Source organism: Hibiscus syriacus, unplaced genomic scaffold, assembly GCF_006381635.1.
Source record: "Hibiscus syriacus cultivar Baekdansim isolate YM2019G1 unplaced genomic scaffold, ASM638163v2 tig00110450_pilon, whole genome shotgun sequence".
In the NCBI taxonomy this organism is placed as follows: domain Eukaryota; kingdom Viridiplantae; phylum Streptophyta; class Magnoliopsida; order Malvales; family Malvaceae; genus Hibiscus; species Hibiscus syriacus.
This window is the reverse complement of record NW_024062743.1, coordinates 8036296-8108384: the sequence shown is the minus strand read 5'-3', so window position 1 is coordinate 8108384 and position 72089 is coordinate 8036296. Positions and strand designations below refer to the sequence as shown.

The following is a 72089-nucleotide window of genomic DNA, read 5'->3' as shown; positions in this document are numbered from 1 at the left end:
GTGGAACGAATTTTCCGTCAAAGCATGAAGTTCACTCGATGAAAAATTATTGTCTTTTTATTTTTGCTCTATTCTTGTTAACACAAAAATAAGCAAAGAGGGGTAGCTGTCGATAGTTGTTTTCGTCCAAGTGTCGTTTTTATTATTTATAATAATATATAATAATATATTATATAATATTAAATTATTACAAGCTCAACTCGAAGGCACAATTACAAAGCAAGATCCAGGCCCGATTACAACGTTCAGGCCCAGACCCATATCAACCGAAGCCCAACAACCCACCAGGGCCAAATTGGCCCGAATGTAGCTAGGGTTTTCCCTTGCTTTTCTAGCATCGCCAACAGCTCTCAGCTATACGATCAAGATGCAGATCAAGGATCCACAGTCATCCAGTAGAAGCCCTAAGGTTTTATTACACCTTAGGGCCTATTTCGGTCGTCGCCTCTATCTGTTCCAACCAAAGGTTGCCATGTCTCCACCGCCTCTCCAGAACCCAGTTGAAGGCTCTAGAGGATGCACAACAGCCGCACACCACATCTGGTCTATAGTGAGTCACCACCATAAGACCGGTGACTCACCAAAATGCAATAATCACGGTCGATTTACAGGGGCTATATAAACCCCCATCACCTACCAAGAATAGAACAACAACGATAAAAAAAGCGAGGCAAAGAGAGTAAGCAACCACAAAATGAGAAACAGGGAGAAATACAACAACAAAGCAAGCAATACGAAAGGAAGAAGAGCTTACCTAAAGTCATCAGAGCATCCATGCGCCACCGTAGAAGATAAAACACCGAAGGTAAATGGTTAGATCTACACCATTTGGTTGGGTTTTAGGAAAAGAGGTGGCCAGATTTAGGTGGAGAGAAAATCGGGGAATATTTTGGTATTTGTCGGCCACCGTGGGTGGTGGCCGGCGGTGGCAATTGGTGTTGGAACACGGCTGTCAGCCGGTGACCGGTTACCCTCCGGTGGAGAGTTTTAGAGAGAAGTGAGAGCTTCTCTCTCTTAAGAGAGAGAAGTGAAAGCTTCTCTCTCTTAAGAGAGAGAAGCCAAAGAGGGAAATGAGAAGCTTGGCCCTCTTTGGGCTGGTTAGGATTAATAAATACCCACCTCAAACGGCGTCATTTTGGGGAGGGGTGTTTGTGTAATTTCACGAACGGGTTGTGTAATTTTACATCTTGGTTACTAAATCAGGTTCTTATGCGTCTTAATTTTATTTTTTAATTTTATTTATTTATATTTTAGTCCCTACTTATATATTTATATATATTTAGGTAAAATTACAAATTTAGTCCTTATTATTTTATTATTTTATATTATTATTATAGGATTAATTACACTATCAGTATTTATATTTTATAATATTTTGAATTAGTATTATAAATTTATATATTTTTATAATTTAACCTATGTAATTTTAATATTTTGAATAAATTATTTAAGTATTAATTTAATTATATTTATTTGTATAAAATTAAATGCAAATTTGTTAATTTATTGCAAAGACAAAATCAATTAATAAACACCGGTACCAATTTTGGGCGTTATGGTGGTGTTAATCATTCCCCATACGTAACTGACTCCCGAACTTATTTTTCTGGTAAGCAATTTGTTGTATTATTTTAATATTATTCTCAGGAATTTTATTAGAATAATATAATATTTTGGTGACCAATCTCATCACATTAAAAGATTGATGGTCACTCCTTAAAATAGTGTCCTATTTTATGCCAGAAGATAAACACTTACTTTCTCGAGAGTATTTACACTTAGGTGTACTATCTGTTTTCTTCGTCGCCGGGTAGAGAAACGTCTCGATAGTTGCATAAAACATTGTTAAGGTAAAAGTGGGAATAGTCATTTTTTCTAGCTTGTCGGCTACAACATTCGCAAAGCGAGGAATCCAACATAGACGATTGCTCCCAGCATGTCTATATAAGGCAATGATGGAGCGAACACGGGAGACCGGATTGTTCGTCGCCGTATTATCTTTGAGTAGCTTGACTGCTTGCTGGCAATCAGTTTGAACTTCAAGACGCTTAACACCAATGTTTCGAGCTAAGAGGAGACCTTCATAGATACCTCAAAGTTCAACTTGTAAAATTAGGGCGTGACTGATATTTTTGCTAAAACCATTAAAGCAAGAGCTTTCATCATTCATGATAACACCTCCAGAAGATTTGAGACAGGTCGAAGAGTGAACATAGACCATGCAATTTCATTTCCTATCACATTAGAACTATTCCTCAAATTGGAAAGGATCCAAGTCTCGAGATCATGTTGGAATAAGCTCGAAATGATAGGGTAAAGAAAGATTTGTATCAAGAAGGTCCGAATTAGAGGGCAATCACGTAAGACGTGTGTAACACCCTAAACTCGATTAGGCCTACAGTGCCAAATTAGGCTATCAGGGCAACACCTGATTTTCAAAACATGTTCATTTTCCTTTTAAACACACTGAATGTTATCATAAATAAAACATAAATAACGAATATAAAACATTTTACAAAACCGAAGCTCCTTGACATATAATTTTAAAACCAAAATAATACACTCTGAGTTTAATATACTGAATACATGAGTAAGGTTATATGAATATATATGATAACTAAAGTTAGAGTAAAATACTCTATTAAAGATGCTGGAAGTCCTGCTACGATAGTGCTCCATGAACTATCCAAACTACAAAGCTGTCAACGGAAAACATCCGAAGACTGAGTTTACAAAGTCTAGCAGTATAATTGTTAATCTAGAGCAACATAAGTGTAATATCCCAAAATCAGGGTTAGTAACTAAAATGGAATTTTTGAAACTTTGAGGTATGATTTTAAAAATTTGTAAAGTGTAGGGACTCATTTGTAGATATTTTTGAAGAATTATTGGTAATTATTAAATGAAGTAAGGAACAAAATGGTCTTTTGGTAAATGAAATAATTAAATGTTGTTGTGGCATTATATTAACCTACGCGGAAGAGGAAATGAAGGCAAAGTTGGTTCTAGAGTTTTCTTCTTCTCATTTCTTCCTCATACGTGAGAGCTCAAGGCAAATGTAAGATTTCTTAGTTGTTGATTATTAGTTGAAATTTCAGTTAGGTTTTGATCATTAAGTGATACTTAAGCTTAAGGAGAGCTTAAGTTATCTTTAAACAATAAGATAAAGAGAATAGAAAGGATTAAAGATGAGGGGTGATTAAATGAAATCTTTGTAGAGGGACCATAATTGGATTTCAAGACTAATTTTGACTTGTCATTAATGGAATTAAGAAGCATGAAGTGATAGAATTGAATTTAGAACATATTGAAAAATTTGTATGATTATTGATTTCCATATGGAGAAAGGAATTTTGAGATTTAAAGGGGTGATAAATGAGTATAAATGGGTTTAAGCATATGTATATGAATTATGAATATGTAAAGGGTTGAAATATGAGATATTTGTGAGAAATAGAGAGAATTTTCGTGCATAAAAATGTGATTATGGGCTAGGGATATCGATACCCATTCAACAGGTATCGATACCCTCTCAAACAAAAAATCACAGAATGCAATGAGGGTACCGATACCCTAAGAAGGGTATCGATACCCCCTAAAGGAAAATAAATAAATTATAGTTCAATAAATTAGTTTAAGTTATTAGCATCGAATTATAAGGTTTAGGCTTCTAATAATCGTCTTGGAAATTATATTTATGTAGATGCTAAGCCTAAACAAGTTCCAGAATATTTGGCAAGTAAGATCGATCGAGAAGAGATAAATGATCGATATTGACTAGTGAGGCCAGATGTTTGCATATTCATTGGTATATGATATGTATGGAAATAAGACTTGCGATGAGTCTATTTCCAATATTTGATTGCATGATTCTATGAAGACTAATATGGATGATATGATTATTATTTATACAAGAATATATGAATAGAGTTATAGGTGTTATATATGATTTTGTGTGCTATGGGTATAAGTAATTGTATGATGATAACGTATCAATTATATGAATTAGATTTAATCGAATAAATGGAAAGTGAGATAAACAAAGTATGGTTGATCTATATGATAATATAAGAATAGCTCATAAGTTATATGATAAAGATAGAACATGTGATTTAAACTACAAATTAAAGAAAAAATATGATATCTGTAAACATAAGATAATTCAAGGGTAAACGATATGATATGAATGTGTTATATGTATTGAAGGACAATGATCTATGAAACAATATAAGAATATTAATTGGGTTTCTTGATAATAAGTCATAAGGTTACATGCATAGGTAACATAAGTTATAAGATGAGAATATATAAGAATATCAAATAAGTTATGAGATAAGTTATATGGCATTGATATACAGACTATATGAAAGTATACACATGATTACATGTATATGTGATGCATGTTAAATGATATAAAATAGATGTTTACACATACATGTGGTATGTGATAGAAGAGAAAGATATGTGATATGTGATTTATGGGAAACATATGTGAACAAGAAATGACAATGATATACATGTCATATGAACACATGAGAAGTCTTATAAGCTAAGTGACGTATGCATATAAAATCATATGAAAAGTGATGTGAACAAGTGAATATGTGATAAGTGTAAAGATAATGCCCATGTTATGTGTATGAGAGCTATAAGTATAGTTGGCATGCCAAGAGTCGAGGGTTTACCTATGTCCTTAGGGACATATGGACAGTTTTCTAAGGAACATATGGTCAGTTTACCTAGGTTCTTTGGGACCTATGGACAGTTGCTGAGGTTCTTTATGACCTCTAGACAGGTTCTTCGGGACATTTATACGAGCTGTGGTGACATCATATGTGTGCACAACCTCATAGTACTCATATACCTTGAGTTCTCAGTAATGTACATGAGCTTATAAAAGATATGAAAAGAGTTTGTATGAGGGTATGTTATCATGTTGCCATTGCTTGTATTGAATCATATATGTATATGAACTAATAAAGAGATAATCCTGAATATAATGTAAGTATATATATGATTTGTGATATGAATTGTTATATGTGTGTTATGAGTGATTGCATCTGTGATAAGAATGAATTATAAGATATATGATAATATCATAAGAGATTATACGAACAAGAGATAAGAAATATAATAATAACAAGGTAGAAATATGATAGAAACATAAATGATGACATGTATGTATGTATGTACTTGCTGGATGACAAGTATATGAGTTGCATGGTTATGATAGTATAAATTATTCATGTATGTACTTGCTGGATGAAAAGTATATGAGTTGCATGGTTATGATAGCATAAATTATTCATGCATGGTTAGTGTGTGTAAATTATATTAGATGAGTTTTTATGCCTCACTAAGTCATAGACTTAGCGTGTGATTGTTTCACACGTAGGTTCCGAAGAGCGAGAAGAGAAGCTAAGAGGAGTAAGACAGGTCAGCATCTCCCTTACAAAGTTCAGATCAGAAAAGAAATGTTCGATATATAATTTATTCTTTTAGATATAGTTGGCATGTAATATAAATGATTTGAATAATATATGCTCTGATAAGTTTGTAAACTCTTATGAGGAAATAATATGAAGTTTTCTTTAATGGGGAAATTTTCATTATTTTGAACAAGTAAAGGTTTTAAAAGTTGATGTGACACCTCGGACTCGGATCCGGGTCGGATACGGGTTGGGGGTGTTACAATAAGAATTTCATAAACGTAAGAATTCTGAAGATATGGTACTAAACAGTAGGTACATGCATGACCTAGATCAATTGCTACCTACTTAAGGCTTTATTTACTGCACTATCACTGAAGTAGGGTCTCACGCTTCCCTTAATCCTCTGCTAAGGGTCTCGCCATGAGATTACCTTTAAAGGGTCTCTAACCCTAATGACAGAACATGATACACATTATCTAAATGCGAAACTAATACTCCAATGTATCATCTGAATGCAAACCTGACATGTTGTGCATTATCTGAATCCAAACCTGACATGCTGCACATTTATGAATGCAAACCTGACATATTATGCATTATCTGAATGCAAAGCTGACTAGTATCTGGTCTCACATAGCTATCAGACACTAATTACTGAAGGACGGTGTTACATAACATCGATGTAATTCCCACTAACATACAAAATAATCTCCTGGTCCTCACATAGCCATCAAGTAGATCACTGAGGGGGAACCTAATGTCATATAACATCATTATAATTCCAGCACAAACTGAAACATTGACTCATTCTCATATAGCCTTCAAGCCAAGCTTTTACATATCTGACATATTGAACTGATGGGACTATACATGCATGACTGACACAACATGAGGTAGGTCTAGTGGTGTGGTGATAGGAATTTCACATGCATCTCAGGACAACACCCTAGCCTACCCTGCATACTCAAAAGCCTCGGGGTAAAAACCATAATTTATGTTCATCAAAAGCATACTTAACTGAATTGAACTGATATAACTACCCATGCATATCTAAGGCCCACATGCCACATAACACTAACATCGCTAACCCACTCATCGTGAGTGTTTGAGCCTCGCATCCTATTTAGCCCCTGAAGTGTCTCACGCACTGGTAATGCACCACTAGGGAAACTAAGGTATCCTGGGTATACCTTAACATACATAGACTCACTAAAGTGAAGTCAACATCATACTAGTTATTATCTCGCTCGTTATCTCATTTAGAACGTTATGCAAATACTTTCTTATTAATTATGGAGCTAGTTAGCTCGAATTTTGGCTCGGGTTTATTTCTGATACACGAAACCCTATTCGACCTTATTATATTTCCCTTCAGAACCTCTTAAACTAAAAATGGTGGCTTACTCTTCCTGAGTTCATTGACATTCTCGAAGCGCATGTTTTTCACTACCACTAAATCTGAAATATTGATCGTACTGCTTATCGGATATCTCTTGTAATGATCCTCGGTCCCAACTATCTGTATACTTCCTTGATTGAAGATACTTCGGTGTATTACACTTAATATGGTTCCTCTTGATGTAACCCACTCCTATGAGTGTTTTTAGGTATGCTTGGTCATTTGTACCTCACGGACTAAGTCTTACTATTACAGATAGTACTTAGCTCTTACAGGCCTTAAACGAGTTAAATCTAACCATCCGAAGTGAGTAGTATCGATACTTTACTTGCAGTATCGATACCCTAGGGTCAAGTATCGATACCTCTATGAGTATCGGTACCAAAAACATATTTTGTTGCGAAAATGGGGCCTCAGTGTTGATATTGTCACCCTGAGTATCAATACTTCTAGTTAAAATCCCTAATTTTGCCCTAATTCATCAAGTATCAATATTGTTCATCTCAGTATCGATACTTGAACCCTAAAATAGTTTATTTAGGCTAAAAAATACTCTAAAATTATCCCAAATGACTTGGTTTGGTTTCTAAACTTATTCTGAAGCTTTAGAGAGCTAATTAGGGCCATAAGGTGTCATAAAAAACACTTCCTTAACACCCAAAACGTGATTTGATCATGATTTCAAAGATGAACCCTAGCATGCTCAACTACACAAATCTTTGAAATTCTTGAAATTTATAAAAGCTTAATACTCCAAAGGATTAGAAATACACTACCTTGAAGATTGAATCTCGAAATGAAGTCCCTTTAGCTAGCAAGCACTCCCCTTTTTGAACTTGGTTGATTTTCCACCTTTTTCCTCTAGCCAACAAAGATGCTTGGATTTTTCAACAAAAGAATGTTGTAGGAAGTGTTAAAGACGAATTTTGAAGCTTAAAGGAGTGAGAAAGAACCCCAAACACTTACCTTGAGTTTTGCTCTTGCTATGGAGAAGGGAAAATGAAGGAAAAAAGACAAAATAAAAAAGAGAATATGGGAAATGAGAACCCACGTCCAAAATGGTATAAATCCCCAAATTTAACTTCAATTTTCATAAATGGTCTAATAGCTCTTTTGGTCCTTTATATTTTGTCCTTTATTTAAAAAATCTTTTTTTTTTGGCTAATTGGGTCCCAAATCCAACCCAATTAACCCCAACAATTTAATTTATAAATTTCATGAGGTCCACTTATCTCTTAGGTAAACCCGAAACTACTAGCCTATAATTTGGGGTGTTACAACGTGAATGATGATTTATTGCACAACACCCCAATAATTACAAGAAGCATCGTTGGAAAAGCAGTGTTGGACATGTTCATAATTTTTCATGAGCTTCCAATGAAAAGAAATCCAAAAGAAAAAGCACAAACATTGAGGGATGAGAAGAGACTAAATAAATTTCCAAGCAGCGTTGATATCATCCCAATTTTCAGCACAAATATTAGTATAGACAGATTTGAGGTCAAAGCTATGGTTGTGAGACCATCGACAAGCAATAGCATCTTCGATGTCAGTTGCATTAGGAGCCTTGATGCTGAGAATATGACTGAGAGCATAGTGTAACCAAAGAAGATAAGACCTCTTCGTTCCACAAGCCATTCAACAAGGTTGTAGAAGATACATACAAGCTATCATCAATATGTCATGGGTTGATTGCGTGGAGGCGCAACAAACCAATGGAGGGGACCCATACATCATCCCAAAATCTGATATTCGATCCATTTCAAAGAGACCAAAAGAGATGTGGTAAAAATGAAGGCCATGCATTGAATAAACCTCACCACATGGGGGAACAAACCTTGCGAGAGATCGAGTGGGGGCATGATTCCATGACATTGTATTTATGGTGGAAGACTTGGATCTAGTAGGTGTCAGTCTTCGTAATAATGACATCCAATTTTCATAAAAACGCCATATTATGCTCGTGGGTACGGATTTTGCCAAGGCCTCCGCGATCACGGGGTTGGCATAACGCCTCCAAGTGGACTAGCGAGATCTATTATCGGCATTAGATGAACCCCAAATAAATCGACGGATGTATTTCTCAATGCCGTTACAAACTCATTTCAGAAGAACCATTGTTTACATAAAATACATCGGAATCGCAACAAAAACGGTCTTAGCAAGCGTTATGCGGCCATCAATAGATAGCGATCGAGCTGCCCAACCAGATAGCTTATTATTTATCATGTCCGTAATGAACGAGTAATCCGATTAATATGGGTGCCTATGAAAAACATGCACTCCAACGTGAAATAAATAAATAATTAAGAAAATATTTTCCATCGATATAGTGACATGTGTAACTATGTAATTGGAGATTAAATTTTATTTTAATTAGATTAAATTATGATCAAATTGATAGAATATATAAATATTAAGGACCAAACATGCAATTACATCAATATTTTTAACTGTCGCGTCTCCTCCTCTGTTAAAAGTTAACAGACAATGGCTTGATTGAGCAATCTAAATAACTGGGTGGTCTGATTAATTAAATTAAAACATCAGTGGTCAAAGTGAATTTTTTGCAATAGTTAAGTCTCACCAATATTGTTTACCCAAAATTAAATTCAACGTTAAAGTTATCAATAAAAAAGAAAGGGTAACCGTGTAGTATCCCAACTATTATTTATATTTCATTTTAGCCTCTAACTATTATTTTTTTCAAAATCATATAATATTATGTTTTAGTTTTATTTTGGTCACACATTGTTAAAAATTTAACAAAATTTATGACATGACATTTTGAAAATTTTTGTAATGATGATATAACATTACCTTATGACGACATATTAATATCATTGTTACTTTTTTAATAATTGGTGACGAAAAGGAAACTAAAACGTAATAGTAGATATGATTTTGAAACAATAAATAACGGAGTGACCAAAATGGAACATAAGTGAAAGTGGGGATACTAAATCTGTATTTTACCCAAAAGGAAAGAAAAAGAATACACAGAAACACTATAGCAAGAATTGTCGCTTTGTCCATTTGAGAACGATCATTTATCTACTTTTTTAAGTTTTTGTTCATTCATCCTTTCTTTCTGAGATGAAAAGCCGAACACGCAACGTATATGTCCTTATCCAAAAGCATAACGAGCTCCTACTTTGTCATCATTATCTTCCAACCCTCCCATAACTCGAACGGAAAATGATCATGTCAATGGATTCCACCAAAGCTCAACGTCGACTTAATACCATACAAGGGCACCTTGTTTCCGCCGTCAGCTCCGCCGTTTCTCATTACGACCTCCGTTCTTGCCCAACCGCAGCCGAGTTCGTCTGCGGTACGTTTATACATGTATATGTGATTGAGAAGAACAAAGGTGTATAGGCTTGGACTGGTTACTCTGTTTTGTTTTCAAGGTTTTTTGGGTTAATATCCTTCCATGAAAAAATGATACCTTTTTATGGTACTATAAATATATATATATTTTTTTATCTGGGTTTTCGGTTTTGATTGAAAATGTTTCTTATTATGCTGTAGAAAATGGGAATTATGCATAAGAAGCATAAATCCATCAAGCATTTTCTGTTGGCTTTAATTGTCTGTCAATTATATTGTATATAGTTGATATTTTATATGTGTTTAACTAACATATGTTGATATTGAAAACTTATGTTTGAGCAGAACAGAAATACAGTGTTGTGTTGCCAGAGAAACTGCAAACAGGAAAATGGAATGTATACAGGTAACACTGATCTGCTACTATCCTTGGTATATTTTGTCTCTGCATTGTCCCTTCCTTACTTTTATGCCTTATGATAGATCTGCTCGCTCACCGTTGAAGCTCGTAAATCAGTTTCCCGATCATCCCGACATCGGTACATTGCATGAAAATTTTGTGTAAGCATCTGGTTTTTGTCCAATGTATCAATGCTTTATCATCTTTTTTCATTTGGAAGTACTTTGGATGGTTACTTCAATTATTGGTATTTTTTATTTTATTCAGACATGCCGTTGAGTCCTATGGAGATTACAGATATCTCGGAACAAGAACTCGAGTTGATGGAACTGTTGGAGAGTAAGTTTCTTATTGAAAAAATCAAGGTCACAGTTCATTGCCAAAGTTCATTCATTTGCTATCAATTTTTATGTTCTATTCATCAAGTTACAAGTGGATGACATACAAAGAAGCTGCTACAGCTCGGACAGCTATTGGATGCGGCCTAATACATCATGGGATACTAAAGGTGGAGAAGCACTTCAGTAGTAATTATATATTTGTTATTACTTGATGCTGCATGGTCGGCAATAAGTTTCTTGCCTGGTGAACATACTCAGTAGTAATTATATATTTGTTATTACTTGATGCTGCGTGGTCTGCAATAAGTTTCTTGCCTGGTGAACGTACTTGCGTGGCTTTTTCGATCCGTCTCCTCACTTTTCTTAAAGTACCTTTATCCGGCTCTAACACTCTCGAGTCTTGCTTTTATAATGACAGGGCTCTTGCGTTGGATTATATTTCATCAATAGACCAGAGTGGCTCATTGTTGATCATGCCTGTGCTGCATATTCCCTTATATCAGTTCCTTTATATGACACTCTAGGTTTGCCACTACCCCGAATGCTCTCCTTTTCGATTGAATGCTCGTCCTACTCGGCTTATAGCTAAGGTGCTATTTTGAAAATTATGTTTTACTGCAGGTCCGGATTCTGTCAAGTACATCATTAATCATGCAGATCTAAAAGCTGTATTTTGCATGCCTCAAACTTTGAATTCTGTGAGTTTAGGCTTTCAATGGTGCATATATATATATATATATATAGGGAATTATGTTCCGGTTTCCATTTTGACAAACTGATTCTTTGTGAATAACTTTTATACTGTCTTAATATTAATTCATTTTCCCCCTTGGAATTTGCAGTTGTTGAGCATCTTGTCCGAGATTCCATCCCTTCGTTTGATTGTGGTATAAAACATGCCAAAATTAACTTTCTTAGTTTTTCCATCTCTTCACTTGATTGTTCGGAGGCACTTCTCACCTCCTAATCAGGGGGTTGACCTCGTTTTAATGATCGAAGTCTCATATGGTCTTCAATGTGCCGGAGGACGTTCGGACCTCATGGGTCCAACAAAAGTAGATACTGATCTGCCATTTTCTCTGGAGTAAAATAATCCGCTTCTTTAATCTGCAGGTAGTTGGAGGAATGGAAAATGAAGTGCCTTCATTGCCATCATCAACTAGCATTCAGGTTGTCACATATTCACAATTATTAAGTCAGGTAATGAAATAAGATCCTAAAAGCCCTATAAATATGCAGAAAAAGAACTTCAGCCATTGCTTAATACTGTGTGGTATAATTGTTTTCCATTGGAATGGTTCGACTAGGGCCATAGTAACCTTCGGCCATTTTGCCAACCGAAACCAGACGACATAGCTACCATTTGCTACACTAGTGGTACAACTGGAACACCAAAGGTATTATTAGCTTTCCCCTGTGAATTTCAACAGATCTTATCTAGGTAACCATGAAGCTTTACTTAAAGGGCTTACCGTTCGATCTAAGAGGCGACGATATTAACTAAAAGAGGAGTTTGTTTCATTCACCTGCTAATACGATTCATAACCTTTTGGCAAGGGAGTTGTGTTGACACATGGGAACTTGATTGCAAGTGCAGCTGGATTCACCATTTCAGTAAAATTCAACACCTCAGACGTGTACGTTGTATTGGTTTCAAATGATGTTTTACACATTCATTCAGTTGGCCTGAAATATTTGTATATGGTTTCTTCTTCAGTTACATATCGTATCTCCCTTTGGCACACATTTTTGAGCGGTTTACTCTGATCAATTTGGCTCATTTTGGGGTCGCAGTTGGATTCTACCAGGGGGTATGTATGTCAGACACTAAACTCTCGGGCTTCCTACTCTGCTATAATGCTAAAATGCTATGTTGGTGTTTCTGTTTAAAATATTTTTATTTTCTATAAATTTTAATAGTGTTATTTATTTTTTAGGTATAATGTCAAAAAAGTCCCTAACATTTGACTAGATAGTCACTTTTATCCCTACCCTTTTTTCTGGAGCATTTTGGCCCCAACATTTTATTTTCGGACCTATGTGGATGGAAACCATTAGTTAACAAACGGTTAACGCTCCAAAATATGAGCCTTGTTACTCTAAAATGAAATGTTGAGGGCCAAAATGATCCAAAAAATAAAAAGGGCCACATTGATCATTTAGTCAAAAATTAGGTCTTATTATCCTAAAATGAGACGTTAGGGGCTGAAATGTTCCAAAAAAAATAGAGATCAAAATGATCATTTTAATAAATATTAGGGGCTAATTTCGACATTGTAACTTATTCTTAATATATTTTTATGTTTGATGTTATAGTTTAATTATTTTTATATTATTACATAATGTGCAACTTTACTGAGAAATTGAATGACATGGTGTTGGAATGCAGGATACCATGAAATTAATGGATGACATGGCTGCTCTACGGCCCACTGTATTCTGCAGTGTCCCTAGACTGTATAACAGAATTTATGCAGGGTACTACGTCAGATCAATACATTAGAAGTTAAGCTGCGAGAATATATATGAAAAAGGACTTTGTATGTTAGATGGATAATTTTAATATAAAATAAATATCAATACATTTTTAAAAAATAAAACCAAGTGATATAAATAGAAGAGGAATGGTTAAATATGATAATGTGTAATAGTTATTTTATCATGGTATCGGACTCTTCCTTTGTGCAGTATTCTGAACGCTGTCAAGGAATCGGGTTCTATCAGGGAGAGACTTTTTAATGCAGCCTACAACTCTAAGAAGCAAGCAATAATGAATGGTAAACACTTAGTTACATCGTTCAATTATTACTAAATGAAAATACTCCCTTAATACCATTTCAATGCATTGATACGTAAATAATTATGCATATAAACTCCTATCCAGGAAAGAGTCCTTCTCCTATATGGGACAGATTGGTGTTCAACAAAATAAGGGCCCGACTTGGAGGACGTGTTCGTTTCATGGTTTCCGGTGCTTCACCCTTATCTTCCGATGTCATGGACTTCTTGAAGATGTAAGCTTTCTGTTTGTTTCGACGGATCGTAAAACAACGACCGTAACATCGTTTAACGGCCATCACTTAAATCATCGTGAATCTGCAGATGCTTCGGTGGTCATGTGATCGAAGGGTATGGAATGACGGAGACATCATGTGTCATAAGCGTCATGGAAGAGGGCGACATTCTTTCTGGCCATGTTGGTTCTCCTAACCCCGCTTGTGGTGAGTTGTTACACTTGTAATTTACAAGACTAACTAACAACGAAGCTTGGACTATTCTTGTAGTTCTAACTTTTTTATTTCAGAAATAAAGCTTGTGGACGTCCCCGAAATGAACTACACATCAGATGATCAGCCTTATCCTCGAGGAGAAATCTGTGTTAGGGGTCCAATTGTTTTCCAAGGATATTACAAAGATGAAATGCAAACGTAGGCTTCACACATATGGCTCCGTATTCCATTGCTTTCTTTTCTTGTTCTTGTGAAAATCGAAACCATTGTAAGCCGTATATCGAATGTGTCCTAAAATGTGTTAAGTTTTGACAGGAGAGAAGTAATTGATCAAGATGGATGGCTTCATACAGGAGATATAGGGCTATGGTTCACCGGAGGTCGTTTAAAGATTATTGATCGGTAAGATCTAAAATCATGTGGTCGTTACCAATGATAAGAAATTCGATATCTTTTAAATAAGATTTTGGTCTCTAATCTTGTGAATAGAAAATCAGGTACTAAAAGATCGAAAATGTGTGTGTGGGTACAGGAAGAAGAACATTTTTAAGCTGGCTCAGGGAGAGTACATAGCACCAGAAAAGATTGAAAATGTATACTCTAAATGCAAATTTGTAGCCCAGTGTTTTATATACGGTAAGATAATGATGTTTGTAATTTTGTTTATTCTCTCCTGCTGCTGACACTTATTTTGCTTTGTAGGCGACAGCTTGAATTCTTCATTGGTAGCAGTTGTCTCGGTGGACCCTGATGCTCTGAAAGCATGGGCTTCATCTCAAGGCATTCAGGTCATCTCTCTCTATATTTCACTTAATTTTACTAAAATTTAGAGCCAAGGGTATGACATGACCCAACAATAAAAGGTGACTATACATTTTACAAAAGTCATAATGTTAAAAAATGCCCCTAATATTTGGTAAAATAGTCATTTTAATCCTTTTTTTTGAATATTTATGGCTCAACATTTCATTTCAAGGTAAAAATGCTCCTAACGTTTGACTCAATAGTCCCTTTAGTCCTTATTTCTTTTGGAGCATTTTGACCCCTGACGCTTCATTGTAGGGAAAAAGGCTCTTATTTTAGAGTGTTGATTGTTTGTTGACTAATGATTTTCATCCACGGAAGGGTTTTTTTTTTGCCTCAAAATAAAATGTTAGGGGCCAAAATACTTTAGAAAAAAGGAATTAAAATGACTATTTAATGAAACGTGAAAGATTTTTTGTTATTATGCTTTTATAGAAGTGGTTGTTACTAAAATGATCATAGGTTAGATGCTTATAGATGCAAGGATTTGAGACCATCACATAAAAATAGCAGCATGAACTAATTAATCTAAGCTTGTGCTCGAGTTGATAATTGATAGTGCCATGTTCTTCTTCACTAAAACCTCACATTCCCTTTTCCCATTATCACTGCCTGCTAATTGTTATAAGCCGATGAAAAAGTGCAGTACAAAGATTTAGAAGAGTTGTGCAATGACCCAAGAGCAAGGGCGGCTGTCCAGGCTGAGATGGATGCTGTCGGAAGAGAAGCTCAGGCAAAATACTCGTCCATTAACACTTTGTTTACTACAATTTGTCTCCATTTCCTTCTTCATTAACCCTTGAGTCTTGGATTTCTCCGTTGTCGAACAGTTGAGAGGCTTTGAATTTGCGAAATCGGTGACGTTGGTACTCGAACCATTTACAATGGAGAATGGTCTACTGACTCCTACATTCAAGGCAAGCAAAAGCAATTTCATACACATGGATTAATGTTAACATGAGGCATCCTCATCTCTTGTAAACTTTTGTTGGCAGATAAAGAGACCTCAAGCAAAGGAGTATTTTGCAAAAGCAATTTCAAACATGTATGCAGAGCTGAATGCATCTGATCCATCTCCTCTTAAGTAAGTTCTGAAAATTCAGTCCCCATTAATGGAATCCTCAACACTTATCAGTATTGTTTGTATTTGACCTCAACACTTGTCGTCCCCGATATGCTATTCTGATGGGTATAGCCATCTTTTTTATTCTACCAATCTAGTTGCTGATCATATATTCTTATCTTGCAAGTTTTATCGAAGATCTTGTTATGAATATATTAACCTCTTAAGATTTGCGTGATCCATTTAAGTTAAATTTATTTATATGATTTAATTATTTTTATCTCTTTATCAAAAAAATTAAAATACCAACAACCAATTGGTCTAGTGGGATGAGACATTGGATTCTTTAAACAAGATTAGAGGTTTAAATCCTGACGATTGTGAATGGAGCAAACTAAGTTGGGAGAGTCGTTTTTGTTTCTGCAGTACTCGATTCGAATTAGTTGATTAATAGATCTGATATCGTAGTTATACCAAAAAAAAGTTTTATCTTTCATTGTAAATTGTATGAAGAAATCTGTTATTACGCAAAGTAATATTTAAATAATTTATCCTTCACAGGCTATATTTCATTTTCACAAAAAATAAGATGTCATTGAGAGGATGCCATTAACTCTTAATTTTATGTATACTTTCATATCTACAATCCATCTTTATCACCTATGAGTTACTTAACATATCATCCATGAACTTATTACTTTGAGACACATCAAATCTTAATATATTAAAGTCTACAATTCACAGTTCTACATTTATTTAGGATTAAGGAAAATATATTTTAAATGTCAGAGATGAATTTATTGTTTTTAACAGATTTAAAATCTTAATCCAATGTGGATCTAGTCTAATATGATGTTAGTCCAGACCGATATATAGTTATTTGGATTTTACAAAAACTGATATATAGTTATTTGCTGAGGATAATTATATGAATGGTAACAACCCGACTATTTACAAAATAATATTAATTGAAATTGGAGGTAAATTGTGAAAATGGGTGAAATTAAGTGACTAAAGTATAATTTATGAAAACTTGTATGCCATTTTCAAAGTAAAGGAAATTCAGGGAGCCCTGAATTTCCTCTAAAAGTGTCGGCAGGTTTGGTTATAACTAACGTGTTTTCTGATTTCAATCAGAAAACACAAAAGTTTTTCTTAAATTTTCACTCCTCCCGCACCTCGACTTTCAAGTCCGATTCCGACGCCGTTCGACATCCGATCGTCAAATTGAAACCACCATCGTGTTCGTTATTGAGTCAGGAACAATCCCCTTAAATTAATTGAAGCGAAACGCTGCTAAACGTTGGAAATTTCAAGTCAAAGCATCGACGTTTTTTTTAGCTCTATCGCCGAGAAAATCTCAAATTCACCGCCGATCGTTGCTCAGTTTACGACACCTCCTGCACCATCGTGTTCCTTGTGTCGTTTCGAGTTCACCGGTGTCAACCTTGTCCGCCGTAGACGGCGGCGCGTGAGGAGGTAGTGCAGTCAAAGATTCAACCGATTTGAAATCGAGCTCTCCGCCGTTCAAAAATTTGAACCGATCGTTGTAAGTATCTCGAAATCGCTCAAAATAATTTTTAGAAATTTTTTCAGGATTTTTAGGGCCCCGGAGGACGCCTCACGCGCCACACGCGCCGCCGCAGGGCGAGTGGCTGCTGGAAACCGGTTTAACCGGTTCTGACCGGTTTGACCGGTTCGAACTGGTTTGACCGGTCTGACCCGACCGACCGACCGACCCGACCCGGCCGTTGACCCGACCCGACCCGACCGTTGACCGTTGACTTTCTTTGACCAAAACTTAAAATGGCTTTGACCGAGCATTAAACGACCGTTAATCTTTTCCGAGTATACCTATCCTGATAGTTTTCGACGTGCCAAATCCGTTTACGCTGTCCGTTTTGTCAAATTCGAACCCGAAGGACTCCAAATCGACGGTCAAAGTAGTTGACTTTGACTTTGACCAAGAATCTGAATTTTCGAAAAGTCATACTTTATGTTTTTCGACGTCCTGATTCCGATTCCGCAATTCGTTTGGCCAAATTCAGACTCGAAATACCCCAAATGGATAGTCAAACCCGAAAAATGCTTATATACTTAAGAAGTCTAGTTTTGAACAATTAAATAGGATTTGGGACTGATAGATTATTATTGTTTGAAGATACAAGAGACTCTCCGGATCGTTCGACAACTCGACCCAGCTCTTCTAGATCAGTTAAACCACGTGTGCCATTATTCACGCGTTCGAAAACTGTAGCAGAGCGTGGTGAAACCAGCAATCAGTAGATTTGCTATTTGAACCTATTGTCGAGGTGTGTTCCCTACTTATTACTGAACTGTTTTATTGGTTTTAATATGTGGTACACCGAATTCATTGGTTATTGTTTTATGGATGCACCAATTTAATGTGACAATTTATGGAATATGGCTGCTATCTAATTTTTGTTTTGAAATAGTATATGATTACCATGTTTTTGGATTTATGGAATTTATGTCACGGTGCAATTGAATTTTGGAATTGAATTACGATGGAATAGCTCTGATCAAGCTAAATGGGCCTAATGTGACTCTTGAGGGCCCCAAGATGTTTCATTAGGTCGGTTTTCCTTTGCTGTGTGCTTTGGGTAAGCTATATGGACTTATTGACTTGGGCTTAAGGATACAAGCTTCAGAGCCTATCCTTAAGTCGGCTTTCTTTTTGCTATGTGCATAAAGTAAGCTATATGGAAAATAATTTTGGGAACTACTGATGGTGTACCAGAAAAGGGTTTAAACTATGATTTTCAAAAGTTAAACTCTTTTACGAATTTGTGAGATTACTGGACTATGATTTGTACCTATTGACATTTTATGGAAATGTTGGGACACACTGAGCCTAGCTCACCTTTTGAAAATGTTTTCCCCTTTCAGATACTGTTGGTTAGATACCTTGGTTCGAGCACTTGGAGGATCAACATATCTCTTGAAGTAAATCAGATTGTAATGTTTTTATCTTGCAAGTTGACTTTATTTTGGTGACATGGACCTTATTTTAAATATCGGATTTTATAATGATGACTCTTTTGCTATTACTGCTCGGTTTATTATGATTTTGAATTTGAAGACATGTTTTAAATTAAATTATTATTTATTAGTACTATATTTACGAGTTGGATTTTGATAGTATAATTTGTTTATAATTTCTTGTTATTTATAATGTGATTTTATATTGATAGAATAACGATTTCGGAAAATGTCTTTAATAATCATAATGTGATCCACTAGACTTAGTCGAAACGCATAGGCCGGGTCTAGAGGGTTACATTTATTGGTATCAGAGCTTTTGGTTTTTAACCATCGGACTGTGTATGAGTCCACATTGAAAATACAGTTTTGAAATATTTTACAAAACGAGTTACTAAGGCCTTGTATTAAGATTTTAACTATGTTCGAGACTCCAAGTGCTTATCTAACCTTAAGTTTATCTTATGTAGTAATCTCGAGATAGACCAAAATGAGTGCTAGACGTGGTCGTCGAACTAGTCGTGGACGAGGTCGAGTGGCTAGATTTGCAGATCCGATTGATGAGATACGAGTAGATCCCCCACCTCCGATAGGTGATCCTGCTCCTACGACCCCAACGAATATGCCACCTACCGATGGTATTGGCATGACTACACCGATCATATGAGCTACCGATATTGAGTTAGAGTCTACTGGAGTTACATTGGATGAGAATTTTAGTAGACAGTTTCTGCAGTTAATACAGGGAGCAGTTAGAGCTACTGGTGTTGTATCTGAGGTTCTTATTTCACAGACGTTGATTGCCAATGGAGTTAGAAATTTTGGGGGACTGATTGGTGGAGCTCCTACTGAAGCTGAGGATTGGCTCCAGGATACAGAGAGACGCATGGATCAGTTGGGTTTGGACTCAACTAAGAGATATCTGGGTGTTGTAGCAATGTTAGATGGTAATGCCTACACTTGGTGGGAGTCAGTGATCAGTAGTGTTCCTACCGATCGTTTGACCTGGAATTTCTTTAAGGATCGCTTTCGGAGTCGTTTTCTGGGAGAGCGCTACTTAGCTCAGAGACGACAACAGTTTCAAGACTTGGTTCAGGGAGACATGACTGTTTCTGAGTATGAGATCGACTTCTTGAAGTTGCTGAAGTATGGATTCAGTATGGTACCTACTGAGAGAGATCGATGTCGTAAATTTTCCCTTGGACTCACATACGAGCTGCGTAGGCAAGTTGTAACCCATCAGGATGAAATATTTGATGTGCTGGTAGGCAGAGCCAAAGATGCTGAAGAGGTGGAGGTTTTAGCTTCTGGTAGAGAGCGTGTTGATCAGGAACGATCTAAAAAATTTTCAGGCCCGATGGAGTCATCAGCACAGTCCGGGAAGAGGACTCGTACTTCAGCCCCTCAGAGAAGCAATACACGTTTCAGGCCTACAGCATCCTCACCGTTAGTTGGCAGTCGAGGCGGTTACTCGTCGTATTATAATGGGCCCCTTTGTGAGTATTGTGGTAAACAACACTCAGGAGAGTGTCGTAAGAAGATGGGTCTTTGCTATCAGTGTGGATCTAGTGGTCATTATCAGAGGGATTGTCCTCAGCTAGTTTCATTTGAGCAGACCACTACCCAAACTCCTGTGCGTTTGCAGACTACAGTACAAACCCCAATTAGAGATCGTAGTCAAGGAAAGTCTCGAGGATCAGCGTCTAGGACAGACAGTAGAGCCCGACCTCAACAAAATAGAGGGCCAACAGCTTCTGAGGCTAGACAGCCAGCTTTGGTTTATGCAACTAGACGTCGTGATGACAGAGATGAGCCTGAGGTTATTGCAGGTACATTTACTATTTATTCTACCCCATACTTTGCATTATTGGACAATGGCTCCACTCACTCCTATGTATCGAGCTCAGTATCTCGAAACCTTCAGATTCCAATCGAGAACACTGAAAATACTGTTACAGTTACAAGTCCAGTAGGACAAGCGGTATTAGTGAATAAAGTATTTCGGCGTTGTCCTCTCGAGGTTCAGGGAGAAATTTTTCTCGCTGATCTTATGGAACTTCCTTTAGGGGAGTTCGATCTAATTCTTGGAATGGATTGGTTGAATAAACACAAGGTAAGGCTGGATTGCGAATACAAGCGGGCTACTCTGAAGACTTCAGATGGTCGGACTGTTGTGTTAATTGGTGAACGGCGTGGTTATCTCTCCAATATAGTTTCAGCGATGGAAATTGATCATATGATCCGGAAGGGATATGAGACCTTTATTGCTTGTATTTTGAACACCAAAGGTGCATTGTCCACGATCGAGGAGATTCGTACAGTTAGCGAGTTTCCTGATGTTTTTCCGGAGGAGTTTCCTGGGTTACCTCCTAATAGAGAGGTAGAGTTCGAGATTGAGACTTATCCGGGATATTCACCTATTTCTATGGCACCTTATCGTATGGCTCCAAAGGAACTTAAGGAGTTGAAAGTCCAATTGCAATAATTATTCGATCGAGGATTTATCCGACATAGTACTTCACCATGGGGAGCTCCAGTTCTATTCGTGAAAAAGAAGGATGGGTCGCTAAGATTATGTATTGACTATCGGAAATTGAAAAAGATGACGGTCAAGAATAAATACCCATTACCCAGGATTGATGACTTATTTGATCAATTGCGAGGAGCTACTGTATTCTCTAAGATTGATCTTCGTTCGGGGTATTATCAATTGAAAGTTAAAGGATCTGATGTTGCAAAAACGGCCATTCGCACTAGATATGGTCATTATGAATTTTTAGTGATGCCTTTTGGTTTGACGAACGCTCCTGCGTTCCGACCATATTTGGATCAATTTGTGGTGGTCTTTATTGACGATATTCTGATATATTCTCGTACTGAGGCAGAGCATGACGAGCATTTGAAGATCGTTCTGCGGACTTTGAGAGAGCATCGTCTATATGCCAAACTAAGCAAGTGTGAGTTTTGGCTTCAAGAAGTGTCATTTCTGGGGCATATTATTTCTGCGCGAGGTGTTCAGGTTGATCCCAGCAAGATAGAGGCTATTATGAATTAGAAACGACCTAAGAACGTATCTAAAATCCACAGTTTCTTGGGCTTGGCTGGTTATTATCGACGTTTTGTTGAGGGCTTCTCGATCATTGCTTCTCCTTTGACAAAGTTGTTAAGGAAGAATGTGCTGTTTGACTGGGGCGAGGCACAACAGAAGAGCTTTGAGAAATTAAAGGCGATTTTGACTCAAGCACCGGTGTTGATTCAACCAGAGTTCGGGAAGGATTTTACAGTGTATAGTGATGCTTCACATTCAGGACTTGGTTGTGTTTTAATGCAGGAAAGTAAGGTGGTGGTTTATGCATCCCGTCAGCTGCGGCCGTATGAGAGTAACTATCCTACTCACGATTTAGAGTTGGCAGTAGTAATTTTTGCCTTGAAGATTTGGAGACACTATCTTTATGGAGAGAAGTGTTACATTTTCACAGATCATAAGAGCTTAAAGTATCTTCTGACCCAGAAGGAACTTAATTTGAGACAGCGTCGCTGGTTAGAGCTTCTAAAGGATTATGATTGCGTGATTGATTACCACCCTGGTAAAGCTAACATTGTAGCAGATGCTTTGAGTCGAAAGACGGTATCGGAGTTGAGGTCTTTAATGGCCAAGATGAATTTATATGACGATGGCACTTTGTTAGCAGAATTGCAAGTTAAGCCGACCTTGGTTGATGAGATCAAAGCTAAACAGCCCCTTGATAGCTCCTTGCTTTCCATCTTTGAGCAAGTAGAGCAGGGGACAAACTCAGATTACACAATTGATCAGGATGAAGTTTTATGCTTTAAAGGTAGATATTGTGTGCCTGATGATGCTGAGTTGAGGAAGACTATCCTTACTGAGGCTCATAGTAGTCCATATGCTATGCACCCCGGAGGAGATAAGATGTACCGGAATTTGAGAGAGAGGTATTATTGGATTGGTATGAAGAAAGACATATCTGACTTTGTGGCTAGGTGTTTGACTTGTCAGTAAGTTAAGGCAGAACATCAACATCCATCAAGTTTGTTACAGCCTATCAAGATTCCTGAATGGAAATGGGAGCGTATTACTATGGATTTTGTTACTGGCTTGCCTATGACTCCTTCGAAAAAAGATTCAGTTTGGGTGATTGTTGACAGACTTACAAAGTCAGCTCACTTCATTCCTGTGCGAGTAAATTATACTTTGGATAAGCTGGCAAGATTGTATATTTCAGAGATTGTCAGATTGCATGGTGTTCCATTGTCTATTATTTCTGACCGAGATCCGAGATTTACTTCGAGATTTTGGAAGGCGTTACATACGGCTTTGGGAACAAGATTGGATTATAGTACATCCTTTCATCCACAAACTGATGGTCAATCTGAGAGAGTAATTCAGATTCTGGAGGATATGTTGCGGGGTTGCGTAATCGATTTTCATGGTAGTTGGGAGAACTTTTTGCCGTTGGCTGAATTTGCTTACAATAACAGTTATCAGACCAGCATTCGTATGGCACCCTATGAAGCACTCTATGGGCGTAAATGTCGCACTCCGATCTGTTGGACTGAGTTGCGTGATAGGAAAACGTTGGGACCTGAGTTAGTGCGAGAGACAGAGGACACAGTCAGATTAATCCGTGACCGTCTGAAAGAGGCATTTGATAGGCAGAAATCTTATGCAGATCAAAGAAGGAAGGATATACAGTTTGAAGTGGGAGATCATGTCTTTTTGAAAGTTTCACCCTGGAAGAAAGTATTGAGATTCAGGCGTAAGGGTAAATTGAGTCCAAGATTTATTGGACCATTTCGTATCTTGAAGAGGGTAGGACCTGTTGCATTTCAGCTTGAGTTGCCTTCTGAGCTAAGTCGTATTCATGATGTCTTTCATGTATCAATGTTGAGGAGATACCGTCCAGATCCAGGTCACATTATTCAGGTTGAAGAAGTAGAGCTGAGAACTGATTTGTCATATGAAGAGGAGCCCATTCAGATCTTAGAAAGAGATGAACGAGTTCTTCGAAATAGGCGAATTCCAATGGTCAAAGTTCAGTGGAGTAATCGAGGCCCCTCAGAAGCTACTTGGGAGACATTGGAGTCAATGGAGGCTCAGTTTCCTCAACTATTCTCATAAGGTAAATTTCGAGGACGAAATTTCTTGTAGAGGGGGAGAATTGTAACAACCCGACTATTTACAAAATAATATTAATTGAAATTGGAGGTAAATTGTGAAAATGGGTGAAATTAAGTGACTAAAGTATAATTTATGAGAACTTGTATGCCATTTTCAAAGTAAAGGAAATTCAGGGACCAAGCCCTGAATTTCCCCTAAAAGTGTCGGCAGGTTTGGTTATAACTAACGTGTTTTCTGATTTCAATCAGAAAACACAAAAGCTTTTCTTAAATTTTCACTCCTCCCGCACCTCGACTTTCAAGTCCGATTCCGATGTCGTTCGACATCCGATCATCAAATTGAAACCACCATCGTGTTCGTTATCGAGTCAGGAACAATCCCCTTAAATTAATTGAAGCGAAACGCTGCTAAACGTCGGGAATTTCAAGTCAAAGCATCGATATTTTTTTTAGCTCTATCGCCGAGAAAATCTCAAATTCACCGCCGATCGTTGCTCAGTTTACCACACCTCCTGCACCATCGTGTTCCTTGTGTCGTTTCGAGTTCACCAGTGTCAACCTTATCCGCCGTAGATGGTGGCGCGTGAGGAGGTGGTGCAATCAAAGATTCGGCCGATTTGAAATCGAGCTCTCCGCCGTTCAAAAATTTGAACCGATCATTGTAAGTATCTCGAAATCGCTCAAAATAATTTTTAGAAATTTTTCCGGGATTTTTAGGGCCCCGAAGGACGCCTCACGCGCCACACGTGCCGCCGTAGGGCGAGTGGCTGCTGGAAACCGGTTTAACCGGTTTTCAACCGGTTCTGACCGGTTTGACCGGTTCGAATCGGTTTGACCGGTCTGACCCGACCGACTGACCCGACCCGACCGTTGACCCGACCCGACCGTTGACCGTTGACCGTTGACTTTCTTTGACCAAAACTTAAAATGGGTTTGACCGAGCATTAAACGACCGTTAATCTTTTCCGAGTATACCTATCCTGATAGTTTTCGACGTGCCAAATCCGTTTCCGCTGTCCGTTTCGTCAAATTCGAACCTGAAGGACTCCAAATCGACGGTCAAAGTAGTTGACTTTGACTTTGACCAAGAATCTGAATTTTCGAAAAGTCATACTTTATGTTTTTCGACGTCCTGATTCTGATTCCGCAATTCGTTTGTCTAAATTCAGACTCGAAATACCCCAAATGGATAGTCAAACCCGAAAAATGCTTATATACTTAAGAAGTCTAGTTTTGAACAATTAAATAGGAATTGGGACTGATAGATTACTATTGTTTGAAGGTACAAGAGACTCTCCGGATCGTTCGACAACTCGACCCAGCTCTTCTAGATCAGTTAAACCACGTGTGCCATTATTCACGCGTTCAAAAACTGTAGCAGAGCGTGGTGAAACCAACAATCAGTAGATTTGCTATTTGAACCTATTGTCGAGGTGTGTTCCCTACTTATTACTGAACTGTTTTATTGGTTTTAATATGTGGTACACCGAATTCATTGGTTATTGTTTTATGGATGCACCAATTTAATGCGACAATTTATGGAATATGGCTGCTATCTAATTTTTGTTTTGAAATGGTATATGATTACCATGTTTTTGGATTTATGGAATTTATGTCACGGTGCAATTGAATTTTGGAATTGAATTACGATGGAATAGCTCTGATCAAGCTAAATGGGCCTAATGTGACTCTTGAGGGCCCCAAGATGTTTCATTAGGTCGGCTTTCCTTTGCTGTGTGCTTTGGGTAAGCTATATGGACTTATTGACTTGGGCTTAAGGATACAAGCTTCAGAGCCTATCCTTAAGTCGGCTTTCTTTTTGCTATGTTCATAAAGTAAGCTATATGGAAAATAATTTTGGGAACTACTGATGGTGTACCAGAAAAGGGTTTAAACTATGATTTTCAAAAGTTAAACTCTTTTACGAATTTGTGAGATTACTGGACTATGATTTGTACCTATTGACATTTTATGGAAATGTTGGGACACATTGAGCCTAGCTCACCTTTTGAAAATGTTTTCCCCCTTTCAGATACTGTTGGTTAGATACCTTGGTTCGAGCACTTGGAGGATCAACATATCTCTTGAAGTAAATCAGATTGTAATGTTTTTATCTTGCAAGTTGACTTTATTTTGGTGACATGGACCTTATTTTAAATATCGGATTTTATAATGATGACTCTTTTGCTATTACTGCTCGGTTTATTATGATTTTGAATTTGAAGACATGTTTTAAATTAAATTATTATTTATTGGTACTATATTTACGAGTTGGATTTTGATAGTATAATTTGTTTATAATTTCATGTTATTTATAATGTGATTTTATATTGATAGAATAACGATTTCGGAAAATGTCTTTAATAATCATAATGTGATCCACTAGACTTAGTCGTAACGCATAGGCCGGGTCTAGGAGGTTACATGAATTATGTACATGTTTAAATTAATCAATATAAATCATCTTTTATATTATAATCAATAAACCGATATTTATTTATATTTAATCTCTTCCCTTGTAATATCAAATTTCGGGAACAATATGCACAACAAAATAAAAGAAATAAAAAGTTTTATTTATTTTATTTCAGTTCAAACTGATTCAATAATTATACATATTATTTACTTGAGAGTAATAAATTCCGGTAGTCTTTACTTAGTAGAAGGCATAATTAATTATTGTTTCAGTGAAAACGCACCCACACCTCGTAGAATTATAGTATGAATCAATCATAAAATAGTATGTATTCAAATTTCATTGGGTAAATTACGTATTTGGTATCTAAACTATAAGTTTTTGTCTGTTTTAGTATCTAAATTTTCATTTTTTTCTTCATAATCATACCTAACGTTTAATTTTCATTTCATTTTAGTACTCGTCGTTAAAAGCTTAACGCAATTAGTATCTAAACTTTCAATTTTTTCAAAACATAACGTTAAATTTTGAACGGGATATTAAAATGAAACAAAAACTAGAGTTTTTAACGGCGGGATATTAAAGTGAAGAAAAAAACTAAACTTTATATATGGTTTTAAAAAGATTAAAAGTTTATATATTAAAGCGGATAAAAACTGATAGTTTAGGTTAAAAAAACACAATTTATCCAATTTTTTTATTCTATTGATAAAGTGCATGTATTGGGGAGTAACTACTTGAACTCCGATCTTTAGAGAAAATAATAGCATTGAAGCATCCGAGGACTTTAGATGTGCCAAGGATAATTCTTTGTAGGCATCTAATAAATAGTGGTTTCTAGGTACGATCCATGGAGTAAATAAGAATCCACTTGCGAAATAGAAGAGTGAAAAGACTATGCAGCAAGAGAGAAGAAGAAAATAAAACGGTTATAATTGCTCCAAGCTTGAAACAACCTAACATGCTCTTAAGGGCTTAAACCTCAAGAAACTAGAAACAATGTGGAATTGTTTGTTTTTCTCATTTATTTTCGATAAAGTGCCGGATCCTGCACTATATAACCAAAGCAGCGATGACCAGTCCCGTAGTGAGCCCAAGTGTCCATCAGCTACCGATTTATCGAGCAGTAAAATTTACTGGAAAAGAAAACGAAACAAGACCAACAACTTTATTGCGGTAGAATCAAACAACCTTAACATCGGTCCTTAAGTCATCGTCGGCCATGAAAGAACACCAGAACCAGTGCTGCTTCCAGACTTTGTCAACCATGGAATCAACAGGGACCCCTTTGGTCTCAGGCAACAAGAACCAAGTGAAGACTCCCATTATAACAATCCACCCAGCGAAGAAGAAGAAGATCCCAGCTTGCATGTGGCAGAGCATCGAGAGGAAAGCTTGAGCAATGACGAAAGTGAAGAGCATGTTGGAGCTGACCGCAAAGGCAAAACCAGCGGATCTCGTCTCCAGAGGGAACGTCTCGCTTGGAATTAGCCAGCCAATAGGCCCCCATGACCAGGCAAACCCCATCACAAAGAGACACACCATGACCACCACGAAGGTTGCCTCCCCTTTGGTAAGATTGTCAGCCGTGGTTTTCAACTCTTTGAGGAGGATTATACCGATGATAACCTGCATAAATGCAACACATTAGTATTACTATTGGAAAAATCAGCTAGTATGAATTCAATTGGAGGCTTAATAGAGCCCTAACGTGGGAAATAAGCATCTGGACACAAGCTTCAAGTAGCAGAAATCTCCTGCCGGCCCTGTCTACTAAATATACTGAAACCACAGTACTAAACACGTTGACGAGGCCAGTAATAACTGACGAAAGCAATGCGGCATCGTTCCCGAATCCTACGGTCTGGAAGAGGACCGGAGCGTAGAACATTATAGCGTTGATCCCGGTAAATTGCTGGAAAACTTGTAAACAGATGGCAATTATTAGTGGGGGTCGGCTCACTGGCTTCATTAGTTTGCGGAATGGGTCCTTTACTTGCCTTGCCATCTCACAAGCGTGTACAATCGAATCGAACTCGTCGTCGATGTTCTCGACGCCGCGGATTTTCCTCAGAACCTTCCTTCCTTCCTCGATTTTGTTACGTTCAATAAGGCTGGTTGGAGTCTCACAGATGAGTATAGATCCCAGGCAGAGCATCAAAGCGGGGACACCGGCAATGCCAAGAGAAATTCTCCAGCCATGAGGGTGGACATTTGATGTGAAGTAGTTTATCAGATTGGCTACCAGAATCCCAATAGTAATGAAGAGTTGGAAACTAATGTTGAGTGCTCCACGGATCCTAGCCGGAGCTATCTCAGATAAGAAGAGTGGTACAGCCTGAAACAATTTATAATAATTAATATTATTAGCTAGTTAGCCGACTGGTATACATTAAATTACCGAAACTAATTAGCTTACTTGATTGGCAAAACCAACACCAACTCCAAGAAAAATTCTCCCCAAGATGATCATTCCAAGATTGACACCAGCAGCAGTTAAAATGACGCCGATCATGAAGAAAATTGAAGCAATCTGCATGGTGAGCTTCCTGCCAGCTTTTGAGCAAACCTTCGAAGCTACAAAACTGGCGATCAGAGCAGCAAGGTACAAGCTCGACGTGAACAATTGGAGGAACTGGTTATCGTATTTACAGTAATTGTTTTCAAGAACATGTTGTTTCTTTCTATAAACAGCTGGGAAGAATTCTTTCAAGAAATCATCCATGGATGTTACTCCACCTGTCAATCCAAATCAATTCTTTTCCTCACCACAAATTTTTTAAAATATATTCAACACATAAATTCAGAAAGCAAAAGAAAAACCTGAAATGCCAATGTCATAACCAAACATCAAGCCTCCAAAGGCTGCTATGATCACACAAACTATGACATACACTGTTATCCTGCCTTCAAATTCTGGATGTTCACCAGAGCCGCTTACTACGACTGCAGGCGCCATTTTTTTTTATCAGAGTGAAGATATATGATGTAGATATCGATAATAATATTTTCTTTTCTGAGATTAAGTAATAAAACGAAAAGAACAACACTGCTATTACTGTTTATTTGTGATCGATATAAGTTCAGTATCTTACACCTCATTGTACATGCTTTATATACAGGAGCTGAGCATACAACAGAAATCTAAAATTGACATTTTCTTCAAACTAAAATCACGATAAGCTGTCCCACCTGTTTTTTTTTTTACTTCTAATTTTAACCTTGAACTGATTTTATTCTGATTTGAATCGGTAAAAATATGCTAAAATACGACCCTAAACTGATGTTCCTGATCCATAATTATCGATCTTCACCAAGGATTACTTACAATAAACAGTTGCTAATCCACCTTAACAAACACAATTCCACATCTTTAGCAGCTACTGTATATTACTATAATATAGTATTATTAATATTACTCTTTTTTTGTTTTCAATTTTATTTTCCATTTTAGTATATTTTAATTTTAAGTACGTTTACATTCAAGTTATAATATAATTCAGTTTAAAGACTAGATATATAAATGCGATATAAAATACAATATAAAAATAGATATGGTAAAATAAATAAATTATATAGAAATATACATATAATAAACTGAAATATATTAACATAATGTTATATTATTAATTGCTTAAAACTAACAATAATGAAACTAATAACAAATAAAATATTTTTAAGTATGTGACTTATACATAAGCCATTATTATAAGTCTTATGATGTGCTTAAAATGTGTAATTCAAGTGATTATAGTGATGATATAATGTATATAATGTATAAAAGATATATGTATACATACATATGTATAAATTGGTATAAATATAGAAGCAATATTTATGTTCAGTGTATTTATATTTTTGTTTTCGGCATATTTTTATCATTGTTTAGGGCATTATTGATCTTGTTGCTCATGTGATTTGTTTTTCCATACGTAGATATTTGATTATAGTATTCCTAATTGTTTGAGGGTTGTATTATCTAATAAGTCACATACAATCTCCCTATCATAGCTATTTTGATCCCTAAATATATTTTTTTTGGACTACGTGGTATCTAAAAGGTATTAATGTCTTGATTTGTTATGATCTTACATACCCTTTTCAAATGTCATCTAATACACACATAGATCTTACATACATCGAGATCTATGGGGAACTTCCTGCAATAGTAGCTTCGAAAAACATCTATGGAGACAGAATACTCGAAATCTTATACCTCTTGAAAAATTATAATTTTTAACATCATCTCTAATAGGTGCTATGTGATTTATCAGAAAAAAAATCAAGGTCCGATCACATTAAACATACTTGTTATTAAGAACTCAGTGAAGAAATGGTATTTTATTGTTTTCAGTTCACTTTTCAAAGTAACCGCATGCACTAATATATACAAAGCACTACAACCAATGTGGTTAGTCAGACATGCAACAGACAGTCTACAACCAAACAGCCTAACCTCCTTGATCAACCGGAAACAGACACGTGTACCCACAACTAACATCAGTAAGGTCTCTCAATATTCTCCCCACTCTTTTTTCCTTCTTCAAATTGCTGAACATTAACCTTCTCACAAAATGCAACAAAGGTAGCTTTAGAGAGAGGCTTTGTTAAGCCATCAGCAACCTGATGGCACGCAGGCACATAACTGACTTTCAGCTGATTTGCAACAACTTTTTCCTTGGAAAAAATGAACGTCCATGCCCACATGCTTAGATTGATCATGATAAACTGGATTTGCACTCATCGCAATTACTCCAATATCATCACACTAGTTTGTTGGTAGCTCGATCTGATTCACTCCCAGCTCCTTCAACAACATGCTCACTCATATTACTTCAGCTGCAGCATCAACGATGCTCTTATATTCAGCCTCCACCGTAGAGCGAGAGACGGTTTTTCTTCTTTGTTACCCAAGATCAGACTGCTGCCTTTAAACACACAGCTGCCAGCCATAGACCGACGATTGTTAAGATCACCATCCCAATAAGCATAAACAAATGCAACTATATTCAACGCTGATGATGTCAATGAGAAAACAAGCCCATAGTCAAGCGTACTCTTAAGGTATCGAAGTATTTGTTTAACCGCTAGCATATGACATTCACACGGTGCATGTATGTACTGAGCTACTTTTCTTACGCTAAAGGCAACATAAGGCCTTATATGACAAACATAAAGCAAGGCTCCAACTATGCTATGATACTCTCGAGCACACTCTAACGGTTTCCTGACTTCCTGAGTCAACTTTGTAGCTACCACCATAGGAGTAAAAGTGGGTGTGTCCTTGTCCATTTTTGTCTTACAGAGAAGACCGCTAAGGACAAGCATCCCATCATGACGCTTAACCTCGATACCTAGAAAATAGGTGAGATCATCGAGATTTTTTAACAAGAACTGACTACTCAATGCATGTATAACATTCTCAGCTTCTTCCTTAGATTGACCTGTCACAATTATATGGCCTATATATACCAAAACATAGGTATACACACCATTTTTGCTTGTAACAAACAAGCTATCAACCTTGGATTCATGAAACCCTATTTACAGCAAGCAATTCTTCAACGTGGCATGCTAGTTACGAGGAGTCTGGTGAAGCCTGTAGAAAGCCTTTTGTAACTTGCAAACAAGCTTGGACCCATTAGGAGCTAATTCTTCGAAACCAGGGGGTTGCTGCATAAAAACGTCTCCATAAAGTCCTCTGTTTAGAAAAGCATAATTTATGCCTACTTGACGCAACACCCAACTGTTTGCAATGACCAAGAAAAGCACAACATTTAGCATTGAAAATTTATCACAGGACTGAAAGTGTCTTGGAAATCCTGCTCCGGCACTTGAGAGTAGACTAAACGCGCCTTGTATCACTGAATCGAGTCGTCAACATTTCATTTCAGCTTGAAGAGCCACTTGTACCAATGACTGATTGACCTTCAGGTAATTTAACCAACATCCATGTCCCGTTTTTTTCTAGGCATTCAACTCATCATACACTGCTTCCTTCCAACTGTTACAGCGAAGAGCTTTATGCGCAATGGTTGGCACCTCATCATCAAACATGCTTGTGAAAAAATTTAATTTGACTATATTTGCTCCTTGTGAGCATGAGATGAAGATTGACACTTGGACCAGCAATTTCAGCAGACTGCTCAGGAACCAAGGGATCCTCTCAAGCTCTAGACACAAGTATGACTTGCCTCATGCGATTCTATCACAGCTTGGGAGTTGACATGTGTGGTGGATGGTGCACTCTCATTACCACTATGTTGTATACTTTTATGACCACTGGACAAAGACCCCTGAATTTTTGGAGAGGCTATCGCAATGTTATTTTCATCAACTGGCTGAGGTGCTGACATTATAGGGGCAGTATGACTATGTGAGCTATGTAAATTAGTCACAATCTCCAAGATTGCTGACTTTTTTGGTTGACTGGAACCAAGACCCTCATTCGAACTTAACTCTGTAAAAGGAAAAATATTTCATCAAACTGAACGTGCCTTGAGATAATTACTCGACCATCGAGAGTCAGACACTGAAAGCCTTTATGCCGAGGACTACAATTTAAAAAGGTTAAAGCTTGAGATCAAAACATAATTTGTACCTCTGAAATGGACTGAGATATAGGAAACACCTACAACCGAAGACCCTCAGTGAAGAGTAGTCAGGTTTTTTGTTAAAGAGCTTCTCACGGGAGGCATGCCATCAAGCACTTGTGTTGGTAATCTATTCACTAATTGCATAATAATTACAACTGCATACGACCAGAATCGAAGAGAAAGAGATGCATAATCCAGTAACACAAGAGCTAACTCCACCAAGTGTCGATGTTTTTGCTCCACAACCCCATTCTGTTATAAAGTATGGGGATAAGTAACACGATGAGTAATGTTTTCCTTTAATAGCTCATTTGACAGGGTTCTATACTCATCCCCCAGTCACTTTATATTGCTTAGAGAGGCAAGCCTGTAACACCTAAATCCAAATAAAACGAAACCCAAAGGGTTTGTTAATTTCACGGGACCACCGGAGTGATTAACCTATTTTTTCTTTCAAATAAAACATTTCATTTTCCAAAATAAAGTTCATCACTTTTAAGTTAAAACAAAATATTAGTAGTTAGGTGTACAAACCGGGGAGCTCTTAAAATAATTTATCAACTACAATAATCTAAGAGTTATGACTCGAAATAGAAAAAGGGTCTATGATAATACGTGTCCACTACAATAATCAAGACATACTCTGTTGCTGCTATTTGGAATTCGAAGTCTGGCAATACGCTCTCAAGTCCGACACCTACTAACCCGCAAACGGAAACAATTCCGAACATTGAGCTACGAGCTCAGTGCCACATAAGTGACTACACTATGCTATATGCATCCATTAACTATGAGTACTTAGAAAGTTAAGTCATGATGTAACATAATGCAATAAGAAAAGATCATAACATAAAGATATGTGTCACAATATCATAAGAATTATAATATAATTACCATTATATAACGAAAGTGCCTTAGCACTAATACTAAAGTGTCGCATCACTGATACAAAAGTGCATTCGCACTGTTGACGAAAACAGGTAAAGAAAACAAAAGAACACGAGAATTTTACGAGGTTCGGCAATGTGCTTACGTCCTCGGTGCCTAGGCGGCGCTAGAAGTTTTTATTCAATGATATTTTAGGTCTAGGTTACATCTCTATTTATAATAGAAAACCCTGGTACATAATTACAAAATTAACCCTGTACCGTACCGCGGGGGCTGCGCCCCCGCACCCCCAACCCACATAATTCGTAACCCCACAACGAGACTTTCTTTGTAAGAACAGTTGATGTTCGCTTCGCTCACTCCGCTCCATCTCCTGTCCTCTTTACTGGTATATTTATGAGCCATACCTAACAAATCTCCACCTTGGCGAATATCCTGCCTCTTGAAAATTCAATGTGGGTTGGGTTACCTTGATTCTTTAACAACTCGAAAACATTCAACAAGTCCAAGCAATGCTTGAACTTGTCTGTCGTAACTGGCTTAGTGAACATATCAGCAGCATTCTCATCAGTATGTACCTTCTAAAACAAAACCTCTCCAGATGCAACCAACTCTCTGATCTTGTGGAACCTTACATCAATATGTTTAGTTCTAGCACGATACACCTGATTCTTACCCAAGTGAATAGCACTTTGATTATCACAAAGCAAGTGAACTCCACCTTGTTGAACACCCAACTCCTTCACTAAACCAGTAAGCCATAAAGCTTCTTTTGCAGCTTCAGCCGCTGCCATGTACTCAGCTTCAGTTGTAGATAGAGCCACAATAGATTGAACAGTAGACTTCCAACAAATAGGCCCTCCACCAAGAGTAAAGACATACCCTGTCGTAGATCTTCTATTATCCAAGTCACCTGCATAGTATGAATCCACATATCCTACAACCAAAGGATTATCCCGCTGACTCCCAAAAACAATTCCATGTCCCACAGTACCCTTTAAGTACCGAAAGATCCACTTGACTGCTTCCCAATGTTGCTTACCAGGTTTAGACATGTACTTACAAACTTGACTAACAGCATGAGCTAAATCAGGACGAGTACATACCATCGCATACATCAAGCAGCCAACAACATTAGAATACGGAACCTTTGCCATATCTTCAGCTTCCTTATCTGTCTTGGGGCACTGTTCTGATGAGAGCTTAAAGTGATTCGCCAATGGAGTGCTAACTGGTTTTGCGCTGCTCATCGCAAACCTTTCTAGCATTTTCTCAACATAACCCCGTTGAGATAGCCGCAGTTTCCTTGAGTCTCTGTCCCTGCAAATTTCCATTCCAAGAATTTTCTTTGCAGCACCTAAATCTTTCATATCAAATTCCTGACTCAATAAAGTTTTCAAACCGATAACATCATCCATGTTCTTCGCAGCAATCAACATACAGTAATAGAAAAATAAAAGAACCATCATCAAGGCTCTTAACATAGACACAACAATCATACTCACATCGGTTGTAGCCAATCTTGATCATATAGGAGTCAAATCGTTTATACCACTGTCTCGGAGACTGTTTCAACCCGTACAAAGATTTCTTCAATCTGCAAACTAAATGCTCGTTTCCAGGTTGAGTGAAACCTTCAGGTTGCCGCATGTAGATCTGCTCTAAATGCAAATCCCAACTAGCCACCAATGCAAGTACTGCTCGGATTGAAGTGTGCCTGACCACAGGAGAAAAGATTTCATCATAATCAACTCCTTTCTGCTGTGAAAAACCCTTCGCTACCAAACGAGCCTTGAACTTCTCCCCCTCTTTTTCTGTTACTACTGGTTTCTTCTTATACACCCATTTGCAACCAATCGGCTTCTTACCCTCAGGAAGGGGAACTAACTCCCATGTGCGATTGTGATTCAAAGACTCCATCTCCTCAACCATGGCTGCCATCCACTTGTCGTTTTCCTGACTAGTAACGGCATCATGAAAAGTAACCGGATCATCACTGCTAACAATAAGTGCAAAAGATACCAAGTCTTCAAAACCCAATCAGTTCGGAGGCTTTATATTCGTCCGTCTCACCCTGTCTCTGGCGAGACTATAATCCTGCAAATCATCCGTAGTGGAACCACCAGAAGTCGGTTGAGAAGTTTCTGGTTTCTCAACTGGAAACTGCTCGAAATCCACCACTGTCGTGTCTTGCTTCTGCTGCAACATGGATTGTTCATCAAAAACGACATCTCTACTAATCACAACTTTCTTCGCAACTGGATCCCGGAACTTGAATCCTTTGACACCTTTCTTGTAACCCAGAAAAATGCACTTCTTCGATTTTGCATCAAGTTTGGATCTCTCATCAGCAGGTACATGCACATAAGCAGGACAACCAAAAATCCGTAAGTTATCAAAACTAACATCATGACCAGTCCATACCTCTTCTGCAACTTTCCCAGCCAGCGATGCCCTTGGCGATCTGTTGATAAGGTAACACGCCATGTTAACAGCCTCAGCCCAGAAGTGTTTGGGAAGCCCCGCATTCAACCGCAAACATCTGGCTCTTTCATTCAACGACCTGTTCATTCGTTCCGCAACACCATTCTGTTGTGGTGTCTTGCGCACTGTAAAATGCCTCTGAATCCCATGCTCCTTACAGAATTGTAGGAACTGTGAATCTGTGTACTCCGTACCATTGTCAGACCGCAAACACTTGATTTTTCGTCCTGTTTGGTTTTCTACCTCAGCTTTCCACAGCTTGAACTTCTCAAAAACTTCAGATTTCTGTTTCAAAAAATACACCCAAACTTTCCGTGAAAAATCATCAATAAAAGTAACATAGTACCTAGATCCACCCAAAGACGATGTCGTGGAAGGCCCCCATACATCAGAATGCACATAATCAAGAATCCCTTGAGTTGTGTGCTTCGCAGTCTTGAAACGGACTTTAGTCTGTTTACCAAGAACACAATACTTGCAAAAGTCGAGCTTATAGCTTTTGACACCATGCAACAAGTTTCTCTTGTGTAATTCTGCCATACCACGTTCACTAAGATGAGCAAGGCGCATATGCCACAATTTTGTCGTATCATCACAGGACTCAACAGAGTGAACTCCACCTGCAACGGTACTCCCTAACAATCTGTAGATATTCCCTGCAGTCATATTGCCTTTCATCACAGTCAATGCTCCTTTAACAATCCGAATGGTTTCCCTATCCTCGTCAGCCTTAGGGATAAAACCATTCTTGTGCAAAGTGCCCAAGAAAATCAAATTCTTCTTCAAGTCTGGGATATGTAGAACACCAATCAACGTCCGAACGGAGCCATCGTGCATCTTAATTCTGACATCATCAATACCAACAATATTGCAACATCGATCATCACCCAAATAAACCGAACCAGAATTAACCGGCCTGTATGTCGAAAACCATTCCCTATTTGGCGTGATGTGATAAGAACATCCAGAATCAAGAATCCAAGCATCCGTCAATTGTGTCGTTGAAATAGAAAGCATATCACCCTCACTGCAATCAGAATTATCATCCTCGACCACGTTCACAGACTTGGATGAGCCATCACGCTTCTCATCAGTCTGCTTTTTCAACTTCGGACAGTCTCGCTTCATATGTCCCGCCTCCTTGCACTTGTAACAGTGAATCGTCTTCTTATCCATGGATTTGGATCTGGAATTCCGCTTCCCGGACCCTGCCTTCTCTGGCTTCCGTCCACGATCTCGATTACCCTTGACATATAAGCTATCGGCTTGAGAGCTTTCCCCTGCATTCTGCTTCCGCTGGTTGTGAGCCAACAAGGCTGCAGTAATCTCCTCAACATTGATAGTCTCTTTCCCATATGTAAGAGTAGTCACCATGTGTTCGTAAGAGGGAGGCAACGAACACAACAGAATCATCGCTCTGTCTTCATCCTCAATTTTCACATCAAGCCGAGCCAGATCAGAAACGATTTGATTGAAGACATTCACGTGTTGCGCCAAATCGTGATCATCCTGCATCTTCAGCCCATACAACCGCTGCTTCAGATACAGTTTTGTCGTTAAGGATTTGGACATAAACTGACTTTCCAACTTCCTCCAAATTTCGTCTGGAGACGATAGATGCATGACGTGATACATGACCTCGTCCGCCAAGCATAATCGTATGGTTCCTGCCGCTCGCTGCTGCAATTCTTCCCAATCTTCCTCATCCATCGACGTCGGCTTTGTAGATCGCAAAGCCTTCAAGATCCCTTGCTGCGCCAATAGATCCTTCACCCTCGTTTTCCATAATCCGAAGTTACCCTGACCATCGAATTTCGCGACTTCGAATTTTGCTCCTGACATATGATACCAATTGTTGACGAAAACGGGTAAAGAAAACAAAAGAACACGAGAATTTTACGAGGTTCGGCAATGTGCTTACGTCCTCGGTGCCTAGGCGGCGCTAGAAGTTTTTATTCAATGATATTTTAGGTCTAGGTTACATCTCTATTTATAATAGAAAACCCTGGTACATAATTACAAAATTAACCCTGTACCGTACCGCGGGGGCTGCGCCCCCGCACCCCCAACCCACATAATTCGTAACCCCACAACGAGACTTTCTTTGTAAGGACAGTTGATGTTCACTTCGCTCACTCCGCTCCATCTCCTGTCCTCTTTACTGGTATATTTATGAGCCATACCTAACACGCACTGATACTAAAATGCCTTTGCACTGGGGAAGAGAATCCGAATATCTCTGCTCACGTAGTTGAATAGTATATACATACGTTCAAGTAACCCGGGTGTCCTTGTTGTTTCCCGAGCATCAAACAAAAGCTAGTTTTATGCCACATAATTTAGCGTTATTATTCATAAGGGTTTAAAATGTTATTACTAGTTGTAGTCTTATTTAAGAACCCTCGATGCCGTCATAACCCCCTCAACAAACTTACAAAGTTTTATAAGTTCTCTGCCCTGATCAGTATCGATACCAGCCTTAGGGTATCAATACTGGCCTTAGTATCGATACTAGTTTGAGCTTCGATGTTTCAATTTTAATCTTAGTACCAATATCCTGATTTATAGTATCGATACTCTCCCAATGGTATCAATACTCGTATGAGTATGGTACCAATTCGAAATTATGGAATCCCGTATCGAGACCACACCCTTGGGTATCGAGATCGGACCCCGAGTATCGATAGTCCTTGAAGGGATATCGATACTCACCCTAAAAAATTGTCTTATTTTACCCTATACAAAGAACACTATTGGTATTGTTCTTATAGTATCGATACCGACAGTTCAGAGTGCTTTGATTAAATATGAAAATGGCTCCTTAAAGTCTCTTATAAACACCCTTACGTCTACCAAAGGTTTGTTAAGTCTTATGGGGTTATTTAACATCAAAATGAGTCATTTTTAACATAATAAAAGCATCAATTAAGCATGCTACCATTAACACCCATTTTTCACACAAAGAACACAACAAGCAATCAAACATAGACTGATGGCTTACATATGGTAAAAGAGGAGTTACTTATGTGTTACATTAGCTGTAGATAATGAAAGGAGGCTCCAAAGATCACCCAAGCACCAACTTTTCTTTGTTTTTGGCTTTTGAACACTCACCAAGCTCTTTCACTAACCAAAGCAAACAAATAGGTTACAAACTTGTTTTAATGCTCTAAGTGATTAGAAACATGTTTCTAAACACTTAGAAACAACTAGAAACACTCTTACTTCTAGAAATCAAAACCCTCTAAAACCCACATTTTGACCACTATGGTCAAACCTCAAGATTTTGGGTTTAATTTTAAACTCTAAGGGTGTAGATCGTTTTTCTTACCTTCCTAAATCTGGAATGACTGTGGAGAACTACAAAATTCTCACTTTTGATACTTCAGAGGGGAAAAAGAATAAAATGGTTAGGAGGAGAAGAAAGACACAAAGGTGATGAAATGAGGAGAAAGTTTTCAGCTTTCTCTTCATGTATACATCAGCATACATAAATGAAATAAGCCTTATCTTTCAAACTAGGGTCTAATTTCACCCTAGGTACTTCCTCTTTCAAATCCAATTCAAAAATACCTTTTTTTATCACCTTGTGGGCTTTCTACAAGCCCAATTCTCTTTATTATTGACTCAATTGGTTAAATTGGTCTTACCCAAGTACTCGAAGCCCAATGTTATTACCCGAAATTACTAACCTAGTTTTCGGGGTGTTACAAGCCAAATTGAGTTGTAACCATTTTTTGGAACAACTGAAAGCAACAATGGCTTCTGACTTATCCTTCAACATATATAGTCAATTGTAGCGTGTGCATGCATGAATAAAGTAGATATAATAACGGAAACCATTGGAGGTTACATATGGAGAACCCCATAAGTTAGTAAAAACAAGTTAAAATGGGACATCATAGATGGTATGTGAATGGTGAAAGGGCAATCTGTGACTCTTACCTATATAATAAGCACCATACATTTTATTCATGGTTTTTTGAAACATTTACATTCATAGAATGCCAACCTTTCCCTAATGTATTAAATGACCCAACCTCTTATACCAAAGATCAACAACATCAAATGTAGTTAAACTAACTTCAAAATTGCTATAATATTTATTAGAATTACAACCCATAGAGAAAGTATAGAGACCACTATGTTGCTTGCCTCAAAGAAGAATACTACTAGTGGCTTCATCATGAACACAATAATTCTTCACATGTAACTCAAAGAAAACTTGATTGTCCCTAGTAAGCTTGGATAACGAGAGTAAATTCTTTGTTATCTTAGGCACACATAAAATATCATTCAATAACAAGGCTAACTAAGATGAAGGAAATGAAAAATTATCAACCATGTTAACATCAAGTAAAACTCCATTACCCACTATAAGATTACCTAGTCCACTATAATTTGTAGAATGTTTGTAGAATGTTCAATGTTGCTAGCATTAGGGATGACATGGTGAGTGGCCCCCGAATCTATTATCCATCATTCATTTATGAAAGAAGCAACATGAGCTTGTGATACACAAACAACTTGTAGTCTAGTGGACCAACCAGGAATATTTGCGAAGTAACATGCACACCCACTGCCACAGTAACAATATAAGCACTACCAATATTTTCCTCAGACTTTGTCTTACTACTTGTAGTGTCAGCACCATAGAAATGTCGATCAAAATGATACCAATAATTTTTAACTAGATGCCTAACTCTGTCACACAATTGACACTGAATCTGAGCTTGACCATGACCTCGATCGCCTGACCTTTCACCAGATCCAGAATTGGGATAATAAGACTGGTGATCCTTATAATCGTGACCAGATCGAGACTTAAAGGAACTATGGATTTTTCCCAAAGCCAGATTTGCACTCGTTAGCAAACCATGAGTCTCAAATCCTACAAATTATGATTCAGCATCAACCAACATGTTAGTCACCATATCAAGTGAAAGAGACTCATGCATGGTAGTTATAACTACCATAAAAGGATGATAATCACGTTATAGTTCTTTTAGAATGTTGACGATTTGCTTAACCAGAGAAATCAGACTTTCACATGACGTAAAAGCATCACACACCTCTTTTACATGAGTAAGGTAAAGTCTCCTACTATCACCATCCCCTTTTAAGCGATTGGAGCTTATAGTGAAGATCCGTCACAACTATCGTTGACCTATTGGAAAATAACTAAAGGACGATTTGCCAAACAACGATAATAATCTCTACACTAACAAACTAAGTGAGTAATTGAGAGCTAACCGTTGAAAGCAGCCAAGAAGCAAGTGCATTCTCTTACGAATCAAATTCTTAAGCTTTATTTGGAACAGTCTCACCATGCTCACCTACAACAGTTTCAGGCGAAGGTTCAAAAGATCCATTCAACATATGCTCAAGTTGATGGCTACGAACCGTGAGCAAGATATGTTGTTTCTACAAAAGCAAGTTCATCTCTTTGAGAATGACATTAACCTTCTTGTGAGAAAACATGTTCATGCTTTCGGACGAGAAATCCATCACAAGAACCATTGGTCACCATTAGCAAAACCAAAGGAATGAAGAACAAGCAAAAAGAAAGGAAAAAACGTAAAATAAATTTTCCCAAAATCACAACGAATGATACCATATTAAGAACTCAGTGAAGAAGAAATTGTATTTTATTATTTTTTAGTTCACTTTGCAAAGAAACTCCATGCACTGGTATATACAAAGCACTACAACTAATGCAGTTAGAGGAAGCCATACAACAAATTGCCTAACAACCTAACTTCCTTGATCAACCAGTAACAAACACGTGTATCCACAACTAACATCAACCAGGTCTCTCAACACATGTTTATCTTGCCAGCCTGCAAATAACTAACATAAACCTAGATCTGACATCAATATTAAGAGTCACTATATAACCTTTTAATCTAGACCAAGAGAGGGGATTGAGAGACCATCTCCACATCCACCATTTTTTTCTCACAAAAAAGAGAGTTTTTCATACCTATTAACAATCATTTAACCATCAATTATGGTTCTCTGCCTAATAAAAAAGGTGAACCACCTATAACTATGGTAACCCATTTATTTTCATCAATAAGTAGAAAACATCACCATCTTGTATTTATCCATTTTTGGGTAAAAATGGCAACATGAATGCATCGAAATAAAAAAAAATGGATAGCAACCAATAGATTTCTCCCTGTAATATGTAACTATTAGTGTTATTTTACAAAGATTAGAAAAATGTACAATAGAATATTTAAAATTTTTCTTTTTAGAATGGATCAACAAGATATCTAATGTAATTAATATATCATTACATGAAAATTGAGTTAAATATCAAAACATTAGTTTTAAAATTACAATTTAGGAATAAAATGAAGAAAAAAATAAAACCTTGGGTGGTAAAAATCTAATTTTTAGAAGTTCTTTGCCAAATTTATATATCCTACATAGTTAGGGACTACTTTCTCAATTTATTCATTTTCTTTTAATTTATATATTCTCTCTCTCTTCTCCAATTGCCCTTTTAAGTTTCTCTAACCTTAAAATCTCATCTTTGCATCGCACGTCCACTCACTCCAAATCACTTGGGGTTTCAACTTCTAAAATTTTAGAAAGAAAAATATAGTATCGATATCAAATACAAAAATATTTAAATTATATAATAATTTAAAATTTTAAAGGAAAGCGTTATCCATCCCAACCGGGTACTTCCTCCCCTGTTGCACTTTCGTTGGTCACTCCCCTTCACCAACATTGTACTGTACTGTTTGACCTCGTGCAAACCCTTTGGCCCTCTATAAGTAACGTCCCTTCGTTTGATCCTAACGCCAACATCTTGTTTGTAATTCTGATGTCGGTTGAGCAACATCCGTTGAAGATCGACTTTCAATGACATGATATTGTATCTACCTTAGACGAAATCCTATTGCGTGGTGTTCCAAGAAGTAAAGTGCGGTCTCTCGGTTAACCTGGAAAGCTGAATATAGAAACTTGGATAATTCTATCTCGAAGCTTGTATGGATAGAGCAGTTGTTAGCAGAAATCGGGATGCCTATAGAAGGAAATCCAATAGTCTGGTGTTACAATTCTTCGACTGTTTCAATCCCACTCATCATGCTCGGATCAAGCACCTGAGATCGATATTCATTGTGTTCATAAACAAGTGCTAGATGATTAACTCCTAGTTAATTATGTTCCTTCTGTAGAGCAAGTCACTGATATTCTCATCAAACCTATTCTACTAGCACACTTTGCTCAAATGCGACTTAGACTTGCAGTGTTTGCTTCATAAAAAAAAATTAAAAAAATGAACGAACTGTGAAGATATCAGAGTATAAAGAACAACTCTGTTAAGCAGACGTTAGACAATTATTCTTATAACAGACTTTGTTAAGTCTATTGGGCTTGTATGACTGAATCTGTTGTGGGTTTTCTATTGTAATATTGGGCTACAAATAAGGCCTGATTATGTGACTGAAATACATGTAAAAATTATATTTAGTATATTTCCTCTTGATTGTTAGAATATTTTACTTTCTTGTTTTCTTTCCAATTAACTATTGTTGCTTCTTTTACTATGGTCAACGATTCTAATTTGACCATCAGACTTTATTATTAACAACTTTAATAACAATAATAATATTGATACGAAAATAATATTTCTTATATTATTAGTTGTAATAATAATATTACCGATTTGCTCATATCCTTTTGAACTGGGTTAATGGCTTTATGGTTTAGAGCTATAATTTGGGGTTATGAGTCTTGAATATGGCTGAGTAATAGGGTCCAAGGGGTGGGGTTGTTGGTCGGTTCGGGGTACCCGTTTGGGCACTATGCACAATCTAAGTAGATCCCAACGATAGGCGTGAGGCTAAGCAACACAGTGAAGTGGCTCTGGCGCAAGGCTCCCTTTCTTTTAAAGCTACTTCCGAATCAATCGAGAAAGCAACTTCTGTAATAGTTAGTCATAAAGTTACATGGATGATTTACCAGGGTTATCTGTCAGAATTGTAGTTGGTAGAGTAGCGTTATGGAATCCTCTCTCTTCTATTACTTGTCAGGCGTCATTTGCTTACTCTCTGCTAATCTTCTCTTAAGGATACCTCAACAGGCTTCGTGATTAGTGATACCAAATTTCCGGTGCGTGTTGGAAGAGAGAGTTGAGCGAGGAGAACACGCCATGCTTTTGGTCCTATTTTTTTTAGTAATCTTTGGCATCGCTTGCATGTTCTACTACTTAGTTCTGTAGGAGTTCACCGAAAATAACCACTTACGTCATGGAAGATTTTAGGAGAAAGTTGGTGTGATGTTGGTTATTTTGATTTTAGGGTCATATTTTGACTTATTATTTCTTGATAATAGGTATTTCCATTCATCGTACCATTTGTTAATGTGAACAATTGGGTTACGATGCTATAAGAGGTTCATCCCTTTTGATTTAGATAAAGAGTTGTAGCCGGTAAGAGAATTATCATTGGCCAATGTTAATGTTCTCTATTTCTATGATAAGGTATCAGGGAATTCAGTAAGGTTATTAATGTTCTCTATTTCTATGATAAGGTATCAGGGAATTCAGTAAGGTTGAGGTGGTTCGATGTTATCTATTGATCTATAGTGCGACTATCAAGTGTAGGGACATGATGGCTACCCATAGGTCAACATGCTATAGGGATACAATCAAATGATCACAATGAATTTGTCAGAAGTCATGCCAACAAGTCACGATTTTTTGAGGGAGGTTAATTATTCAAGATCCTTTTTCTAGAGACACTCTCCTTGTATCTTTCGAAGTTCACAAGATTCTTTTTCCGAAGGTATTCTTCTAAAGTCCTACCAACAGAGAGGTTTTTCTCTAGAGGCTCTAATGTGCGAGTGAAGTGATAACACGGAAAGAATGTTTGGCGAAAATATAAAACACATACTAAGGTGTCAGCTCAGACATACACAATGAAGGGTCATGAGGATTACGCTCCAACGATGTTATATCAAGTATAATCACATTATTTTTATTTCAATACATGTTTTGGTTGATCCAAGTTCTACACACTCGTGTAACTGGAGATGTAGCAGAGGAGTTGAGTTGAATTGGGTATTCTGATGAAGATAATAAAAAATAGGTTTATAATGATTGATTTGTTGGGATATAACGCTATTTATTTTTGAAAAAAATTAGATTTAAACTTACACATACACGTATAAACTATGCTGCTTGAACCTGGGTTATTTAAAGAGAATAAATTTTTCTTAATCACTGGAATCACTCTAAAGGTTTCATAATCTTATTGTCGATTGAGTACGTAGATGGTGTCATATAGTTAATCAAGATTAAGAGTTTCCAGTAGATCTTATGGAATTACCTTTCACGCAACTTTATTGACATATGGAATGGATTGATTGATCAAGTATAGGATAATGATAGATTTTGAGATTAAGATGATTTCCATAAGACGTAAGAACGGCGTGGAGTTGGTAGTTAATGAGGAGAGACTCAATTATCTCTCCAACGTAATATTCACTATCCCATAAGAAAGATGGTGTAAAGGATGTAAACTAATATATAATGATATAGTATACTAATTTATGGGATATGGGTAGGGATGGGCCGAGAGGGTTGTAAATTTAAAAATTATTATATATTTTATATTTTTAAATATATTTTATTTTAAAAAATTATTTTGATTTCTTGAAATTTTATAAGTTTGTCATTTCTTGAAATTTTAGAAGTTATTCCTTAACATAAATTTTTGATAAAGTGCTCTATCCGAAACAAATCCTGTTTCGGCTATTACCTTGTTCCATTATTATGTTAGCCGGCTTTTGTAGCAAGGCATGGCGGAGTATGAACTCGGCATATGACAAGGAAAAGATGTAGAACTGTGTTTGTTAAGGTGGATTGGTAATTATTTATTGGAAGTAACCCCTTGTGAAGATCGAAAATTATGGATCAAGAATCAGTTTGGGGTCGGGTTTTACCATATTTTTATGGATCCACATCAAAATAAAATCACTTCAAAGTTAAAATTTGAAGGGGGAAAAAAACAGATGGGAAAACATATCGTGATTTTAGTTTGAACAAAATGCCAAATTTAGATTTCTGTTGTGTACTCAACTCGTGTATATAAAGCATGTAAATTAAGGTATAATACAGAACTTTTTATTTACCAATTACCACAAGTAAATAGTAATAATAGGGTTGCTCTTTTCGTTTTATTACTTAGTCACAGAAAAGAAAATATTATCATCGATATCTATATATTTATAGATTCATCTTCAGTACTCCGATAGAAAATGGCACCTGCAGTCGTAGTAAGCGGCTCTGGTGAAAATGAAGAATTTGAAGGCAGGACAACAGTGTATGTCATAGTTTGTGCGATCATAGCCGCCTTCGGAGGCTTGATGTTTGGATATGACATTGGGATTTCAGGTTTTGCTTTTGCTTTCTGAATATTTATGTTATATATACAGAAAAAGTAGTGTGGTGAGGAAAAGAATTGATCTGGATTGACTGGTGGAGTAACATCCATGGATGATTTCTTGGAAAAATTCTTTCCAGCTGTGATAGAAAGTAACATGTTATTGACAACAATTACTGTAAATACAATAACCAGTCCCACCAGTTGTTCACGTGCTTGTACCTTGCTGCTCTGATCGCCAGTTTTGTAGCTTCAAAGGTGTGCTCAAAAGCTGGTAGGAAACTCACCATGCAGATTGCTTCAAATATCTTCTTATTAGGCGTAGCTTTGACTTCTGCTGGTGTCAACCTTGGAATGATAATTTTTGGGAGAATTTTTCTTGGCTTTGGCATTGAGTTTGCCAATCAAGTAAGCTGATTAATCAATTCAGTCGATAAACCACCGTATGACTGGCCTTCCTTTACATGCGTATAACATTATTTCAGGTGGTTCCACTCTTCTTATCTGAGATAGCTCCAGCTAGGATTCGTGGAGCATTCACCATTAGTTTCCAACTCTTCATTACTATTGGGATTCTGATAGCCAATCTGGTAAACTACTTCGCATCAAATATCCACACTTATGGCTGGAGAATTTCTCTTGCTATTGCCGGTCTCCAGCTTCGATGCTTTGCCTGGGATCCATAGCCGTTTGTGAGACTCTAACCAGCCACATTGAACGTAACAAATTGGAGAAAGGAGTGAAGGTTCTGAGAAAAATCCAGGGCGTCGAGAATGTCGATCGACGACGAGTTCGATTCGATTGTGCACGCTTGTGAGATGGCAAGGCAAGTAAAGGATCCGTTCCGCAAACTAATTAAGCCAGTGAGCCGATCCCCACTAGTGATTGCCATTTGTTTGCAAGTTTTCCAGCAATTTACTGGGATCAACGCTATAATGTTCTACGCTCCGGTTCTCTTCCAGACCGTGGGAATTGGGAACGATGCTGCATTGCTTTCATCGGTTATTACTGGCCTTGTCAATGTGTTTAGCACTATGGTTTCAGTATATTTAGTAGATAGAGCGGGCAGGAGAGTTCTGCTACTTGAAGCTTGTGACCAGATATTTATTTCCCAGGTTATAATCGGAATAATCCTCCAAAGAGAGTTGAAACCCACGGGTGATAATCTTTCGAAAGGGGAGGCAATCTTGGTGGTGATCATGGTGTGTATCTTTGTCATGGGATTTTCCGGTTTCGCCTTCGCAGTCAGCTCTAACATGTTCTTCACTTTCGCCATTGCTCAAGCTTTCCTCTCAATGCTCTGCCGCATGCAAGCTAGGATCTTCTTCTTCTTCGCTGGGTGGATTATAATAATGGGAGTCTTCACTTAGTTCTTGGTGGCCGAGACCAAAGGGGTTCCCGTTGATTCCATGGTGGAAAAAGTCTGGAAGCAGCATTGGTTCTGGGGTTCTTACATGGCCGACGATGACCGCACAACTGATGTTAAGGTTGTATAATCATCCTTCCTTGGGTCAAAATGATCGATTCGGATTGTCGGCCTCAACAGGAGATGTTGCAGCCTTTCGATCGTTTGTGTTTGTACCTTCTAACTGTATAGGGAGCGGCCAGTACGGACAGTCGTATGTGTTTTGTATGAGCGTGTTGAGCTGTTTCACGCATTGTCCACCATCAATGTGGGCTGGTTCATACGGATAGTCATATTATCAATTGTTTATCTCCATATAGAGAACTCGATTGTATTTTAGAGGATAAATTGCATTCCTCTTACCATATTCCAACAAATACGTGATATTGCATTTGTTCAGTTCATGTTTAATTTAGTGGAGAAAAGACGGAGAAATCAAAGATTTCATTCGTCCATGGGTTCTTCTCCACTAAAGGGTCGATCGTCTTCCAGATCATACTGTTGCATTTGAACCCTGATCCGAATCCTATTTGCCAAACCCTATCGTCGGTGTTCACCCTTCCTTTAGCTTCGCAATAAGCCAGTTCGTACCACAATGAAGAGCTGGAAGTGTTACCGAATCTATAAAGAATCATCCTCGACGTCTCCATTTGCGATTCCCCAAGTTTCAAGCTTTTCTGCAACTCATCCAACACTGTCTTCCCACCTGCATGAATGCAGACATGCTCGAATGCAAGCTTGAAATCTGGAATGTACACTTTCACATGTTATTACAGGCAATCTCAATTACGTTTTTTTTTCAATATTTTAAAGAATTCAGACTATTTTAAAAAGGTATAATAATAAAATTACCCCTAACGTTTTTACAAATGGTTATTTTGGCCTCTATTTTTTTCTTGGAGCATTTTAGTTTTCAGCATTTCAATTTTTTATCAAAATATCTCATGTTGGAAGAAAATCGTTAATTGATTAACGGTCAACAAATATTCTTGAAGTGATATTTTTACGTGTATTTAATTGATGACATGACATGTGTTATGTCACTTAAAGTGATGATATGACATGTGTAACGTCCCCTAGTGATGATGTGATACACATCACGTCAATAATTCAGCGCATGAGAAAATGTCTCGTCAGCAACATGTGTTGATTGTTAGTTAACTAAAGATTTTCTTCTAGCATGGGGTATTTTGACAGAAAATTGAAACATTAAGAGCTAAATTTCTAAAAAAAAAGGAATAAGGACTAAAGTAATTATGTGTACAAATGATAGGGATATTTTTGTCTTTTCCCTTTAAAGAAAGAGTACCTTTTTTGTGAAGAATTTTCTTGCAACCAGAGAGGCAACAACAAAGACCTATTCTAACAAGGGGAGGACGAAGTTAGCAAATGTTGAGATGTTTTTTTTCAAGGCGTTTCTGGCGACCGCCATGAGATTTTTGGATAGCGCAATGCCTGCAGTGCCTTGGTCATCTTCATCTTCGTAGACACATTTATAACTAGAATCATTAGAGGCTACATTTGTACGAAATGTGTGAAGCAGTTCGTACTTAGAGCAACGGCGATCCGATGGATGGTTAGATAGTATGATTGCTGCTCCGCCCACCCGAAACAGGCAGCTGAAAAGTAGCATTGCCTGATTGTTGCCAAAATATAGGCTGTGAGTCAGGTTTTCGGTGCTCATCACCAAACCATAAGTCCTTGGATGCACCTATATTAAACCAAACAAGTGGTTTTGGTTATTTTCAACATTTTTATTTATTGTTATAAGGTCTAATAAAAATTTTATATAACCCGTTATATTACTTTACAAAATTAAACCAAATACATTTTATAAGAGATTCAACTAGTTTGGTCGGGTCATATTTTGTTGAGAAACAAATGAGTAACAAGTAATTTCCTTATAACCATATTAGTGCGAATGCAAAATAAAAGCGGAAAAATAATACCTGAAATTGATAACGGAGTTCAGCCAATTTGCTTACGTCTCCGGATTGCTGCAGATCTTTTACTAAGAGAAAAAATTTACAGATGTTTACAAAACACTCACTACTCACAAGAAAACTCTCTAGTATTGGGAGAAAGAAATGATTTTTGGGATGATTTTGAAGCTAAATGGGCTAGGGTATTTATAGTTGAAGCTTAGGGACTAATCTTGTAAATACCCTAAAAAATGCAATGACTAAAATTGCAATTACCAAAAAAAAAATCAACAAATCATTTATGGCACCGAATTCAACCCCTAAGCACACACATATTGACTTTACAATCTCCCACTTGAAGACTGATTTTAATCTGTCTTCACACCTCGATCAATGCAGCAGTATGTCTGGTCTTGTTACTCTAGCATGCCAACTGTAGCTGAACATAACTTCAGTTTTTCCTTAGTCACCGTCTTTGTTAACATGTCTGCCGGATTTTGAGCTCCACTAATTTTTTCAAGTTTCAAAATCCCATCTTCCAGAAGAGACCGGATAAAATGATATCGTAATTGTATATGATTCGTCCTGGAATGAAAAGACGGAATTTTTGCTAGATGGAGAGCACTTTGACTGTCACAATACAAGACATTGTTTTCTTGTTTCTTGCCTAACTATTCCAATAAACTTTGGAGCCAAACCATCTCCTTACTGGCTTCTGTAACAAAGACATATTCTTCTTCAATTGTGGAGAGAGCAACTATTTTCTGTAGTTGAGAAACCCAACTCACTGCGGTTCCTCCTAGAGTATAGACATACCCAGTAGTGCTCCTTCTGATGTCAACATTTCCGACTAAGTCAGCATCTACATAGCCTGTCAGTATCGTATCTCCACCTTTGAAACAAAGTGCTTTGTTTGTGGTACCCCGTAGATATCTGAGGATCCATTTGACTGCTTCCTAGTGTACCTTGCCCGAATTATTCATGTACCTGCTAACAGCTCCCACTGCATGAGCAATATCTGGTCTAGTACAAACCATGGCATACATCAGACTTCCAATTGCTAAGGCATACGACACCTTCACCATGTGTGCACGCTCTTCCTCCGTCTTTGGTGACTGCTCTTTGGAGAGTCTAAAATGAACACCTAAAGGTGTACTTACTGGTTTAACATCTTGCATGTTGAACCTGGAGAGTACTTTGTTGATGTACTCAGCCTGTGATAACACCAAAGTCCCCGACTTTGTGTCTCTCTTGATCCTCATCCCAAGAATCTGCTTTGCAGCGCCCAGATCTTTCATAGCAAACTACTTTGACAATTTTTGCTTCAAGTTTATAATCTCTTTCATGTCTGAGCCTGCAACGAGCATGTCATCAACATACAAGAATAAAATAATAAAGCTATTGTCGAACCTCTTGATGTAGCAACAATGATTTGCTTGACATCTAGTAAAACCAGTGCTACTCATGAAACTATCGAACTTCTTGTACCACTGTCTTGGAGCTTGTTTTAAACTATACAAGCTCTTCTTCAACCTGCATACCAGGTTTTTCATGCCTGCCTCTATGAAGCCTTCTGGCTGCCTCATATAGATTTATTCCTCCAAATCACCATGAAGGAAATATGTCTTTACATCTAATTGCTCAAGATGTAAATTCTCTGCAGCTACAATTTTCAACACCAGTCTGATTGTAAACAGTTTCAGGTCTGGAGAGAAAATTTCATTATAGTCAATACCTTCTTTTTGCTGAAAACCTTTGACAACCAATTTTGCTTTGTAGCGTTTGATCCCATCGTGCTCTTCTTTGATCATGTAAATCCACTTGTTGTGGAGCGCTTTCTTTCCTGGTGGTAATTCAGCTAATTCCCACGTCTGATTTGACATAAACGAGCCCATCTCATCTTTCATGGAAGAATCCCACTTGACTGAATCCTCCACCTGCATTGCTTCATCATAGCATTATAGTTCACTGATAACTCCGTAAAAAGACTATTTTTAAGGCCTTTTCAACTTAAGTTATTGTTTGTTTAAGGGTACATATAGGTCATTTTAGATGTATGTAGCTGCATATAATTGCATTTTTGGTGGTTGTGTTATTTTATTTTATTAAGGTGCTATATGAAGAGGAAGGTGTGGTTTTTAGTATGTGCAGGAAATAACAAGCAAAATAGGCGAGTTGGGAAGTAATGTCGCGGCATCACACGTTGCTGAAGCAGATTGAAATGCCTCGACATTTCTGGCGTAGAAAACGACAAAAATATACAGTTGTACGTGGACAGCTGGCTCTGCACATGAAATGATGGCTGTAACAGCCTGCTAGGGGACCACTGATACCTGTAGGATAAGGTTCATGCACAACATGTGATTCTAGGGGTATGAGAGGTATTTTGCACCCAACAATATCCCAACAACCTCATCATTACCCCTAGATATTTTTTATATATTACACCTCACAAGAGAGAGAGTGGGGAAAGAAAGGAGACGTATGTTGTAGAAGAAAAATCAGATTTTTATTTTCCCTCTTCCTTTCTTCTTCCTTGGGTTTTCCTCCATTGATAAAGCTTCAAGGAGTGGCGAGCTAGGTGCCGAGAGGAGCTAGCGAGCTAAAGTGGTACGTGGTGGCCGAGGAGACCTCCGGTGGCGCGCGTCGAAGGCTCTTTCTCACTTCCCTTTGCTATTATTTTATTTATTTTATTTGTGGGTTGTTGGAACGAATATTTTGTGGATTTTTCTATGGATATTTCGAACCCCACCATGAACTAACTTATTTGGTGGTGGTTAGTTTAATGGATGTTTTAACTTTATTTTAATGGTATATTTAAGTTTATTTTGGTTCTTTATTTGCTTTGCTTATGAATGCTTCACCATCTAGGCTTGTAAGAGGCATGGAAATGTCAATTTCTTAGACGAAGGTTAGGTGTTCAGAAGAATCCTAAGCTAAAAATACTTGTAAGTATTCGGAAGAAACGCAAGACAAGATCCTCATAAGCAATGGGTTATAGTATTTTCAAGGGGCTTTGAACCGGCCTAGGAATATTATAATCTAATCCCTTAGATCTCGGAAGAGACTAGGATAGGATTTCAAAGACTAAAAAGGGTGTCTTTATCAATAGGGTAGACTGTCCAACATCGTTGAGTGAGAGCAGATGCCTTGGCATCCTATTCTGTTAGGTTCCTGTGAGAACATTTTACGAAATCCCTGTCGAGTAAGTAAAGACCATATAGCTTAAATCTGCCTGAGAGATAAGTTTAACATTCTTAGATCAATCCCTACCATTCATTCCATTGGAAGCTTGTCACGTGAGGATTATCTTCTTTTTATTTTATTTATCTTTTATTTACTGTTTTTACCATTTTTCATTGTCTTGACATTTCATCATTTTCAACACTAAACATTTATTCTTACCACTGCATTTCCATTTGCTACACCATCACACCATCAATTCAAATTCACCAGCATACACATATCCATTGTCGTGACATTTGTATATATCAAGACTAACTATACTTAGATAGAATAGTGCATAAACTTTACTCAATATCCTTCCAATCCCTGTGGAGACGATACTCACTCATCACTTTATTACTTGAGATATTGTGTATACTTGCACATTATTTGCATATATTTTATAGTACTCACAACACTCAAACAAGGTTTTGGCGCCGTTGCCGGGGATTGGCAATTGATGATGTTGAGTTTAGTTATTGCACCATTTTATTTATTTTCTTTGTATATAGTTACTTGTTTTTGTGTTTACCTTTTTCAGGTGTTACGTTGTCGCATGACACGTAAAAGACCCAAAGAACCATTATTTCATATAGAACCTGAGGCTCATGTTGTTCAAAATCAAGTGAAGGATCATGCAGTTCTAAATGCCACGACAATTCCAAATGCTAGGAGTGCTGCTTGACCACAAACTATTAGAGATTACTTAGCTCCCACCTTGGATGACCTAAAACCTGTTATTATAGCTCCCAAGATTCAGGCAACCCAATTCGAGCTCAAACCGGTTATGTTCGACATGTTGGACTTGATTGGAAAGTTTGGTGGTGCTCCTCATGAGGATGCAAGGTAACATGTTCGAGAATTTTTGGAGGTCTATGACTCCTTTCGACAAGAAGGTGTGCATGAAGATGTGCTGAAACTGAAGTTATTTCCATATTCTTTGAAAGAGAATGCCAGGGCATGGCTCAATGGATTACCTTCCGGCTCTATAAGGTCTTGGGCTGAATTGTGCAAAATTTTTTTTACTACGGCATGATCCACCGAATATGAACAACCATCTTAGGAATGCCATAGCATCTTTTCACCAAGCTGATGACTAGTCAATGCATGAGTGTTGGGACCGCCACAAAGAATTGCTTCGCAAATGTACCAACCATGGATTCCACTACTGGACTCAAGTCGTGATATTCTACAATGGAGCCAATGCACCCATGAGGATGATGCTAGATGCCTGGACAAATGGTACTTTGCTTGACAAATCACCTGAAGAGGCTTTTGGCATTCTTGATCGAATTGCTAACCATGATTACCAATTTCCCTCTTCAAGGTTTGAAACTATAAGGAAGGCATCTGGGACATTCAAGTTAGAAGCTGAAGATTCAGTGTCGGCCCAACTCTCTACCATCACCAATATGTTGAAGAATTTGTAAAATTCTAAGGAGGTGAAAGAAGTGAAGGTTGATAGCTTGGCATGTCTGTTATACCGAGGCAATCACCATGAATGTGAATGCCCGAACAATCAAAAGTCCATCAACTATGTGGGAAGCTTCAATGGATGGAGTCAGCATCCCAATTTCGCATGGGAAAATCAAGGAGCTTGTAATGTCAGTCATCTCGCTCAGCAGCAGTATATAGATGAGCCCCCAGCCTTTCAAACGAATATGCCATGGCATAATCAAGGGACAACATCTTCACTTAATACAAGTTCTCTAGAGGCCACTATGCAAGACTTTATGGCAACTACAAAGGCTCTATTACAAGATCACGATGTATCTATTAAGAGTCAAGAAGAATTATTACAAAGTCAAGGGGCATGGTTGCAAAGTCATAGTTTGTCTTTGAGAGCTTTGGAAATGCAAGTGGATCAAATTGCCACGGCATTACAAGAATACCAACCAGACAGATTGTCTAGTGATACTGAAGTCACTAAGGCTAAAGGCAATGAGCAATTTAGTACATTCATCTCAGGGAGTGGCACCTATATCTACAAAGATGCTATGTTTAGGGGGAAACACTCGAAGAACCTAGCTATGAGATTGTGCATGAAGAGTCTCAATTGCAAGAGGACTTACATTCGCTGGAGAACAAAGCTGGATGTTCAATGAGTAAACTCGATGATGGCAAGCAAAATATTTCCACGGCAAAAGAAAAATCCCCACTAGCAGAAGTTGATGACCAAAGGGAAGCTGCAGAATTATGCCATGACAATTTTGTAGGCACTTGTGAGTACTTGAAGCTCGATGAAGAAGACAAAGATGAGCTTAAGGATATTTCAAAAGAGACGGGTCAATCTAGCTTACTCATAGCTAGACCAGGTACGAAATCTGAACTTGTGGATTTCATTGAATTTACTCAACCCCAATTAGTTGCCCATTTTTCTTGGCTAGAAATTGTTAAAGCACTAAGGAATAAAATGGAGAAATAATTCCCTGATGAGAAATTATTATTTGCCACGGCATTGTCGTGGTACGCTGACATTGTCAATTTTCTCGTTAGTGGTGTTTTGCTTCTGTACTTGAATAGCCAGGGCAATAACAAATTGATGCAGGATGCTGACCCCTACTTCTTGAATGACTTTGCTACCCAAGCAATTAAAAGATGCCACTGCAACGGGGAGAGAAAAGAGAGGACTACTGTAAAGGTCCTATAAATCGGGTTCTATCGACTTACACTGAAGGTGGTGCTGTTATATATGTGGAGCATTTTGGTCTATACTGGTGCTCCAATCGAACGTGACAAAAATTCCATAACAATTTATGATTTTTTGGAGTTTGCATCCCTTGAACCTTTTTTAATTTATGTTTCAGAAGTTTTGTTTTGTCGTGAGTGTTTGTTTGTTTGTTTTTATTTGTTTTATCTTTATTTTTAATATTAGTTCTTTTTAGGATGAAGGGTGTTCTGAAGGATGAATATGATGAAATCTCACGAGGGAACTTCACAGGCTGCTGCAAATCAATATGTCACGGCAAAGATAGATGCAATCGAGGCTCTAACAAGACACAATCGTGGTACCTGTTCACAAGGAGATGCTCCCATATTGGGCTTATAATCTTCCGGTCATCCTGGACAAGATCTTGCCATCATTTTAGGATGCCACGACATTTGCAAATGTCACTCAGCAAGACAGTACACCCAAGCCAGAGGATGCTAACCCAGTCAGCATGAACTAGATGACGTCTGAAGTCATCTGTTGGGCGTATGGAGACCTCAACATCTAAGAACACTGAAGACCCTAACACACCACCTACTAAACCTAATTCTGATCTTGACAAAAGCCTCACATCACTGAGGAAGTGCACTAGACGCAATACTACTAGCACTGCCAGCGTGACTCCACCACCATCTTAGGAAGACAAGGTACCTTGCATTGCATTGCATCACATCGCATGTAGTCTAGTTTTAACTTAGTTTTTATTCAACATTGAGGACAATGCTTCTCTCAAGTTTGGGGGAGGTAGTGTTCTTTGTAGAACATGTGCATGATAATATTAACATAATGTTATGCCATGGCATCAGTAAATGGTAGGATAGTTAGATGAAATGTTTTGATGATACCTGATGAAGATGAACTTTTTAGGCTGGAAATTGAATGTAAATGACTATTAGGAATGATAGAACTGACTCTAGGGCTTGATGCTTTGTGAATTATTCTTACACGATTTGTATGTTTTCTATACTTAAAGAACTTAGGAAGTTTTTATTAAAGAACTCTGGTTAGCCTTGGTATTAAAATATGGTATTATGCTTAAATGATAAATCACTGTTTAAGAACTCCCTTATCTTTGAATTTTGTTTGATCGTGAATAAATGCTTCGGCATAGCTGTAGAGGGACACTCCTCTTTGCCATGGCATTGCCTGGAACTCTCTTCAATAAATGGCAGTCACGCGCATACGAGTGAATGAAAGTAGTCACGGGATGACTTTGCCTGACTAGCTTGGGGGTGGAAGGTATGCTCCCTTTCACCTAGAGTGTGGGATGGTAGGTGTGATGAGCTGACTCCTTTCGTAGCAGCGTAAAAAGTGAAAAAGTGAAAAAAAAAGAAAAAAAAAAGAAAAGAAAAAAAGAAAAAATGTGTACTAAATGAAAAGGGAGTATAAATGTGCTTAATGAATGAGTAAATGTCGTGGCGAAACTAGGGAACTCAATTAGAAATTGCCTAAATTCGTTAAGTATAGATTAGATTCAATCACACACACACACACAACCATAAACAATATTGACCTAGGGAAAAGTACTTGAATTCTTGATATGTCTAGCATGTTGAAGCCAATTATTCTGAGGCTTGAAATTCAATTATTGTCTTTTTATCCTACTGTTGAAATTGCCATGACATTTTGATTGTGTTAATTGTTATCCATTGCTTGAGGACAAGCAATAGCTTAAGTTTGGGGTGTGATAACTCCGTAAAAAGACTATTTTTAAGGCCTTTTCAACTTAAGTTATTATTTGTTTAAGGGTACATATAGGTCATTTTAGATGTATGTAGCTGCATATAATTGTATTTTTGGTGGTTGTATTATTTTATTTTATTAAGGTGCTATATGAAGAGGAAGGTGTGGTGTTTAGTATGTGCAGGAAATAACAAGCAAAATAGGCGAGCTGGGAAGTAATGCCACGGCATCACACATTGCTGAAGTAGATTGAAATGCCTCGGCATTTCTGGCGCAGAAAATGACAAAAATATACAGTTGTACGTGGACAGCTGGCTCTGCTCATGAAATGATGGCTGTAACAGCCTGCTAGGGGACCACTGACACCTGGAGGATAAGGTTCATGCACAACATATGATTCTAGGGGTATGAGGGGTATTTTGCACCCAACAATATCCCAACAACCTCATTATTACCCCTAGATATTTTTTATATATTACACCTCACAAGAGAGAGAGTGGGGGAAAGAAATGAGACGCATATTATAGCAGAAAAATCAGATTTTTATTTTCCCTTTTCCTTTCTTCTTCCTTGGGTTTTCCTCCATTGATAAAGCTTCAAGGAGTGGCGAGCTAGGCGCTGAGAGGAGCTAGCGAGCTAAAGTGGTTCGTTGTGGCAGAGGAGACCTCTGGTGGCGCACGTCGAAGGCTCTTTCTCACTTCCCTTTGCTGTTATTTTATTTATTTTATTTGTGGGTTGTTGGAATGAATATTTTGTGGATTTTTCTATGGATATTTCGAACCCCACCATGAACTAACTTATTTGGTGGTGGTTGGTTTAATGGATGTTTTAACTTTATTTTAATGGTATATTTAAGTTTATTTTGGTTCTTTATTTGCTTTGCTTATGAATGCTTCACCATCTAGGCTTGTAAGAGGCATGGAAATGTCCATTTCTTAGATGAAGGTTAGGTGTTCGGAAGAATCCTAAGCTAAAAATACTTGTAAGTATTCGGAAGAAACGCAAGACAAGATCCTCATAAGAAACGGGTTATAGTATTATCAAGGGGCTTTGAACCGGCCTAGGAATATTATAACCTAATCCCTTAGATCTTGAAAGAGACTAGGATAGGATTTCAACGACTAAAAAGGGTGTCTTTATCAATAGGGTAGGCTGTCCAACATCGTTGAGTGAGAGCAGATGCCTTGGCATCCTATTCTGTTAGGTTCCTGTGAGAACATTTTAGGAAAGTCCTGTCGAGTAAGTAAAGACCAGATAGCTTAAATCTGCCTGAGAGATAAGTTTAGCATTCTTAGATCAATCCCTACCATTCATTCCATTGGAAGCTTGTCACGTGAGGATTATCTTCTTTTTATTTTATTTATCTTTTATTTACTGTTTTTACCATTTTTCATTGTCTTGATATTTCATCATTTTCAACACTAAACGTCTATTCTTGCCACTGCATTTCCATTTGCTACACCATCACACCATCAATCCACATTCACCAGCATACACATATCCATTGCCGTGACATTTGCATATATCAATACTAACTATACTTGGATAGAATAGTGCATAAACTTTACTCAATATCCTTCCAATCCCTGTGGAGACGATACTCACTCATCACTTTATTACTTGAGCAATTGTGTATACTTGCACATTATTTGCATATATTTTATAGTACTCACAACACACGAACATTCACCATTGTCAGTCAACAACAAGTAGTGCAAATAAGGCGAATAACGTTGGGTTGGTTTAGGAATTCTGGAGGAGCGTCTCAGTTCTAGTGTGCCTGTTTCTTCTTGAACTGCTTCAAGATTGATCTTAACATCTTTTCAAGAAATCTCCTCAAACTCAACAAATTCCTTTGTTTCAGCTTCGATATTGGAGCTACTTGATTCTATGGTTGACATGTCTTTGTACATTACATTCGCATTGAAAATGGCGTCTCTTCTTCTGATGATCTTCCAATTTTCATAGTCCCAAAATGGGTAATCGAACTCATCACCACCATAACCAACAAAGACGCATTTGTTGGACTTGGCATCAAGTTTGCTTCTTTCAGCAAAATTTATGTGTATATAAGAAATACAACCAAACACTCTTAAGTGTAAAAGGTTTATTTCTTTCTTGCTCCAAGCTTCCTCTGGTATTCCACCATCCAAAGGAACTGAGGGCCCATGGTTGATCAGGTAAGCTGCAGTGTTGATAGCTTCAGCCCATAGAAATTTGGGCAATCCGACATGTATCCTCATGTTTCTGGCACGTTCATTCAGAGTTCTGTTTATGCGCTCTGCTACGCCATTCTGCTATGGTGTCATGGGAACTGTTGTCTCTATCTTGATCCCATTTTTGTAAAGAAATCTCTCAATCTACTGTTTCTGTGCTCTCCTCCATTGTCAGGCCTCAACCGCTTGACTTTCAAACTAGTCTCATTTTCCACCATGGCCTTCCATTTTCAGAATGTATCAAAGACTTCTGATTTCTTGTTCATAAAATAAACCCACACCTTCCTTGTAGAATCATTGATGAATGTGACATAATATAGTGAGCCTGCAAGAGATGGAACTGGAGATGGTCCCCATACATCAATATAAACCAACTCTAACTTTTCTCCCTTGGGTGTCTTGCCAATCTTTGCAAAACTGACTTTCTTTTGTTTTCCAAAGATGCAATCCTCACATAGTCCGACATCTACATTCTTTAGATCCGACAGCTTCCCTTTTGACAAAAGCGTCTTCTTCGCTTTCTCGCTCATATGGCCAAGCCTTTGGTGCCATAGGTTTGATTTTCCATCAGCATCTGCGGCTGCAATAATATTCTCTAAATTTGAGGTTACACAGAGAGTACAAGTCTTCTTAGCACGAGCAATGACAAGTGCTCCTTTGGTAATCTTCCATTCACAGCCTGAAAAGGTTGTGCTATATCCTTCTTCATCAAGCTGCCCAACAGAAATCAAATTTCTTTTGAGACCAGGAATATGTCTCACACCTTTCAGCGTCTAGGTGGTCTGGTTTGGCAACTTTAGTCGGATGTCTCCTCTTCCGACGATCTTTAAGGTTTCATCATCAGCTAGATGATCCTTCCCAAAATCACCACTGACATAGTTCTCCATGATTTCTCGGCATGGGGTGGAGTGGAAAGATGCCCCTGAATCCAAGATCAATGATTCAATCGGACTGTTGACGGTTAGAATCATGGCATCACCTGTCTCCTCTGTCACGTTGGCAGATTCCCGTGCACCGATATTTTTCTTCGGTGCTCGGAAATCTCTTTTAAAGTGACCCTTCTTACCGCAGTTATAATAGGTAAAATATTTCTTTCTCGTTCTTGATTTTCCCCTTCTGGATTTGGATTTGCCACGATTTGAATTTCTCTCTGATGTTCTCCCTCTAGACTCCGTGTGCAAGGCTGAGGAGGTTGATGCTTCACCCGATTCTCTCCGTCGAATTTATTCGCTCAATACCAAATCTCGAATATTGTCGAATTTTAATTTGCTGTTTCCCGATGAGCTGCTGACTGCTGTATTAGTAGCATTCCAACTGTCTGGTAGAGATGATAAGAGAATTAAAGCTCGAACTTCATCATCGAATTCAATTTCCACGGAACTCAACTGGGTTGTGATTGTGTTGAGTTCATTCAGGTGTTGAGCCACTGATGCCCCTTCCGTCATCCGCAAATTGAATAATCACCTCATCATGTGAACTTTGTTTGAGGCCGATGACTTCTCATACATATTGGAGAGAGCCACCATAAGACCCGCCATGGTCTTTTCCTTTGCTATGTTGAAAGCAACATTGCGGGATAACGTCAGTCGGATAACTCCGAGGGCTTGTCTGTCGAGAAGAGTCCAGTCTTCATTCTTCATGCCCTCTGGTTGTTTTCCTGAGAGAGGTTGATATAGATTTTTCTGGTACATAAAATCTTCAATCTGCATCTTCCAAAAGCCAAAGTCCGCACCATCGTACTTTTTAATTTTCACATTCCCTTCGTCTGCAGCCATCGCTTTCACTCGAATCTAGCTTCGTTTGGATCATTTCTGACAAATCTTGCGAACCACCGTGTATTAGAACACCTCCGTCGACAAATTCGTATCGCCGACAAAATTTTTACTATTCACGAAATTTACTATTCACATGAATATTAATAAATAGTAACCTCGCAAAAAAATTGACAAAATTCACAACCAAAAACTTTGATTACCAGTTGTTGGGAAATAAACGAGTAACAAGTAATTTCCCTATAACCAGATTAGTGTGAATGCGAAATAAAAGCGGAAAAATAATACCCGAAATTGATAACGGAGTTCAACCAATTTGCTTACGTCTCCGGACTGCTGCAGATCTTTTACTAAGAGGGAAAATTTACAGGTGTTTACAAAACACTCATTACTCACAAGAAAGCTCTCTAGTATTGGGAGAAAGAAATGACTTTTGGGATGATTTTAAAGCTAAATGGGCTAGGGTATTTATAATTGAAGCTTAGGGACTAATCTTGTAAATACCCTAAAAAATACAATGACTAAAATTACAATTACCCAAAAAAAATCAACAAATCTTTTATGCACCGAATTCGGTGCCCCCTTAGCACACACATATTGACTTTACATATTTTTGGTCCCTCGAATTAGATCAAAAAATTAAAGATTTTCAAATAGTATGTTCCGATCATATTTTATAAAAGGGGTTAGATCCCAAATATAGGAAGCGTATAGGGACCTCAAGCATATTTTATCCTTTGTAAAATCACTCTTAAAATAAGAAGGAATCTGGTAAGCCAAACCTGCAACAGTCGTTTGGCAAGATCAATGGCGATAACTCCAGCACTGCAACCCATACCTGCATGGCTATAACTCAAAACATCGTCTCTAAACTTAACCCGAATCACAATCGTGGAAGACAAGGACGGAACGGGGTTAAACAAGCTGCTGTTCACAACTACAATCCCTATATCCATACTTCTAATCCCTGTTTTCTTCAAAACCTCATCAACGGCGCCAAATATAACATCTTCCGTCTCGTTTCTCGCCTCGGAAATCCCTGTATCAATTGGAAACTTCAGTAAACCTCTGAGAATATATGTCTTTTCACCTATACCAGATTTCTCTAAGATCTTCTTTTGAAATGCTAAGCTTTCTTCACTGAATTTCTCGGTGCTCTGGTATTTTGCTGCAGCGCGCGTTCTTTGCTGCACATTTGGTCTGGTTTGGGCTTGTAACATGCGAAGTTTAACAAATAAACTTTTGCAGGACAGGTTTTGAAGTCAAGGGTTGCCGAGAACACGAGAGAAATGAGAATACTACTATTGTTTTCAAGTGATTGAAGATTTCATGGACCAAACCTTGAATAAAAAACGTAGGGATGATGGTCATTAAGAACAAGTTGAAAGCTTGGATTTTGAAGTTATAATTTTCTGGCTTCATTACTGTGTACAAATAGTTCCAGATACAAATAGGACTATAAGAGTGGAGAAAATGAGGGAAACTGTTGGGAATGCCTTGGAAAAGCTTTCAGAGGGAAAGAAATTTATATAGGCCTCATCCAACGGAACTCAGACTCTGATCCTTTACCCATGTTTAAAATATGGGATTTAATTTTATATTTTAATTTGATATATATATATTTTATAACATTTTTAAATAATTAATTTTACCATTGCGACAAATGAATTGTATCGACGTTTGACAATCCACCTTATAATTTAAGTACAAAGTCGTAGTAAGTAAAAGGATGCCTGTTGATTGATGATTATATACAAGAGAGATAAAGACATAAAAAATAAATATAATAGTGAATGAGAAAGAAGTGGAGTGGATATTCTTAGTGACTCCATTTTTATTAAAACTGTTTTCTAGTTTTATTTTTTTCTATTTTTATTTTATATTAGTTTTATTGAATATTTTCATTTATGGTTTATTTATTGAACATTCCTATTTATTTCGTATGATCTTTAAGCTTATTCATTTGTTTATTTATCATTTATTAACCAGTAAACCATAGCTCAAATATAGACATATAAGGACCCTGGGTACACGAGTCAAATATGCACCGAAGTGTTAAACCGAATATGATACATAAGGTCGTGCCCACCATACACACTAAGTATCTTGGGTATACACTCTAGTGCTAGATCGAGTATTGTTGAAAACATTTTGATGTTTCGATATAACAAATTAAGTTAAATAAATTTTAAGATTTTACAAATGATTTTATAAGTATATTTGATTTAATTACTCGAATATCAAATTATTACTCCAAGTCTTCAAGATCAATTTCAAACCTTACTAAATGGGTAAAATTGTGTTTTATACTTAATATATTTTTGAAACAATTTTCACAAAGTATTTTGAACCAAAATCAAGCCTAAAATCAATTTTTCAGAGTGATGCACCGATGCACCAATCCATGCATCGATGTACCATGAAATAAATTGAACATCGAATGCATTTCATGCACCGATGCACATACTATGCATCGATGCACTCATAGTTTTATGAAAACATCGAATGCATTTGATGCATCGATGCACCAGCCATGCATCGATGCACTCTGGTTATTTTGAAACATCGAATGCATTTCATGAATCGATGCACTCTTAGTGCACCGATGCACTAAGGGTCTAACGGTTAAAATATTTGAATTTTACACTTGATGCACCGATGCACCTAGTGTATACATCGATGCACTGACGCTCCCAACTAATTTTATTAATTGTTTTCACACTTAAACGGCTATATTGACTCCACTAACCATCCCCAACGTTCAGAATCATTTGAAGGATTATTTAAACAAGTTTTGAAGCCATTGATCAACAACAATCAAGAAGAAATCATAGAGAAACAAGAGAGAAAGCATCAAACATCAAGTTTGTGCAATTCAAGCCAAATTTTCTTTCAATATTCATTTTTCTTTCAAGAACACAATTTGTGCTCATTTGTAATTATCTTTGAATGTTCTTATCTTGTTCTAGAATTGTGCAAACATATTGCCTTATGAGATTTTCCTTGTAAGTTTGCAAATTTGTGTATTTCTCTTTAAAAAAGAGTGTGCTCAAGAATTGGGGTATAATTCTTGAGGGAGTTATGAGGTTACTCTTGGTCCTCAAAAGAAAGAACAAATTAGTGAATTTGTTGGAAAATCCTTAGTGTGGATAACTAAGGTAGTGGGTGTAGGCTTTGGTTGAGAAAGTCGAACCACTCTAAATCGCTGTGCAATTACTTTCAATTTTCTACAAAAGCTTCCACCAACTTTTTAATTGCCAATTCACCCCCTCTTGGTCGATTTCGTCGATCGATTAACTCAATAATTGGTATCAGAGCCTCACTCATTTAAAGGTTTAATCGCCTCTTGAGTCGATTCGGGAAGAGTTACATCGATTATCAAGTCATCAATGGCCTCTACTTCAAATGTCGACCTTGGTCTCGATTCGATGCCCGTCAACAAGCCTCCTTTCTTCAATGGAGCTAACTATGCCTATTGGAAGAATAGAATGATGTATTTCATTCAAGCAAGTGACATGGGAGCATGGAATGTTGTAGAAGACCGATATATCAAGTCTCTCACTCATCCAAGATTGTGGAGTGAAGGAGAGACAAGAATGTTCCAACTCAACTCCAAAGCCATCCATATCATATTTTGTTCTCTTGGACCAGATGATTATGGAAGAGTCTCATCTTGTACAATCGCCAAAGAAATATGGGATAAACTACAAGTCACTCATGAAGGCACCGACGAGGTAAAAAAATCTAAAATTAGTCTTCTAACACATAGCTATGAAAATTTCAGGATGAAACCAAATGAAGATATCAAAGCTATGACAGATACATTCTCAACGATTGTCAGTGGTCTCAAATCATATGGAGAGATCATTCCAAATGAAAAGCTTGTGAGAAAGTTAGTTTACTCACTTCTAAAATCTTGGCAATCCAAGAAGACGACAATCATCGAGGCTAAGAACCTAAAGTCCTTAACTCTTGAAGAGCTAATCGGTTCCCTCCTCACTCATGAAATGATGCTTGAAGATGAGGTGGACCTCGATAAGATTGACGAGACACCAAAGGAGAAGGAGAAGAAGAAAAACATTGGAGTTGCTCTCAAATCCACAAAATATGAGAGTGATTCGGATGAAGATGACGATGACGAGGAAATGACATAGTTTGCCAAACGGTTCAGAAAAATGATGAGACCTTACCGAGGAAGAAAATTCAAACGAAATGAAGGCCTCAAAAATGAACCAAAAGAGAAGGACCCTATCATTTTCTATAAATGCAAAAAGCCGGGGCATGTCAAATATGATTGCCCACAATTGAAGAGAAAGTGCCAATCAAAGAATAAGCGCAAGGCTCATGTGGCTACATGGAGCGATGAAGAAGGTTCCGATGAAGAGGAACAAGAAGTAGCAAACTTGTGCTTAATGCCATTCGGGGAAGATTCTAAGGTAACCTCTAACTCATTTGAATTAGATGATTTATCTTATGATGAGTTATTAGATGAATATAATGGGTTAGCTTCAGATTATGAGAGATTGTTTTTAAAATATAAAAATGATGTCTCAAAATTGAAAAATGAAAATAAGCTCATATCCAAGACCAACAATGATTTTGAAAGTAAAATCAAAGATTTGCAAATCAAACTAGAAGAGTTCGAAAAGAAAAATTCGGATTTGCAAAATTTACTTTCAAAGGTCAATGATGATCATCAAAAGAAAATTGATGATCTTAAAGCTTATTTTGATAAAGTTGGAACAAAATGTTTTAAAAATGGAGAAAATTCAAAATCCAACTTTGTTTGAAAAAGTTTTAAAAACTACAATCATAGAGGTCTCTGAAGAACCTCTAATGGAAAAATCATTAGAAGTATATGGGTTCCTAAAGAACTCATTACTACTAAAGATAAGGATATTCTACACAAATGGATACCTAAGGGGACTAGGATTTTGGAAACTAATGAATATGGACCCAAAAGAATTTGGGTATCAAAAATTAGAAATTAATCTATGTTTGTAGGAAAAGGAGCATTGCTACAAGGCACGGGAAACAAATTCAAACTCATGGTACCTTGATAGTGGATGCTCAAGACACATGACCGTGGACAAAAGCCGGTTCATAGAGCTTAACGCCAAAAATGGAGGAGAAGTGACTTTTGGTGATAATTCAAAAAGTCACATTGAATGTATAGGTACAATATGTAATACCTCTTCCATACAAATTAAGAATGTTTTATATGTGAATTAATTAAAGCATAATCTCTTGAGTATTAGTCAATTATGTGACAAGGGATTCAATGCCATGTTTGAAACTAATGGTTGTAAAGTTATTGACATTGCATCTAATCAGATTATGCTTGTTGGTCATAGAATAGGAAACATTTACATGGTGTATTTAGATTCTATTGATATGACTAATTTATGCCTAGTTGCTAAGTATGAGCATAATAGTTGGTTATGGCATAGGAGACTAGGACATGCTAGTATGAGCGTTTTGCAACGGCTAATTCAAGGTGATTTAGTTTGAGGGTTGCCTAAACTAAAATTTGATAATGATAAAATCTGTGATGCTTGTGCTAAAGGAAAACAGAAGCGAGTTTCTTTTAAATCCATTAACGATGTATCAACTAGTAGAGTATTACAATTGATCTACTTAGATCTTTTTGGGCCATCTAGAACTACTAGCTTGGGTGGAAAACAATATGCATTTGTCTTGGTAGATGACTATTCTAGATATACTTGGGTTCTATTCTTAAGTACTAAAGATGAAGCATTAGAAAAATTCATCATGTTTTCAAAATTAATCCAAAACGAAAAAGGTTACTCTATAACTAGTATTAGGAGTGATCATGGAACTGAATTTGAAAATCTTGGATTTATTGAATTTTGTAATTCAAATGGTATTAGCCATAATTTTTCAGCACCTAGAACCCCTCAATAAAATGGAGTTGTTGAGAGGAAAAATCAAACTTTAGAAGAAATGGCTAGAACCATGCTTTGTGAAAACAATTTGCCAAAATATTTTTGGGCGTGAGCCACAAATACCGCTTGTTATGTTATTAATCCAGTAATGATTAGGCCTATTTTAAAGAAAACTTCATATGAACTTTTTAAAAATAAAAAGCCTAAGATTAGCTATTTTCATCCTTTTGGATGTAAATGTTTTGTTTTAAACAACGGTAAAGACAATCTTAGCAAATTTGATGCTAAAAGTGATGAAGGATTTTTTTGGGTTATTCCTTAAATTCTAAAGCTTATCGAGTATTTAATAAAAGAAATTTGGTTGCAAAAGAGTCTATACATGTTGTTTTCAATGATAATCTCCTTCCGAGAAAGGATTCTTGTTTGAAAGATGATGTAGGTGTTATAAATACAAATGACGTTAGGCATGACATTGGAGAACCATCATCAAAGGAAGAAACGAAAGATGAGGAAACTCATGATCCTCTCGAGAATCCAACCATTAAAGAAAGGGAAGTATCTTACCCAAGAGAGTACAACTATGTCAAGGATGGTGAAATTATAGGTGATCCATCCAAAGGGTAATACCTCGATCTTCTCTTAGAAATATTTGTAATTATGTTGCATTTATCTCATGCATAGAGCCCAAGAATATTAAAGAAGCATTAAAAGATAAACATTGGATTATGGCTATGTAAGAAGAGTTAAATCAATTTGAGAGAAGTAAAGTTTGGACATTAGTTGAAAGGCCTAGTAATAAATCTACTGTAGGTACTAGATGAGTATTTAGAAATAAGCTTGATGAGAGTGGTAATAGAGTGAGAAACAAGGCTAGACTTGTTGCTCAAGGGTATACTCAAGAAGAAGGCATAGACTATGATGAAACATACGCTCCCGTAGCTAGGATGGAAGCAATTAGAATGTTATTAGTTTTTTCATGCTTTCATGAATTTAAATTATATCAAATGGATGTTAAAAGTGCATTTTTAAATGGTTTTATAAAAGAAGTGTATGTGGAACAACCTCCTGGTTTTGAAGATTTAAAATTTCCAAATCATGTTCTTAAATTGACAAAAGCACTTTATGGTTTAAAACAAGCCCCAAGAGCTTGGTATGAAAGATTGTCAAATTTTTTAATTGAAAAAGGTTTTTCCAAAGGGAAGGTTGACACTACATTTTTTTTAAAGCATAAAGGTAAAGATTTATTAGTAGTTCAAATTTATGTTGATGATATAATATTTGGTTCTACTAATGATGTTCTTTGCCAAGAATTTTCTAAGCTAATACAAAGTGAATTCAAGATGAGCATGATGGGGAAGCTCTCATTTTTCTTGGGACTCTAAATCAAGCAAAGAAAAGATGGCATCTTCATCAATCAAGCTAAGTACATTAAAGATATGCTCAAGAAGTTTGGACTGGAAAATGGTAAACCTTATGACACTCCAATGAGCTCATCAACAAAGCTTGACATAGATGAAGGAGGTAAATGTATGGATGTTAAATTATATAGGTCAATGATTGGTTCTTTGCTTTATCTAACTGCAAGTAGACCAGACATTATGTTTAGTGTTTGCTTATGTGCTAGATTTCAATCATGCCCTAAGGAATCACATTTACTAGCTGTTAAGAGAATCTTTAGATACCTTAAGGACACTCCTAGATTAGGACTTTGGTATCCTAGAGACTCTAGTTTTAGCTTGCATGCCTTTTTTGATACGGATTATGGAGGATGCAAATTAGATAGGAAAAGCACCTCCGATACTTGCCAATTCCTTGGAAATATGATGATTTCTTGGTTTTCAAAGAAACAAAATTATGTTGCATTATCTACCACTGAAGTGGAATATATTTCAGCTGGTAGTTGTGCACAAGTTTTATGGATGAAATAACAACTTTTTGATTATGAAATTGAAGTAGGTACCATTCCTATCAAGTGTGACAATACTATTGCTATTTGTCTCACTAAAAATCCCATCCAACACTCTAGAACTAATCATATTGAAATAAGACATCACTTCATTAGAGACCATGTCGCTAAGGAAGATGTAGTTCTAGAATTAGGAGAGAATTAGGTTTAACTGACCTATCTTCACTTAGTGTTTAAAATAATTTTAAGAATAAATGAAAAATGCTTATAATAGTAATTTTTGATTGCATTCATTGCTATTAGTTAGGGGAAGTTTATGTTCTTTGGTGAAAATTAATTTTATCTTCAAATGTTGTTTAAGGATTAATTTGATTGATTGAACATGATTAATTTTCAATATATGAGTTGCCGATAGCACTAGAGCTAATTAATTTAGCATTTTTGAGTGTTTAAAATGGATTTTTGTCATTTTTGTGCTTCATGCATCGATGCACTGCATACATCGATACACTTAAAAGTGCATCGATGCATCCCTTTGAATCTGCATCGATACACCATGAATGTGCACCGATGCACGCCTTGAATGTGCATCGATGCATTCATCGGGTTTTGGGTTTAAAAAGCTTATTTTCTTATTTGTTTTAAACCCTAAAACTAAACCCTCTCTAGCCGTACGCCTCTCTTCCTCTCTAAATCCTCCATTTGCTCAAAATCAACAAAAATTTATCGAAATCTTCGAGCTTTTCATCTCTATATCCTGCTACTATCATTAAATCTTGCAACACATCATCTCATTCTCATCAATCCGAAATTTTCAAGGTATTTTTCTAAAAACTTGTAGTTTATCATATTTTGATCTTATGACTAGTTTTAATTAGTTATAGGATGAACATTATATCGGGCATCGATTGTTTGATAATTTCAAACTAGATTTTACAACCAATTTCATCAAAAACTCACAAATTTTCAATGAATTTTTGAATTTTTGAAATTAAAAAAATTAAAAATCTAAATTTGATGTTTTTGATTTAATTATGTTATTTTCATGAAAAACTATACATATTATAATGTTCAAACATTGTTTTCTAAATAGTTTTTCAAAACTATGCCCATTAGGATTCAATTTAGAGAACCTTGAATTATTGCGGACTCAATTGAGTTTTGGGATTGATTAAATTGCATACATGTGTTTCAATTTGCAGGTTATATTCCTTTTTCTGACTCCTAAACCATGTATAATCCCAAACGCCCTAGAACTTCATTGAGTCGTTCTCGTTCAAACCAACCACCTAATCACATTCCTTCTCCACCTAATAGTCTTATAGGATCCTGTTTCAATATGCCTGAACGTCGTAGAGACGACTTGTACCATAGATATATAAATTCTTTCCAATCTTATAGAACTGAGAAGAGCGTATTCCTTCTCTTCAAGCCATGATTGATATTGACTTCGAATACCTTCCGATTCTCAAAACATGGAAGTTTGATAAAATGTTTCACCTCAAACCTATCGTATATCATCAGTTAGTCCGCATTTTATGCTCTAATGCGGTATGCATTCAAAACCAGACTCAGTGTAGAACTATAGCAATCAGATCCTACCTTTTAGGACAATATATTAATATTGACCCCGAGACTATACCATTCCATTTTGGGTTAGATTACGATGGTATTTTTAATGAGAATGAAACTGTGGATTATCCCTACGTTCCAAACGCTAGTGTTAGTACTCTACGTTCTCATCATGATCATTTTCTTCATTTGATGATCTCTTGGTGGTTTAGACCATCCGGAGGTAGATACTCCACTCTTCGTGCTAGGGATTTATAGTGGATGCACTGTCTCAAGAATAAAAACAAAATCTGCCCCACATTATTTTTAGTCAACTAGTGGATATCATAAACATTGTTCCTTCAAAACATGTCGAAACATTAGTTTATGGATGTCTTCTTAGTAACTTTTTTTATCAAACTCGGTCTAAATGTCTCTCTTGACAATCCTATTCCTCTCCAAAACCCAATCAATCTCATCTCGTTGAAGAAAGCTAATTGGAAACAAAATGAGGTAACCGGTCTTTGGGTCTTTCGACCCGGTAAGCAAACTCAGGGAGCGAGTTCTTCATGAGCTGCTCCTAGCTCTTCTCGTGCTCCTCCTCCTCCGGCACCGGCTGCTGACGATGATCCAGAATTTCAACAGCTCATGCAAGATATCAACGATCACATACCAGACGATGAGCCTGCACCAGAACCAGCACGGCAAGAAGATCAAACTCCACCATATTTTCGATCTTTCTTAGAGTTGTTTGATCTGAGGTTTGCCTCCATGGAGTCTCAAATTACTGAGTTTCAGCGGGAGATGCGTGAATGAATAGACGCTCTCACTTTTGAAGTTCGAGCTCATTATCCTCCTCCTC

The 72089-nt window shown here is 37.2% G+C and overlaps 2 protein-coding genes and 2 pseudogenes across 5 annotated transcripts; 2 read left to right on the top strand and 2 right to left on the bottom strand.

The window, feature by feature from the left end:
* The first annotated feature begins 9995 nt into the window (after positions 1-9995).
* LOC120126229 (long chain acyl-CoA synthetase 6, peroxisomal-like) lies at positions 9996-16149 on the top strand. 3 transcript variants are annotated; one of them, XM_039144476.1, is made up of 23 exons: positions 9996-10165; positions 10510-10570; positions 10648-10725; positions 10832-10903; positions 10991-11072; positions 11324-11429; positions 11527-11603; positions 11748-11792; positions 12019-12105; positions 12213-12302; positions 12463-12542; positions 12623-12716; positions 13295-13383; positions 13594-13682; positions 13790-13919; positions 14008-14126; positions 14210-14333; positions 14451-14537; positions 14668-14771; positions 14838-14923; positions 15586-15672; positions 15770-15856; positions 15935-16149. In XM_039144476.1, the coding sequence occupies exons 1-23, from the start codon at positions 10030-10032 to the stop codon at positions 16025-16027; spliced, it is 2103 nt and encodes a 700-aa protein (XP_039000407.1). In that variant the 5' UTR covers positions 9996-10029; the 3' UTR covers positions 16028-16149. The 3 variants fall into 3 exon arrangements, 2 of the variants coding, with proteins under 2 accessions (XP_039000407.1, XP_039000406.1); XM_039144475.1 differs by having other exon boundaries at positions 9997-10162; positions 10507-10570; XR_005516436.1 differs by lacking the exon at positions 15935-16149 and having other exon boundaries at positions 9997-10162; positions 10507-10570; positions 15581-15672.
* Positions 16150-27716: 11567 nt separating this feature from the next.
* Positions 27717-29560, bottom strand: LOC120125981 (sugar transport protein 8-like). Of its 2 annotated transcripts, none has more exons than XM_039144292.1 (4): positions 29384-29560; positions 28980-29299; positions 28272-28898; positions 27717-28189 (listed from the first exon to the last, which is right to left on the bottom strand). In XM_039144292.1, the coding sequence occupies exons 1-4, from the start codon at positions 29517-29519 to the stop codon at positions 27743-27745; spliced, it is 1530 nt and encodes a 509-aa protein (XP_039000223.1). In that variant the 5' UTR covers positions 29520-29560; the 3' UTR covers positions 27717-27742. The 2 variants fall into 2 exon arrangements, with proteins under 2 accessions (XP_039000223.1, XP_039000224.1); XM_039144293.1 differs by having other exon boundaries at positions 29130-29299.
* Positions 29561-46787: 17227 nt separating this feature from the next.
* LOC120126053 lies at positions 46788-48449 on the top strand (annotated as a pseudogene).
* Positions 48450-48743: 294 nt separating this feature from the next.
* Positions 48744-63437, bottom strand: LOC120126196 (annotated as a pseudogene).
* Positions 63438-72089: the final 8652 nt, after the last annotated feature.

Excerpts from the sequence above, each read along its gene's own strand:
- LOC120126229 (XM_039144476.1), top strand. The coding sequence starts at position 10,030 with ATGATCATGTCAATGGATTCCACCAAAGCTCAACGTCGACTTAATACC. Across the intron at positions 12,303-12,462 it reads GTACAACTGGAACACCAAAG|GGAGTTGTGTTGACACATGG; the intron begins GTATTATTAGCT and ends CCTTTTGGCAAG. Across the intron at positions 12,717-13,294 it reads CAGTTGGATTCTACCAGGGG|GATACCATGAAATTAATGGA; the intron begins GTATGTATGTCA and ends GTTGGAATGCAG.
- LOC120125981 (XM_039144292.1), bottom strand. The coding sequence starts at position 29,519 with ATGGCGCCTGCAGTCGTAGTAAGCGGCTCTGGTGAACATCCAGAATTT. Across the intron at positions 28,899-28,979 it reads GTGTTGGTTTTGCCAATCAA|GCTGTACCACTCTTCTTATC; the intron begins GTAAGCTAATTA and ends AAATTGTTTCAG. Across the intron at positions 28,190-28,271 it reads TCCAGATGCTTATTTCCCAC|GTTATCATCGGTATAATCCT; the intron begins GTTAGGGCTCTA and ends GCATTTATGCAG.